The 72,089-nt window shown below is 49.2% G+C and overlaps 2 long non-coding RNA genes across 2 annotated transcripts; one reads left to right on the plus strand and one right to left on the minus strand.

The window, feature by feature from the left end:
• Positions 1 to 18,474: 18,474 nt before the first annotated feature.
• Positions 18,475 to 20,077, minus strand: LOC134970080 (uncharacterized). Its single transcript, XR_010189646.1, has 2 exons — positions 19,707 to 20,077; positions 18,475 to 18,917 (listed from the first exon to the last, which is right to left on the minus strand). It is a non-coding gene; the product is annotated as an uncharacterized LOC134970080 (long non-coding RNA).
• LOC134970079 (uncharacterized) lies at positions 19,787 to 23,858 on the plus strand. The gene is made up of 3 exons (XR_010189645.1): positions 19,787 to 20,183; positions 21,576 to 21,676; positions 23,653 to 23,858. It is a non-coding gene; the product is annotated as an uncharacterized LOC134970079 (long non-coding RNA).
• Positions 23,859 to 72,089: the final 48,231 nt, after the last annotated feature.

The following is a 72,089-nucleotide window of genomic DNA, read 5'->3' on the forward strand; positions in this document are numbered from 1 at the left end:
ACAGATATGATATTTCCCAACCTGTATTTTATGAATACTTACAGCTCCGCTCCTTTTTAAGCTCCCTCCCCAAACCCCGGGTAATTCGCCAGCTCACCCCCTTGGAGCGTCTTTGTATTTACTCTCCTATGCGGCAGGGTATTATCTCTATACTCTACGGTTTACTACGTTCCCTGAAGGCAGTAAATATACTTCCCCATGAAAGTAAGTGGGAACAAATCCTAGGCCCACCCCCCGATGACGACTCCTGGGAAATCATTAGACAAAAAGTAGCCCAGTCTTCAATCTCCTCTTTAGTAAAGGAAAATTCCTATAAAGTCTACACAAGATGGTATAGGGTCCCTGCAACCTTGCATAGGATCTTTCCAGGGTCCTCTCCACTGTGTTGGCGTGGGTGCGGCCAAACCGGAGATTTCAAACACATATGGTGGTCATGCCCAAAAATATGCATGTTCTGGACTCAGGTGGAAGCTCTTATTGGTTCTATTTTCTGTTCACGGATAACCCTGGGCCCCTGGTCAGACCTGCTGGGCCTTCCCTTATCCAACCTGGATAGCCATGCGAATAGCCTTGTACTCCAAATCTTACATGCGGCCCGCTGTGTAATAGCTAAGAACTGGAAAAAAGCCAGTGAGCTCAGTTTAGTTAACCAGCCCAATGCAGTAGCAGGTACCAGAGACGACAACCGCTCGTAGCCAATTACACCACACACTCACCGCAGGAGAGGGTGTCAGCGGCTATGTCAATACCAACCCAAAAAAGCTAAGTGCATCAGGGTGGGCGCCTTGTGGAGCCCACTGTACCTTGCAGAAAGAGATTTAACAACGGTAAGTTCTTACCATAAATCTCGTTTTCTACTGCGGAGTACACTGGGCTCCACAAGGAATAACATCGGGGATGTCATAAAGCAGTTCCTTATGGGAGGAGACACACTGTAGTGGGCACAAGAACCCGGCGTCCAAAGGAAGCATCCTGGGAAGCGGCAGTATCAAAGGCATAGAACCTAATAAATATGTTCCCCCGAGGACCACGTAGCCGCCTTGCACAATTGTTCAAGGGTCGTTCCACGGTGGGCCGCCCAAGAAGATCCAACCGACCAAGTAGAATGGGCTTTGATGGTAGCAGGAACTGGACAACCGGCCTGTACATAAGCATGTGCAATCACCATTCTAATCCATCTGGCCAAGGTCTGCTTAGAAGCAGGCCAACCACGTTTGTGAAAACCAAACAACACAAAAAGAGAATTGTATTTCTTAACGGAGGAAGTTCTCTTCACACAGATACGGAGAGCCCGTACCACATCCAAAGACCGCTCTTTGGAAGATAACTCAGGAGAATTAAAGGCCGGAAACCACAATCTCCTGGTTAAGGTGGAAAGAAGAAAAAGGGGGTGTTGTAGGTGCACTGTCTCTAGCATTACTGATATCATACAGCTTAGCATATGATAAATAGTGGAGTTTAGTTATGAATTGATCAATGCATTAAGCTGCAGCCCCGCGGCAAGGGACTCCACTCTGCTGCAGTACCTAACACTATAGGGGTTCAAACCTAGGGCACGGGACCCCCCAAAAAACCACAGCCAAGCAACCCAAGGGCATCGCAGGAAATAATTATGTGTAGTGAGAAGGATTAAGGGATAGGTGAGAAAAAAAAAAAAAGGGGGTGTTATGGGGTGAATTAATATAAGTGAAAAAAGTGTGTAACATGTATAATAAACAAACAGTGAAAGTGCCAAATTAAATGTTGTGATGCCCTGTTGTCGCCCAGCCACGGCAGTCCAGGAGGTCCCGCACCCCAGGAGCCACCCCATTGCTGGCCTATTGTTCAGAATAATTGGACTTACCTAGAATTGTGCCATATTCACAAGTGCAGTCATGCTAGGTACCCTAGTTAAAATAAATGAGGGTCAGGTGCGGGTGGGTGCAAGTCTAAGAATGAAGGTGTCTCACTCCTTCAGGTGTGTCTATACAAAACACTTTTAGTTTGCTAGGGAGGGGCCTTAGACTGCACACCTAGAGCTGCCAGTAATGTGAGGTGCTACCTACTGAGACTTGTAGTTCTACAGAAGAAAAAGGGGGTGTTGTAGGTGCACTGTCTCTAGCATTACTGATATCATACAGCTTAGCATATGATAAATAGTGGAGTTTAGTTATGAATTGATCAATGCATTAAGCTGCAGCCCCGCGGCAAGGGACTCCACTCTGCTGCAGTACCTAACACTATAGGGGTTCAAACCTAGGGCACGGGACCCCCCAAAAAACCACAGCCAAGCAACCCAAGGGCATCGCAGGAAATATGCCCTTGGGTTGTATGATATCAGTAATGCTAGAGACAGTGCATCTACAACACCCCCTTTTTCTTCTGTAGAACTACAAGTCTCAGTAGGTAGCACCTCACATTACTGGCAGCTCTAGGTGTGCAGTCTAAGGCCCCTCCCTAGCAAACTAAAAGTGTTTTGTATAGACACACCTGAAGGAGTGAGACACCTTCATTCTTAGACTTGCACCCACCCGCACCTGACCCTCATTTATTTTAACTAGGGTACCTAGCATGACTGCACTTGTGAATATGGCACAATTCTAGGTAAGTCCAATTATTCTGAACAATAGGTCAGCAATGGGGTGGCTCCTGGGGTGCGGGACCTCCTGGACTGCCGTGGCTGGGCGACAACAGGGCATCACAGCATTACATTTAATTTGGCACTTTCACTGTTTGTTTATTATACATGTTACACACTTTTTTCACTTATATTAATTCACCCCATAACACCCCCTTTTTTTTTTTTTCTCGCCTATCCCTTAATCCTTCTCACTACACATAATTATTTCCTGCGATGCCCTTGGGTTGCTTGGCTGTGGTTTTTTGGGGGGTCCCGTGCCCTAGGTTTGAACCCCTATAGTGTTAGGTACTGCAGCAGAGTGGAGTCCCTTGCCGCGGGGCTGCAGCTTAATGCATTGATCAATTCATAACTAAACTCCACTATTTATCATATGCTAAGCTGTATGATATCAGTAATGCTAGAGACAGTGCACCTACAACACCTCCTTTTTCTTCTGTAGAACTACAAGTCTCAGTAGGTAGCACCTCACATTACTGGCAGCTCTAGGTGTGCAGTCTAAGGCCCCTCCCTAAGGTGGAAAGAAGACACCACCTTGAGTAAATAACCTGGGCGTGCCTGAAGAACCGCCTGGTCATGGTGAAAAATCAAATAGGGGGACTTATAGGATAAGGCACCCAAGTCCGAGAACCTTCTAGCTGAAGCAATAGCCAGCAAAAACAACACCTCAAGAGAAAGCCACTTAAGGTCAGCAGAGGTAAGAGGATTGAACCGAGACTCTTGTAAGGCCTCCAAAACCACCGACAGATCCCAAGGGGCCACAGGTGGCATATAAAAAGGCTGAATCCTCAGCACACCCTGAATGAAAGTATGGACATCAGGCAGGGTAGCAATCTTTCCCTGAAACCAAACCGACAAGGCCGAGATGTGAACCTTGAGGGAGGCCAGATGCAGGCCTAAATCCAGGCCTTGTTGTAGAAAGGCCAATCATTTGGCCGTACTATACTTGAAAACGTCATGATTGTGGAGATGCACACCAAGTAAAGTAAGCGTTCCAGACGCTATGGTATATCCGAGCAGAAGCCGGCTTACGGGCCTTCAATATTCCGCAGAGAGAGGAAAGCGATCCAACAGTCTCTTATTCGGTGTAAACTTTGTCCCCGGATTTTCCCACGATTCCTGACGTACGTCAATCAGGTGTTTAGTGTAGGGTAGACGCTTAAACCTATCAGGTTTCTTGGAGACAGTCTCAGGCTCAGAATCATCAGCCACTTGAAGAATGAGCCGTATCGCCTCAATCAAATCCGAGACATCCACGGACGATTTCCCCTCCCCATCTGAAACATCAGCGCCAGCGTCCGAGGGGTCAGTATAAGCACCGTCCTCCTCGGAGGACGTGTCAGTTAGGGCCGCGGATCGGGAGGAGGTAATGGCCCTTTTAGAAGACGACTTAGTCTTATGCGGGCGAGAGTGACCCTTAGATTTGGACATGGATTGGTTCAAATAATGTAACTGAGTGGAAAGCTGATTCGCCCATGTCGGGTTCACAGGAGGGACCGTAATCTGTGGTAGCGGCACAGGTGGTCCCACAGGGGCCGTCAATTTAGTTACAAGCGTGTTTAACAATGTGGAAAATGTAGCCCAAGGTGGTTCTTGTGATGCCCCGAGTGCTACCGACCCACTGGGGGGCAAGGAAGCCCCTGAACCTGAACTCTCAGCTGCTAAATTATCCTCCATTCCATAAGTGGCCTCACTACCACGCAGTGTGTGAGAGACCCCAACGTTGTTGCCACGTGTAGCAGACATAACAATGTGCACAGTAATGGGCAACCCGGTACAATTTTTTTTTTTTTTTTAATAGCAGCACTATACCTAAGAAGAACTCTCAGAGAAACAGCCGAAGCTGGACAGACCGAGGGTTCAATAGGAATAGAACATATGGTGACTATAATTCACAAGCAACAAATACTCCAGTAGCATATCTTGTGACACAATCTTATATTATCATCAGAGAAAACCTGAAACACTTGGCCCCCACAGGTATAGTAATAATAGGATTTTAATTACCTGCCGGTAAATCCTTTTCTCGTAGTCCGTAGAGGATACTGGGGTCCATTTTAGTACCATGGAGTATAGACGGTTCCGCAGGAGCCTTCGGTACTTTAAGACTTTTCAACAGTGTGAACTGGCTCCTCCCTCTATGCCCCTCCTCCAGACCTCAGTATAGGAACTGTGCCCGAGGAGACGGACATTCTCGAGAGAGAGGAATTACTATTAAACTTGTGGCGAGATTCACACCAACTCACACCATCCATAAACATGTCGGCTAACATGGCCTTTAACATAAGTCATGCCAACCAGCATGCATAACCCAACAGCAACAGCTGTTTACATTTATCTTTTTGCACATTTTTCATGTGTTCAGATGTTATCAGCAGGAAAAATTAGCACTGGGCGGGCGCCCAGCATCCTCTACGGACTACGAGAAGATTTACCGGCAGGTAATAAAAATCCTATTTTCTCTTACGTCCTAGAGGATGCTGGGGTCCATTTTAGTACCATGGGGATGTACCAAAGCTCCCAGTACGGGCGGGAAAGTGCTAATGTTCCTGCAGAACTGACTGACCAAATCTTAGGTCATCAGCAGCCAAGGTGTCAAACTTATAAAACTTAGCAAACGTGTTTGCACCTGACCAAGTAACTGCTCGGCAGATTTGTAAAGCCGAGACACCCCGGGCAGCCACCCAGGACGAACCCACTTTCCTTGTAGAGTGGGCTTTTACCGAAGTCGGTAACGGCAATCCTGCTGTGGAATGAGCGTGCTGAATGGTACCCCTGATCCAGCGCACAATAATCTGCTTAGAAGCAGGACCCCAATCTTGTTGGGGTCATAGAGGACAAACAAAGATTCTGTTTTCCTTATCCTAGCCATTCTTGCAACATAAATCCTCAACGCTCTGACGACATCCAAGGATTTTGAAACGGCTGATGTGTCAGAAGCCACTGGCACCACCACTGGTTGGTTGATATGAAAAGAAGAAAAAACCTTCGGAAGAAAGTGCTGACGTGTTCTCAGTTCAGCCCTATCTTCATGAAATATTAAGTAAGGACTCTTGTGTGAGAGAGCTCCTAACTCAGACACCCATCTGCCTGAGGCCAAGGCCAATAGCATGACCACTTTCCAAGTGAGAAACTTCAACTCTACCTCTTTTAGAGGCTCAAACCAGTCCGATTTAAGGAACTGCAACACCACGTTAAGTTCACATGCCGCCACAGGAGGCACAAAGGGAGGTTGGATGCGCAGAACCCCCTTTACGAACATCTGGACCTCAGGAAGAGAAGCCAATTGTTTCTGAAAGAAAACGGATCAGGCCGAAATCTGAACCTTGATAGACCCTAATCTCAAGCCAGCATCCACACCCGCCTGTAGAAATAGGAGAAGACGTCCTAAATGAAACTCCACCGCAGGAGACTTCTTGGATTCACACCAAGATACATATTTTCTCCAAATACGATGGTAATGTTTGGACATTACCCCTTTCCTGGCCAGAATAAGTGTGGGAATGACTTCATTGGGAATACCCTTACGGGCTAGGATCTGGCGCTCAGCAGCCATGCCGTCAAATGCAGCCGCGGTAAGTCCTGATAAACTAACGGCCCCTGCTGAAGCAGGTCCTTGCGAAGAGGAAAAGGCAGAGGATCTTCCAGTAATAACTCTTGAAGATCTGGATACCAGGCCCTCCTTGGCCAGTCTGGAGCAATGAAAATTGCTCAAACTTTTGTTCTTCTGATGATCTTGAGAACCTTTGGAACAAGTGGAAGTGGAGGGAACAGATACACCGACTGAAACACCCACTGGGTCACCAGTGCATCCACTGCTATTGCTTGTGGGTCTCTCGACCTGGAACAATATGTCGGAAGCTTCTTGTTGAGACGAGATGCCATCATGTCCACTTGAGGAATGCCCCAACGACTTGTTACCTCCGCAAAGACTTCTGGGTGGAGGCCCCATTCTCCTGGATGGAGATCGTGTCTGCTGAGGAAGTCTGCTTCCCAGTTGTCCACTCCCAGAATTAAAATTGCAGACAGAGCTTTTGCATGTCTTTCTGCCCAGAGAAGTATCTTTGTCACCTCTGCCATTGCAGCCCTGCTTTTTTTCCCGCCTTGACGGTTTATGTAAGCTACTGCCGTTACATTGTCTGACTGGATCTGTTTGGGACGACCTTGAAGAAGGTGTCCCGTTTGATGGAGGCTATTGTACACAGCTCTCAACTTCAGAATGTTTATGTGAAGGCGAGTTTCTTGACTTGACCATCTTCCTTGGAAGCTTTCTCCTTGTGTGACTGCTCCCTATCCTCGGAGACTTGCATCCAGGATCCAGGCCTGAATCCCGAACCTGCGTCCCTCCAGGATGTGAGATTTGGAGCCACCACAGGAGCAAAAGTCTGGCTTTCGCTGACAAGATTATCCTTTGATGCATGTGGAGGTGCGACCCTGACCACTTGTCCAGTAGGTCCTGGAAGACCCTGGCATGGAATCGGCCATATTGTAGCGCCTCGTAAGCCTCTACCATTTTCCACAACAGGCAAATGCACTGATGAACTGATACTGTTCTTGGTCTCAAAAGTTGTTTGACCATGCTCTGGATCTCCTGAGCCTTTTCCACCGGTAGAAATATTCTCTGTACGTCTGTGTCCAGTATCATTCCCAAAAATGATCATTGCCGGTTCCAACTGGGATTTTGGAAAGTTGATGATCCAACAATGCTGTTGAAGCACCTTCAGGGATAATGCTATGTTCTGGAGTAGCTTGTCCCTGGATCTTGCTTTTATGAGGAGATCGTCCAAGTATGGAATTATGTTGACTCCTTGTTTACGAAGGAGAACCATCATCTCCGCCATCACCTTGGTGAATATTCTCTGAGCCGTGGAGAGCCCGAACGGTAATGTGTGGAATTGGTAGTGGCAATCCTGAATCGCAAGCCTCAGTTATGATTGATGTGGCGGGTAAATGGGGACATGCAAGTAAGCATCCTTGATGTCCACTGACACCTGAAATTCCTTTTCTTCCAAGCTGGAAATCACTGCTCTCAAGGATTCCATCTTGAATTTGAATCTTTTCAAATAAAGATTCAGAGATTTTAGGTTTAAAGTCGGTCTGACCGAGCCATCCGGCTTCGGTACCATAAACAGGCTTGAATAAAAGCCTTGGTTCCTTTGTTCGGCAGGAACCAAGGCAATTACTTTGTCTTGACATAATTTGTGTATTGCGTTCAGGACATTTGTGCTGTCTTGAGCAGAAACTGGCAAGGCTGATTTGAAAAATCGGCATGGGGGAAGGTCTTGAAATTCCAACTTGTAACCTTGGGATATTATCTGTAAAATCCAAGGATCCAGGTCTGAGCAAAGCCAGACCTGGCTGAAAAATAGTAGACGTGCCCCCACCCGATCGCACTCCCGCAGAGGAGCCCCAGCGTCATGCTGTGGCTTTTGCAGAAGTAATTGCTGACTTCTGCTCCTGGGAGCCTGAGGGTGTTGTAGGTTTTCTACCTTTTTCCTCTCCCCTTTCCTGTGAAAAAAGGGGTAGTTTTAGCCTTTTTGTACTTGTTGGGCCGAAAGGACTGCATAGTATGAGAATGATATACTTTTTTAGCCGGTGCAGCTGCCGACGGCAGAAATGCTGACTTGCCAGATGTAGTAGTTGATATCATGGCATCTAGTTTCTTTCCACAGAGGGCCTCACCATTGTAAGGGAGCGCCTCAATATTTCTTTTGGATTCTGCATCAGCATTCCATTATCGGATCCAGAGCGCCCTGCGGGCTGAAATCGCCATAGCAGAGGCCCGTGAGCCCAGTAAGCCTACGTCCTTCATAGCCTCAACCAAGTAACCTGCAGAGTCTTTGATATGACCTAGAATTTGTAGCATGTCATCTTTATCGACCGTGTCAATATTAACAATCAAGTTATCTGCCCACTTTTCAACTGCGTAACCTACCCACGCAGAAGCAATTGTGGGCCTGAGTAATGTACCCTTAGCAACATAGATGGACTTTAAAGTCGTCTCTAATTTGCGGTCAGCAGGTTCTTTTAATGAAGCTGACTCCAGGGCAGGTAAAATATTTTCTTTGATAACCTAGAGACTGAGGTGTCTATCATTGGGGGTGACTCCCACTTACGCCTATCCTCTTCAGGGAAAGGGTATGCTACCCACAACCTTTTAGGGATAGCAAATTTATTTTCCAGGTTAGCCCAGGATTCCTCAAAAAAGGTATTTAAGTCCTTAGACAGAGGAAAAGTCACCACCTGTTTTTTATCTAATTTAAAATAATCTTTTTCCTCAGGTGGAGGTGTTGTGCCAGGAAATTCCAACAACTTTTTTATAGCGACTATCATACATTGAATGCTCTTAGCCAGTTTGGGATCTACCGCCCCTCAAATCCCCAGTGTCGGAATCTGTGTCAGTGTCCCTTTGCATAATTTGGGCCAGGGACCTTTTCTGGGAACTGGAGGGGTCCCGAGTGGATGTTGTAGGTGAATCAGCAAATAAAGCATTTTCCACAGACTGTCTCCAATGCTTTGTCTGTTCTTCAGATAATTTCCTTGCTAGTTTAGCCATATTACTCTGCAGCTTTCTCACCCACACATGCTCAGAACACTCTTGTGCCTCCAAAATGGGTTCCTCTGGGGAACTACTTACACTAGACATGGTACACGCGTGTACAGTCACACCACTCACAAACACGGGAGCTAATGGGGACAGACCTACACTAATGTCTGTTAGAGGGACCCAGAAGGAATAGCCAGTCCACACCACGTGCCCTATATGTATTACATACAATGAATATACATATATACCAAAACAGCAGACTTCAATAAATTATGTGCTCCCCTCCCCTTCTATAACACCCTGGTACTTGTATCAGCGATGTGTGAGGAGAAGCAGCCTGTAGGATCAGCGCTCCGGCGTCTGTGAGGAGAAAATGGCGCCAAATGATTGTTACAAGCAATTCTGAGGTGAAGCGGGGGTAGTGTACATCAGCTGCTCACATGTATCTACATTTTGCCAGTAAGAGTAAGGATTTATCATGTCCCTCAGAGCGCGCCCCCCCCTCCCCCCCCCACGTGCCCTGCACCCTGTGCTGAGAGACATGTTGCTGCGCAGCGCCCCGGTCTCCGGTTAATACTCACCAGCCTTCTGACTTCTAAATCTGTTAGGGGGTGGCGGCAGTGCTGTGGGAGTGAGCAGCAAACAGGCAAGGGCTGTGTTCAGTACCCTTCAAGAGCTAATGGTGTCCTGTCAGCGAAAGCAGAGCCATTAAACTAACTGAAGTTGGTTCCTACTTACCCCCCCTAAGTCCCACAAAGCAGGGAAGCTGTTGCCAGCAGCTTCCCTGTAAAATAAAAATCCTAACAAAGTATTTTTCAGTCAAACTCGGTAGAGCTTCACTGATGTGCTAGGGAGACTGGCTGCACATTTTCTAAACTGAGGTCTGGAGGAGAGGCATAGAGGGAGGAGCCAGTTCACACTGTTGAAAAGTCTTAAAGTGCCGAAGGATCCTGCGGAACCGTATATACCCCATGGTACTAAAATGGACCCCAGCATCCTCTAGGACATAGGTTCTCAAACTTGGTCCTCAGGACCCCACACGGTGCATGTTTTGCAGGTAACCCAGCAGGTGCACAAGTGTATTAATTACTCACTGACACATTTTAAAAGGTCCTCAGGTGGAGCTAATTATTTCACTTGTGATTCTGTGAGGATACCTGCAAAACACGCACTGTGTGGGGTCCTGAGGACCGAGTTTGAGAACCTGTTTTCTAGGACATAAGAGAAATAGGAATAGCACGCTGAAATACCCTGCAATAAGGCAACCACGCAGCAGCTACATGCACACACACGTATATAGTCACAAACGTACCATAAACTGCACTGGACTAGCAATACAAAGTAATACTCAGTATGGCTTTATGCGATAACAATAGATATAACAAACGTAGTAGGCACTGGATGTATATCACAGGGTGTTTGTACCACACAACCCTGACAGTATGCACTCTTTCTTAACTAGCACAGTCGCAGTGACAGGTAGAATACTCAAGTGTCCTGTAGGAAGCACAGCACTGGCAGTCAGGCGGTTCCACAGAGGAGGATTTGCCCCAGCAATCCCAGGAACAGCAAGGCTCTGTTTGTAATGGCTGCTGACCAGGAGTGAGGGAGAAGGAAGCAGCTCCAGGGCGGGAACATTGCAGAAATGGTGCCCTGGGGCCGGGGCCTCAGGTCCGGCCTGCTCCCCCTGCTGGCATCCCCACCGGGCGTGCGGGCAGTAAAGAAAGCAGGGGGGGGGGGGGTAATGGTATAACGTCCCCCCTGACCTGTGCCCATAATCACCCTGGTGGCTAGTGGAACATCAGCCCAGTAATCTGTGTCCTCGCCAGCGCGCGTGGCCCACCTCCTACGGCCGCACGGGATCGCGGTGCAAAGTGCGGCACAGAAGCCCCTTACCTCCCTTGTCAACGCGTGTGACTCACAAGCAGAGAGAGGAAGAAGCCGGCGCCTCCGCTGTAGTGACCCGGCAACCGCGGCACGGGAGTATAGTGCCGCTGGGGGTGATGGAGCTGCAGCAGAGATGTCTATCAGACACAGCCTGCTGCAGCCCTTGTAAAATCCTCTTCTTTTCTTTAAAGTTAAAGCTAAGAATAGGCTGCCTGAAGCAGCCTCCTGTTAAGTGACCTGCTACTGCAGGCATCAACTACAAACTGAGCTCACTGGCATGAAGGCGGGGTTATAGAGGAGGCGGCACTGTGCATCTTTGGAACAGTCTAAAGCAGGGGTGTCAAACTCAAATTCATCGGGGGCCGCATCAGCAGTTTGGTCCCCATCAAAGGGCCGGTTGTATCTGTAGGTCTATCCAAAATGTACCGCTCCACCTGCCTTATATGTGCCCAGCCATCTGCCCCCTTTTAAAGTGCCCAGCCATGTGCCCCCTTTTATAGTGCCCAGCCATGTGCCCCCTTTTATAGTGCACAGGTCCCCATTTTACACATTGCGGCAGGCACAGGTCCCCATTTTACACATTGTGGCAGGCACAGGTCCCCATTTTACACATAGCGGCAGGTACAGGTCCCCATTTTACACATTGTGGCAGGCACAGGTCCCCATTTTACACATTGTGACAGGCACAGGTCCCCATTTTACACATAGCGGCAGGTACAGGTCCCCATTTTACACATTGTGGCAGGCACAGGTCCCCATTTTACACATTGTGGCAGGCACAGGTCCCCATTTTACACATAGCGGCAGGTACAGGTCCCCATTTTACACATTGTGGCAGGCACAGGTCCCCATTTTACACATTGTGGCAGGCACAGGTCCCCATTTTACACATAGCGGCAGGTACAGGTCCCCATTTTACACATTGTGGCAGGCACAGGTCCCCATTTTACACATTGTGGCAGGCACAGGTCCCCATTTTACACATAGCGGCAGGTACAGGTCCCCATTTTACACATTGTGGCAGGCACAGGTCCCCATTTTACACATAGCGGCAGGTACAGGTCCCCATTTTACACATTGTGGCAGGCACAGGTCCCCATTTTACACATTGTGGCAGGCACAGGTCCCCATTTTACACATTGCGGCAGGTGGTGGAAGGAGGGAGAGAGAGAGAAAGAGAGGAAGGGAGAGGGGCTGACTTACATTTGAAGCGGTTCTCGCCGCTCTTCAGCCGCCTCTCCCTCCTCGTCTGCGCGGCTCCCTTCTCCCTCCTCCGACGGGGTTTCGTTGAATGACGCGTTTGCGCCGTGACGTCACGACGCAATCGCATCATTCCGCGAAACCCCGCCCCCCCCCCCCCCCCGAGCTGGGCACTCGGGAGAAGGGGGTTTCATGGCGGCGGCACCGCGGGCCATCAGACGAGGTCTGGCGGGCCGGATTTGGCCCGCGGGCCTTGTCTTTGACACCCCTGGTCTAAAGCTTTGAGCCTGTTGGTGCCTCGGATCAAGATCCTACTGTACACCCCAATGTTATTCTTTGTGTAGCCCAGTGTACCCCGCAGCAGAAATCAATACTTAATAAACAGATTGTCAGACAGTCAAGATATTTGGCAGAAATAGTTGATTTAACATCTCTTCACTAAAAAAAAAATGTACATATCTGATATAGGTGGTGGATATTTGTGCTGAACATGTCCAGGTTAGAAATTTGATTTCATTTTCTTTCATTTTTTTTTAATGTTTGCCCATATAAATTTGTATCTATCTATAATTAGCTTTTTCCTCTATATATAAAAAAAATAAGAATTTACTTACCGATAATTCTATTTCTCGTAGTCCATAGTGGATGCTGGGGACTCCGTCAGGACCATGGGGATTAGCGGGCTCCGCAGGAGACAGGGCACATCTAAAAAGCTTTTTAGGTCACATGGTGTGTACTGGCTCCTCCCCCTATGACCCTCCTCCAAGCCTCAGTTAGGTACTGTGCCCGGACGAGCGTACACAATAAGGAAGGATCTTGAATCCCGGGTAAGACTCATACCAGCCACACCAATCACACCGTACAACTTGTGATCTGAACCCAGTTAACAGTATGATAACAAAACGAAGTAGCCTCTGAAAAGATGGCTCACAACAATAGTAATAACCCGATTTTTGTAACAATAACTATGTACAAGCATTGCAGACAATCCGCACTTGGGATGGGCGCCCAGCATCCACTACGGACTACGAGAAATAGAATTATCGGTAAGTAAATTCTTATTTTCTCTAACGTCCTAGTGGATGCTGGGGACTCCGTCAGGACCATGGGGATTATACCAAAGCTCCCAAACGGGCGGGAGAGTGCGGATGACTCTGCAGCACCGAATGAGAGAACTCCAGGTCCTCTTTAGCCAGAGTATCAAATTTGTAAAATTTTACAAACGTGTTCTCCCCTGACCACGTAGCTGCTCGGCAAAGTTATAATGCCGAGACTCCTCGGGCAGCCGCCCAGGATGAGGCCACCTTCCTTGTGGAATGGGCATCTACATATTTCGGCTGTGGCAGGCCTGCCACAGAATGTGCAAGCTGAATTGTACTACAAATCTAGCGTGCAATAGACTGCTTAGAAGCAGGAGCACCCAGCTTGTTGGGTGCATACAATATAAACAGCAAGTCAGACTTTCTGACTCCAGCCGTCCTAACTATATATATATATATATATATTTTTAGGGCCCTGACAACGTCTAGTAACTTGGAGTCCTCCAAGTCCCCAGTAGCCGCAGGCACCACAATAGGTTGTTTCAGGTGACAACGCTGACACCCCTTTAGGAAGAAACTGGAGACGAGTCCCAGTTCTGCCCTGTTCAAATGGAAAATTTTAATATGGGCTTTTGTAAAACAAAGCCGCCCATTCTTTTTGACAATCGCCTGGCCGAGGCCAGGACTAACAACATGGTCACTTTCCATGCGAGATATTGGTCAACAGCATGGTCACTTTCCATGTGAGATATTTCAAATCCACAGATTTGAGCGGTTCAAACCAATATGATTTTAAGGAATCCCAACACTATGTTGAGATCTCACGGTGCCCCTAGAGGCACAAAAGAACTGTATATGGAATACACCCTTTACAATCTGGACTTCAGGAACTGAAGTCAATTTTTTTCTGGAAGAAAATCTACAGGGCCGAAATTTAAATCTTAATGAACCCCAATTTGAGGCTCAAAACACTCCTGTTTTCAGGAAGTGCAGAATCGACCTAGTTGAATTTCCTTCGTGGAGCCTTCCTGGCCTTACCCACGCAACATATTTTCACCACATGTGGTGATGACGTTGTGCGGTCACCTCCTTCCTGGCTTTGACCAAGGTAGGTATGACCTCTTATGGAATGCCTTTTTCCCTTCAGAATCCGGTATTCAACCGCCATGCCGTCAAACGCAGCCGCGGTAATTCTTGGAAAAGACATGGTACTTGCTGAAGCAAGTCCCTTCTTAGCTCCCCAGGCCCTTAGTCCTCTGTGAGCATCTCTTGAAGCTCCGGGTACCAAGTCCCTCTTGGCCCATCCGGAGCCACTAGTATAGTTCATACTCCTCTATGTCTTATAATTCTCAATACCTTGGTTATGAGAAACAGAGGAAGGAACCCATACACTGACTGGTACACCCACGGTGTTACCAGAACATCCACAGCTATCGCCTGAAGGTCTCATGACCTGGCGGAATACCTGTCCCGTTTTTCGGGCGGGACGCTATCATGTCCACCTTTGGTCTTTGCCAACGGTCCACAATCATGCTGAAAAACTTCCCTATGAAGTTTCCACTCTCCCGGGTGGAGGTCATGCCTGCTGAGGAAGTCTGCTTCCCAGTCGTCCACTCCCGGAAAGAACACTGCTGACAGTGCTATCACATGATTTTCCGCCTAGCGAAAAATCCTTGCAGTTTTGTCACTGCCCTCCTGCTTCTTGTGCCGCCCTTTCTGTTTACGTGGGCGACTGCCGTGATGTTATCCCACTGGATCAATACCGGCTGACCTTGAAGCAGAGGTCTTGCTAAGTTTAGAGCCTTATAAATTTGCTCTAAGCTTATTTATGCAGAGAGAATTCTCCAGACTTAATCACACTTCCCTGGAAATTTTTTCCCTGTGTGACTGTTCTCCAGCCTCTCAGGCTGGCCTCCGTGGTCACCGGCATCCAATCCTGAATGCCAAATCTGCGGCCCTCTAGAAGATGAGCACTCTGTAATCACCACAGGAGAGACACCCTTGTCCTTGGATATAGGGTTATCCGCTGATGCATCTGAGGATGCGATCCGGACCATTTGTCCAGCAGATCCCACCGAAGAGTTCTTGCGGGAAATCTGCCGAATGGAATTGCTTCGTAATAAGCCACCATTTTTACCAGGACTCTTGTGCAATGATGCACTGACACTTTTCCTGGTTTTAGGAGGATCCCGATTAGCTCGGATAACTCCCTGGCTTTCTCCACTGGGAGAAACACGTTTTTCTGGACTGTGTCCAGAATCATCCCAATGAACAGTAGACGTGTCATCGGAAAAAGCTGCGATTTTGGAATATTTAGAATCCACTCGTGCTGTCGTAGAACTACTTAAGATAGTGCTACTCCGACCTCCAACTGTTCTCTGGACCTTGCCCTTATCAGGAAAGCGTCCATGTTTCCTTTTAAGAAAAATCATCATTCCGGCCATTACCTTGGTAAAGACCCGGGGTGCCGTGGACAACCCAAACGGCAGCGTCTGAACTGATAGTGACAGTTCTGTACCAGGAACCTGAAGTACCCTTGGTGAGAAGGGCAAATTTGGACCTGTAGGTAAGCGTCCCTGATATCCAGTGACACCATATCGTCCCCTTCTTCCTGGTTCGCTATCACTGCTCTGAGTGACTCCATCTTGATTTGAACGCTTGTATGTAAGTGTTCAAATATTTCAGATCTCACCGAGCCGGTTGGCTTCAGTACCACAATATAGTGTGGAATACTACCCCCTTCCATGTTGTAAGAGGGGTACTTTGATTATCACCTGCTGGGAATACAGCCTGTGAATTGTGTGAGGGGGAGATGTCTCGAATTTCCAATGTACACCTGGGATACTACATGTAGGATCCCGGAGTTCCCTTGCGAGTGAGCCCCCTGCGTACTGAAACTCTTGAGATGACCCCCTACCGCACCTGAGTCCGCTTGTACGGCCCCAGCGTTATGCTGCGGACTTGGCAGAAGCTGTGAGGGGCTTCTGTTCCTGGGAATGGGCTGCTTGCTGCAGTCTTCTTCCCTTTCCTCTACCCCTGGGCAGATATGACTGGCCTTTGCCCGCCTGCCCGTATGGGGACGAAAGGACTGAGACTGAAAAGACTGTGTCCTTTTTTTTTTTTTTTTTGCCGATATGTGATTCGGGGTAACAAAAGGTGGATTTTTCAGCTGTTGCCATGGCCACCAGGTCCGATGGACCGCCCCTTTATACGGCAATACTTCCACATGCCGTCTGGAATCTGCCTCACCTGACCACTGTCGTGTCTTCGTCTGGCAGATATGTACATCACATTTACTCTTGATGCCAGAATGCAAATATCCCTCTGCGCATCACGCATATATAGAAATGCATCCTTAAAATGCTCTATAGTCAATAAAATCTTGTCCCTGTCAAGGGTATCAAAATTTTCAGTCAGGAAATCCGACCAAGCCCCCTCAGCGCTGCACATCCAGGCTGAGGCGATTGCTGGTCGTAGTATAACACCAGTATGTGTGTATATACTGTCATGATATTTTTCAGCTTCCTATCAGCTGGCTTCTTGAGGGCGGCCGTATCTAGAGACGGTAACGCCATGTTTTTATAAGCGTGTGAGCGCCTTATCCACCCTAAGGTGTGTTTCCCAACTCGCCCTTACTTCTGGCGGGAAAGGGTATACCGCCCATAACTTTCTATCGGAGGAACCCCACGTATCATCACACACTTCATTTAATTTATCTGATTCAGGCAAAACTACAAGTAGTTTATTCACACCCTACAAAATACCCTTATTTGTGGTACTTGTAGTATTAGAAATATGTAACAGCTCCTTCATTGCCCTTAACATGTAACTCGTGGCCCTAAAGGAAAATTACGTATGTTTCTTCACCGTCGACACTGGGGTCAGTGTCCATGTCTGTGTCTGTCGACCGACTGAGGTAAATGGGCGTTTTTACAAGCCCCTGACGGTGTCTGAGACGCCTGGACCGGTACTAATTTGTCCGCCGGCCATCTCATGTCGTCAACCGTCCTGCAGCGTGTTGACATTATCACGTAATTCCATAAGTAGACCATCCATTCCGGTGTCGACTCCCTAGAGAGTGACATCAACATTACAGGCAATTTGCTCCGCCTCCTCACCAACATTTTCCTCATACATGTCGACACACACGTACCGACATACAGCACACACACAGGGAATGCTCTGATAGAGGACAGGACCCACTAGCCCTTTGGGGAGACAGAGGGAGAGTTTGCCAGCACACACCAAAAGCGCTATAATGTATATAACAACCCTAGAAGGTGTTGTTTCTATATATGCGCTCTTAATATATCATTATATCGCCAATTTATGCCCCCCTTCTCTTTTAACCCTGTTTCTGTAGTGCAGTGCAGGGGAGAGTGGGAGCCTTCCTCACCAGCGGAGCTGATCAGGAAAATGGCGCCGTGTGCTGAGGAGAATAAGCTCCGCCCCCTTTTCGGCGGGCTTTTCCTCCCGGTTTTTTAATAACTGGCCTGGGTTAAAATACATACATATAGCCTTAATGGCTATATGTGATGTATTTATTTGCCAAATAGGTATTTATATTGCTGCCCAGGGCGCCCCCAGCAGCGCCCTGCACCCTCCGTGACCGTGTCAGTGAGCCGTGTGACAACAATGGCGCACAGCTGCAGTGCTGTGCGCTACCTCTCTGAAGACTGTGAAGTCTTCTGCCGCCTGTTTCCGGACCTCCGTTCCGCCGTCTTTCTTCAGCGTCTGTAAGGGGGATCGGCGGCGCGGCTCCGGGACGAACCCCAGGCTGACCTGTGTTCCGACTCCCTCTGGAGCTCAGTGTCCAGTAGCCTAAGACTTCAATCCTCCTGCACGCAGGTGAGTTGCAAGTCTCTCCCCTAAGTCCCTCGTTGCAGTGATCCTGTCGCCAGCAGGAATCACTGATTAGAAACCTAAAAAAAAAAAAACTTTACTAAATAGCTCCTTAAGAGAGCCATCCAGTTTGCACCCTTCTCGGACGGGCACAAAAACCTAACTGAGGCTTGGAGGAGGGTCATAGGGGGAGGAGCCAGTACACACCATGTGACCTAAAAAGCTTTTTAGATGTGCCCTGTCTCCTGCGGAGCCCGCTAATCCCCATGGTCCTGACGGAGTCCCCAGCATCCACTAGGACGTTAGAGAAAAGTATTTTATAATAAAATAATTGTGTACAATTTGGTTGAGAAAAACGTTTCTATTAGGTTGATGTTATATCCTTGTCTTCCACCTTCAGCAAGGTTCAGTGGTATTTCCCAGCAAGTTACACAGGAATATAAAGTTGGTGGTATAGATGGCAATTATTGGTTATATAGTGTAGCTTTGCAGTAGTTGGTTACGTAGTTGGTGATGTAGATGGTATTGTTGGTTATATAGATGTTAGGAGTTGTTCTATAGATGGCAGTAACCAGACACATAGATGGCAGTGTTGGTTACATTGATGTTATAATTATATAGATGGCAGAGGTGGTAATAGATGACACTGGATGCAGGGCTTCTTTTGTTAATACTGACTGGATGAATGATATTTCCTTTTGTATCTCCTGACGATTGTGTATGTAGGTGTGGCAAGATGGGCTCTTCGTTCACGTCTCCATATATAATGTTCATCTCTCATAACCTAGTAAAGAAAAAAACCCGTTATACAATGTATGAGGGTCACATACTGCTCACAGTCTGCTGGTTGGACTTCCACACTCTAGAATAAACATCTTGCGTGACCCAGAATCTGTTGATGGTGCTCAGTTACACTATCTGAGGGAACGATACCAAAATAGTAGAGCAGGTCTGCTATTGTGGTGTCACCCCCTAGGATGGTGCCAGCAGGTGCAACCTGCACCCTCTTCATCCCCCACCCCCCTTACCTGATGGTCATCATCCTGACCGTAAGCACTGGGTTAGGTTTAGGGTTAGGCATTAGGAGAAAGGTTAGGCTACGGGTAAGGGTTGGTTAGAGTTAGGCTGCGTGAGGGAAGGGTTAGGGGTAGGCGTAGGCTTAGAATATGCATAGGGACCCGTCAGCATTCTGACCATTAGGATTCTGACCATCTGGATCCTGACTGTTGGTATTTCGATACTAGCCCAACTGGTCTAGTACTCACTCTGTATTATCTAGAAGTGGGATTCTGTCTCAGGCCAAACGCATACGCTGAATACCCAGTGGGCAGAGTATAGGAACCAAGGCCTGCCCTATCAGTGATCGCAAAATACACGCTATAGCGCATTTTTACGCGCTACAGCATACGCGGGACTCCCTTTTTTAAAATGAGTGGGTCCTGCAGGACTCGCTGTGAGTCAGAGTCCTGGGTGCGCCTCAACCAATACTGAAATGCTATTGGCTGGAGCACACACAGAACTCTGACTCGCAGGACCCGCTCTTTCCTCACTGGCCGTCTCCCCTGTCACTCACCGCTGGCAGCTATTCCCCATCTGAGACCTCTGTCCTTTCCCTGCCTGCCAGCAGGAGCCCGTGCAAAGTGCAGGCTACTGTATGTGTCCATCAAATCCCGGCGCCAGATTGGTCCAGCAGGCGGGGAGCGGTAGTTGCGGTGCGGCTTCTGCAGCGCTGCGAGGGACGTGAGTCTGTCTCACCAATGCAGCGCGAGCAGCGGCAGGTAACTGGGGGAGGAGGAGAGACCAGCAGCGTCCGCCATGGGCTGGGGGGTGGTTGGAGACCAGCAGCCTCGGGCACGGGTGTGGTGGTGCTATCTGTCACCCATTCATGTTACTACGGGGTGCGCATACTTGGCAATGTGTAAAATGGCAACAGTGCAGGAATCCTTTAGTCCAAATGCAGGGTCTCTCACCATCTAGGGATGCTGCGGTGGGCTTAGCTTTCGGTAAAGCAATAGAAGATCCCGGGCTGGAGAGCACAAAACCACTCCAGGTAGCATAAAAGGAGGCAACTGATCCGTTCTTTAAAAAAAAGGTTGTCGCATGGAAAGTACACTACATTGACTGCTTTCTACCCTTACCCCAACACTTTCTGCCCCAGACCAACTCCTTGCCCTGAGTACTGCCCCAACTGCTGATCTACCTTAACCCCTCCCTACCCCATCTCTTCCCCCAGTATTGGCTCTCCCTAACCAGCACTGGCCAAACTGCTATCAATCCTTACTCCCTTCCTACCCACAGCACTTCCTGCCCCTAACCCTCTCCATGTCCCCCAGCACTGTCCTATCTGCTTTCTGCCCTCATCCCCATAATATGTGATGGAACCCAGAAATAGTGAAGTAGGACCCCAATTTTTTAAAGTGAGGCATCCCTGAAATTCTTTCGCTCCGCGCAATCACCGCATATAACTGCCATTTCCAGAAATAGTTAATTTTGGCATTTGCATATTGGGCGCATTGTGCCGCATGCGCAGAAGTGCTTTTTTGCAATTAGTCTCTTACTGCGCATGCGCAATGTTCGCAGAGCGCATGCGCTTAGTTATTTTACTCAAAAGTTAGGTATTTTACTCACGGCATAACAAAGCTTTTTCATCGTTCTGGTGATCGTAGTGTGATTCAGACCTGGAAGCAGCTGCGTGTTTGTACTCAGCGGCCACATCCAAGGGTCTGCAGATGCACACCAGCCACAGTGTGCGTATGCGGGATGTCATGATGCGTTTGCATCCTGGATTATGCAGTTGCACCATGATTGACAGCTGTGGGCTTCGGGGGTGGTGCCACGGCATCTGGTAGGCGTGGTCTGACATTGCAAGACAAATGATGGCGCCAGTACAGGCGGCATAGGCAGGGGTTATCCTCTAATTGATACATTCACAATTATATTGCGAAGGCATGGTGGGGCGGGGCAACACACATGCTGGTCAGCCTTGTCCTGTGCTGGGCAGCCCCCAGCTTGTGTGTTAATGGACGCAGATTTTGCTGTGGAAGCAAGATCTGCGTCCATGTGAATATCCCCCATTGTCATTATAGACTGATTGGAAAGATGAAAAACAATAGTTTCAATGGTGTAACAAAGGCAGAGACTATATACGCTACATTGGTGATCACACATCAGTAATAAGTAATACGTTTTGTGCACTACACAACACCCATAACACTTTCCAAGTGCTCTACAATGGTATTATGACCTGCAGGTGTTTCAGATACATTACACAGTACATCATTTAGAGAGGTGTTTTTTGTTGTTCCCAGTGTGGTCCATGACATTCTCCTACTTCTACTTATTCTACTGCTTTACTCACCTCTTCCAGTTCCTCAGGAGTAACAAAAGTCCTCCACTGCATCCATGCCCAAAAGATGTTCTTTCTCTTCTAAAAATCCTTTAGATTGATTAGGACAGCAATATCGGCATACATCTTGTAATAGAAGAAATTCTCCTCTTCCATCTGATTTGCGAGGAATCTGCAGAAACAGAATACCACGAGGAGTAAGTCTATGCAACATAGGTGGTCATTCCGAGTTGATCGCTCGCTAGCAGTTTTTAGCATCCGTGCAAGCGCTATGCCGCTTCCCACTGGGAGTGTTTTTTAGCTTAGCAGAAGTGCGAACGAAAGGATCGCAGAGCGGCTACAAAGTTTTTTTGTGCAGTTTCAGAGTAGCTCCAAACCTACTCAGCGCTTGCGATCACTTCAGACTGCTCAGTTCCTGTTTTGATGTCACAAACATGCCCTGCGTTCGCCTAGCCATGCCTGCGTTTTTCCTGGCACGCCTGTGTTTTTCCAGACACTCCCTGAAAACTGTCAGTTTACACCCAGAAATGCCCACTTCATGTCAATCACTCTGCGGCAGCCAGTGCGACTGAATAACATTGCTAGACCCTGTGTGAAACGACATTGTTCGTTGTAATAGTACGCCACGTGTGCGCATTGCGCCGCATGCGCAGAAGTGCTTTTTTTTTTGCCTCATCGCTGCACAGTGAACGAATGCAGCTAGCAAATAACCACCATAGCCATCATATATGCAAACAATGTTTTAGTTTCTATTAATTTGACCTACTAGGTCTCTCATTTTGTCAAGTACAAGACAATGGGGGTAATTCTGAGTTGATCGCAGCAGCAAGAAAGTTAGCAATTGGGCAAAACCATGTGCACTGCAGGGGGGGGGGGCAGATATAACATTTGCAGAGAGAGTAAGATTTGCGTGGGTTATTTTATTTCTGTGCAGGGTAAATACTGGCTGCTTTATTTTTACACTGCAAATTAAATTGCAGATTGAACACACCACACCCAAATCTACTCTGTCTGCAAATGTTATATCTGCCCCCCCTGCAGTGCACATGGGCCCTCATTCCGAGTCGTTCGCTCGGTATTTTTCATCGCATCGCAGTGAAAATCCGCTTAGTACGCATGCGCAATAGTCGCACTGCGACTGCGCCAAGTTATTTTGCTAAGAAGATAGTATTTTTACTCACGGCTTTTTCTTCGCTCCGGCGATCGTAGTGTGATTGACAGGAAATGGGTGTTACTGGGCGGAAACACGGCGTTTTATGGGCGTGTGGATAAAAACGCTACCGTTTCTGGGAAAAACGCGGGAGTGGCCGGGGAAACGGGGGAGTGTCTGAGCGAACGCTGGGTGTGTTTGTGACGTCAAACCAGGAACGACAAGCACTGAACTGATCGCAGATGCCGAGTAAGTCTGAAGCTACTCTGAAACTGCTAAGAGGTGTGTAATCGCAATATTGCGAATACATCGGTCGCAATTTTAAGAAGCTAAGATACACTCCCAGTAGGCGGCGACTTAGCGTGTGTAACTCTGCTAAAATCGCCTTGCGAGCGATCAACTCGGAATGAGGGCCATGGTTTTGCCCAATTGCTAAAAAATTTCCTGCTGCAATCAACTTGGAATTACCCCCAATATAATAGATTATGGTGTGATAGTGACAGTGGGTGTATTTATCACAGAGTACAGCCCTTTGATGGAGAAAATGCTGTAGAGGCTGGCCTTTTTACTGCACACAGGGCCTAATTCATGGTTGATTGCAAATGCAAAATCTTCCTCTAATTGACAAAACCACACGCCCATAAAACGGCCTGTTTCCGCCCAGTAACACCCATTTCCTGTCAATCACACTACGATCGCCTGAGCGATGAAAAAGCCGTGAGTAAAAATACTAACTTCATAGCAAAATTACTTGGCGCAGTCGCAGTGCGGACATTGCGCATGCGCACTAAGCAGAAAATCGCTGCGATGCGATGAAATTTACCGAGCGAACGACTCGGAATGACCACCCACGTTCCTGCTGCAATCAACTCGGAATGACCCCCTATGGGAGGAGGAGGGACAGATATAATGTGCAGAAAGAGTTAGAGTTTGGTGGGGTATATTGTTTCTGTGCAGGGTAAATACTGGCTGCTTTATTTTACACTGCAATTTAGATTTCAGTTTGTCTGTCTGTCACCTCAGGCCAGGATCTCCCTCCTGTGGTGGTAGCAGTCCTCCAACCTACTGGACGGTCGCAGTTTTCGGATTCTGGATTGGATCCTCCTCACAACAGATGCGAGTCTGCAAATATATATAGATGGAAACTAATTTATATTACTGCATATGGATAGATAGAAGCCCACTTATTGAGATATACTGTACTCTGAACTTATAAACATCAGAGAGCCGATACTGCATGTTCTTTTTCCCGGGTGTCAGGCAATCTGTGTGCTGTTATTTCTATATGTCCATACAAACTAATTGAGATTGTCATATATGAGGAGACAGAAGCTTGTGTATTGAAAGATATTGTGAATTGAACCAACTGAATGAGTTATATGTGCCCCTCTGCCCTGTTGCCGGGCAATCTGTATAAATCAGTGCTGCAGGTATTTCAGACATATTGGCTCACATTCCAAATTGATCGCTCGCTAGCTGCTTTTTTTTTAGCAGTGCAAACGCTAAGTTGCCTCCATCTGGGAGTGTATCTTAACTTAGCAGAAGTGTGAACAAAGGGGGTCATTCCGAGTTGATCGCTAGCTGCCGTTGTTTGCAGTACAGCGATCAGGCTAAAAATTGGCATTTCTGCGCATGCTTATGGGGCGCAGTGCGCACGCACGACGTACTTTCACAAAAAACTATGCAGTTTCACACAAGGCCAAGCGACTCTTTTCAGTCGCTCTGTTGATCGGTGAGTGATTGACAGGAATGGGGCATTTCTGGGAGGTAACTGACCGTTTTCCGGGAGTGTGCTAAAAAACGCAGGCGTGTCAGATAAAAACGCAGGTGTGCCTGGGGAAACGGGGGAGTGGCTAGCCGGACGCAGGGCGTGTTTGTGACGTCAAAACAGGAACTAAATAGACTGAAGTGATCGCAAGGAAGGAGTAGGTCTGCAGCTACTTTGAAACTGCTTGAAAAAAATTCTGCACTGTTCTGCTTTTACCGCTCCTGCGGATTGCGGCCTACAGGGCTCACACAAGCCGGGACCTCTATTTCTTCCCCAGACCGGCGGCAGCTCCAGCTTCTTCCGGATCGGGCCGCAGACCTCTCCCAGACCTCCGTGCCTCATACTGCTGCCAGCCGCGGCTAGGAGACGCTCCACGCTGCCCACCTCAGCTGCCCGGGGACTCCGGGACTCGATGCGCGAGACGGGGCCGAAAGACGCCCGGCGGCCATTTTTGTTGCACGCCTGCTCCCTGCTGTCTCTCTCCCGCTGGGCCCCAGAAGTGAGTACGATCCTCAGATTTGCAGTCTGTGGGGCTCCAGCGGGGGGAGGGGGGGGGTGTTCATAGGGCTGTGCTCTGTGTTAGAGTTGGTGACCTCACTGCCATCCTCATACTGCTTGCAGCCCTGGTACGTTCCCCACTTGATTCAGCTAGCTCCCTGCTCTTACCGGAGCTATAACAGAATTTTCGCTGACGTCCTAGTGGATGCTGGGGACTCCGTAAGGACCATGGGGAATAGACGGGCTCCGCAGGAGACTGGGCACTCTTGAAGAAAGATTAGGTACTATATCTGCTGTGCACTGGCTCCTCCCTCTATGCCCCTCCTCCAGACCTCAGTTAGAATCTATGCCCGGCCAGAGCAGAGGCACCTAGTGGGCTCTCCTGAGCCTGCTAGAAAAAGAAAAAATAAGAATTTACTCACCGGTAATTCTATTTCTCATAGTCCGTAGTGGATGCTGGGACTCCGTCAGGACCATGGGGAATAGCGGCTCCGCAGGAGACAGGGCACAAAAGTAAAGCTTTAGGATCAGGTGGTGTGTACTGGCTCCTCCCCCTATGACCCTCCTCCAAGCCTCAGTTAGGATACTGTGCCCGGACGAGCGTACACAATAAGGAAGGATTTTGAATCCCGGGTAAGACTCATACCAGCCACACCAATCACACCATATAACCTGTGATCTGAACCCAGTTAACAGTATGATAACAGAGGAGCCTCTGAAAAGACGGCTTCCAACAATAACAACCCGATTTTGTAACAATAACTATGTACAAGTATTGCAGACAATCCGCACTTGGGATGGGCGCCCAGCATCCACTACGGACTACGAGAAATAGAATTACCGGTGAGTAAATTCTTATTTTCTCTGACGTCCTAAGTGGATGCTGGGACTCCGTCAGGACCATGGGGATTATACCAAAGCTCCCAAACGGGCGGGAGAGTGCGGATGACTCTGCAGCACCGAATGAGAGAACTCCAGGTCCTCCTTAGCCAGGGTATCAAATTTGTAGAATTTTACAAACGTGTTCTGCCCTGACCACGTAGCTGCTCGGCAAAGTTGTAATGCCGAGACCCCTCGGGCAGCCGCCCAAGATGAGCCCACCTTCCTGGTGGAGTGGGCATTTACAGATTTAGGCTGTGGCAGGCCTGCCACAGAATGTGCAAGTTGAATAGTGCTACAAATCCAACGAGCAATCGTCTGCTTAGAAGCAGGAGCACCCAGCTTGTTGGGTGCATACAGTATAAACAGCGAGTCAGATTTTCTGACTCCAGCCGTCCTAGAAATATATATTTTTAGAGCTCTGACAACGTCTAGCAACTTGGAGTCCTCCAATTCGCTAGTAGCCGCAGGCACCACAATAGGCTGGTTCAAATGAAATGCTGAAACCACCTTAGGGAGAAATTGAGGACGCGTCCGCAGTTCTGCCCTGTCCGAATGGAAGATCAGATATGGGCTTTTGTACGACAAAGCCGCCAATTCTGATACTCTCCTGGCTGAAGCCAGCGCCAGTAACATGGTTACTTTCCATGTAAGATATTTTAAATCCACCGATTTGAGCGGCTCAAACCAATGGGATTTGAGAAATTCCAAAACTACATTGAAATCCCACGGTGCCACTGGGGGCACCACCGGGGGCTGTATATGTAGTACTCCTTTGACAAACGTCTGGACTTCAGGAACTGAAGCCAATTCTTTTTGGAAGAAAATCGACAGGGCCGAAATTTGAACCTTAATGGACCCCAATTTGAGGCCCATAGACAATCCTGTTTGCAGGAAATTCAGGAAACGACCCAGTTGAAATTCCTCCGTCGGGGCCTTTCTGGCCTCACACCACGCAACATATTTTCTCCAAATGCGGTGATAATGTTGTGCGGTCACTTCCTTTCTAGCCTTAATTAGGGTAGGAATGACTTCCTCTGGAATGCCTTTTTCCCTTAGGATCCGGCGTTCAACCGCCATGCCGTCAAACGCAACCGCGGTAAGTCTTGAAATAGACAGGGTCCCTGCTGAAGCAGATCCCTTCTTAGAGGTAGAGGCCACGGATCTTCCGTGAGCAACTCCTGAAGTTCCGGGTACCAAGTTCTTCTTGGCCAATCCGGAGCCACTAGTATTGTTCTTACTCCCCTTTGCCGTATAATTCTCAGTACCTTTGGTATGAGAGGCAGAGGCGGAAACACATACACTGATTGGTACACCCACGGTGTCACCAGAGCGTCCACAGCTATTGCCTGAGGGTCTCTTGACCTGGCGCAATGTCTGTTCAGTTTTTTGTTGAGGCGGGACGCCATCATGTCCACCTTTGGTTTTTCCCAACGGTTCACAATCGTGTGGAAGACTTCTGGATGAAGTCCCCACTCTCCCGGGTGTAGATCGTGTCTGCTGAGGAAGTCTGCTTCCCAGTTGTCCACTCCCGGAATGAACACTGCTGACAGTGCTATTACATGATCTTCCGCCCAGCGAAGAATCCTTGCAGCTTCTGCCATTGCCCTCCTGCTTCTTGTGCCGCCCTGTCTGTTTACGTGGGCGACTGCCGTGATGTTGTCCGACTGGATCAACACCGGCTGACCCTGAAGCAGGGGTTTTGCCAGGCTTAGAGCATTGTAAATCGCTCTTAGCTCCAGTATATTTATGTGAAGAGACATCTCCAGGGTTGACCACACCCCCTGGAAGTTTCTTCCCTGTGTGACTGCTCCCCAGCCTCTCAGACTGGCATCCGTTGTCACCAGGACCCAATTCTGTATGCCGAATCTGCGTCCCTCTAACAGATGAGCACTCTGCAACCACCACAGAAGAGACACCCTTGTCCGTGGCGACAGGGTTATCCGCTGATGCATCTGCAGATGCGATCCGGACCATTTGTCCAGCAGATCCCACTGAAAAGTTCGTGCGTGGAATCTGCCGAATGGAATCGCTTCGTAAGAAGCCACCATCTTTCCCAGGACTCTTGTGCACTGATGCACAGACACTTTTCCTGGTTTTAGGAGGTTCCTGACAAGTTCGGATAACTCCCTGGCTTTCTCCTCCGGAAGAAACACCTTTTTCTGAACCGTGTCCAGAATCATTCCCAGGAACAGCAGACGTGTCGTCGGGGTCAATTGAGATTTTGGAAAATTCAGAATCCACCCGTGCTGTTGCAGCACTACTTGAGTTAGTGCTACTCCGTCCTCCAGCTGTTCTCTGGACCTTGCCCTTATCAGGAGATCGTCCAAGTAAGGGATAATTAATACGCCTCTTCTTCGCAGAAGAATCATCATTTCGGCCATTACCTTGGTAAAGACCCGAGGTGCCGTGGACAATCCAAACGGCAGCGTCTGAAACTGATAATGACAGTTTTGCACCACGAACCTGAGGTACCCTTGATGTGAAGGGCAAATTGGGACATGCAGGTAAGCATCCTTTATGTCCAGGGACACCATAAAGTCCCCTTCTTCCAGATTCGCTATCACTGCTCTGAGTGACTCCATCTTGAACTTGAATTTTTGTATGTACAGGTTCAAAGATTTCAGATTTAGAATAGGTCTTACCGAGCCGTCCGGCTTCGGTACCACAAATAGCGTGGAGTAATACCCCTTTCCCTGTTGTAGGAGGGGTACCTTGACTATCACCTGCTGAGAAAACAGCTTGTGAATGGCTTCCAATACCGTCGCCCTGTCTGAGGGAGACGTTGGCAAAGCAGACTTTAGGAACCGGCGAGGGGGAGACTTCTCGAATTCCAACCTGTAACCCTGAGATACTACCTGCAGGATCCAGGGGTCCACCTGTGAGCAAGCCCACTGCGCGCTGAAATTCTTGAGTCGACCCCCCACCGCGTCATGCTGAGGGCTTTGCAGAACCCGGGGAGGGCTTCTGTTCCTGGGAAGGAGCTGCTTGCTGCCCTCTCTTACCCTTTCCTTTGCCTCGGGGCAGATATGACTGTCCTTTTGCCCGCTTGTTCTTATAGGACCGAAAGGACTGCGGCTGAAAAGACGGTGTCTTTTTCTGTTGGGAGGGGGCCTGAGGTAAAAAGGTGGATTTCCCGGCAGTTGCCGTGGCCACCAAATCCGATAGACCGACGCCAAATAATTCCTCCCCTTTATACGGCAATACTTCCATATGCCGTTTGGAATCCGCATCTCCTGACCACTGTCGCGTCCATAAACTTCTTCTGGCAGATATGGACATCGCACTTACTCTCGATGCCAGAGTGCAAATATCCCTCTGCGCATCTCGCATATAAAGAAAAGCATCCTTTAATTGCTCTAAAGTCAATAAAAATAAGAATTTACTTACCGATAATTCTATTTCTCGTAGTCCGTAGTGGATGCTGGGGACTCCGTCAGGACCATGGGGAATAGCGGCTCCGCAGGAGACAGGGCACAAAAGTAAAAGCTTTAGGATCAGGTGGTGTGCACTGGCTCCTCCCCCTATGACCCTCCTCCAAGCCTCAGTTAGGATACTGTGCCCAGACGAGCGTACACAATAAGGAAGGATTTTTGAATCCCGGGTAAGACTCATACCAGCCACACCAATCACACTGTACAACCTGTGATCTGAACCCAGTTAACAGCATGATAACAGCGGAGCCTCTGAAAAGATGGCTCACAACAATAATAACCCGAATTTTGTAACAATAACTATGTACAAGTATTGCAGACAATCCGCACTTGGGATGGGCGCCCAGCATCCACTACGGACTACGAGAAATAGAATTATCGGTAAGTAAATTCTTATTTTCTCTGACGTCCTAAGTGGATGCTGGGGACTCCGTCAGGACCATGGGGATTATACCAAAGCTCCCAAACGGGCGGGAGAGTGCGGATGACTCTGCAGCACCGAATGAGAGAACTCCAGGTCCTCCTCAGTCAGGGTGTGCCCCTGACCAAGTAGCAGCTCGGCAAAGTTGTAAAGCCGAGACCCCTCGGGCAGCCGCCCAAGATGAGCCCACCTTCCTTGTGGAATGGGCATTTACATATTTTGGCTGTGGCAGGCCTGCCACAGAATGTGCAAGCTGAATTGTACTACACATCCAACTAGCAATCGTCTGCTTAGAAGCAAGAGCACCCAGTTTGTTGGGTGCATACAGGATAACAGCAAGTCAGTTTTCCTGACTCCAGCCGTCCTGGAAACCTATCTTTTCAGGGCCCTGACAACATCTAGCAACTTGGAGTCCTCCAAGTCCCTAGTAGCCGCAGGTACCACAATAAGCTGGTTCAGGTGAAACACTGACACCACCTTAGGGAGAAACTGGGGACGAGTCCGCAGCTCTGCCCTGTCCGAATGGACAAACAGATATGGGGTCTTGTGAGACAAAGCCGCCAATTCTGACACTCGCCTGGCCGAGGCCAGGGCCAACAGCATGGTCACTTTCCATGTGAGATACTTCAAATCCACAGATTTGAACGGTTTAAACCAATGTGATTTGAGGAATCCCAGAAGTACGTTGAGATCCCACCGTGCCACTGGAGGCACAAAAGGGGGTTGTATATGCAGTACTCCCTTGACAAACTTCTGGACTTCAGGAACTGAAGCCAATTCTTTCTGGAAGAAAATCGACAGGGCCGAAATTTGAACCTTAATGGACCCCAATTTGAGGCCCATAGACACTCCTGTTTGCAGGAAATGCAGGAATCGACCGAGTTGAAATTTCTTCGTGGGGCCTTCCTGGCCTCACACCACGCAACATATTTTCGCCACATGTGGTGATAATGTTGTGCGGTCACCTTCTTCCTGGCTTTGACCAGGGTAGAAATGACCTCTTCCGGAATGCCTTTTTCCCTTAGGATCCGGCGTTCAACCGTCATGCCGTCAAACGCAGCCGCGGTAAGTCTTGGAACAGACATGGTACTTGCTGAAGCAAGTCCCTTCTTAGCGGCAGAGGCCATGAGTCCTCTGTGAGCATCTCTTGAAGTTCCGGGTACCAAGTCCTTCTTGGCCAATCCGGATCCTCGAGTATAGTTCTTACTCCTCTACGTCTTATAATTCTCAATACCTTGGGTATGAGAAGCAGAGGAGGGAACACATCCACCGACTGGTACACCCACGGTGTTACCAGAACGTCCACAGCTATTGCCTGAAGGTCTCTTGACCTGGCGCAATACCTGTCCAGTTTTTTGTTCAGGCGGGACGCCATCATGTCCACCTTTGGTCTTTCCCAACGGTTCACAATCATGTGGAAAACTTCCCGATGAAGTCCCCACTCTCCCGGGTGGAGTTCGTGCCTGCTGAGGAAGTCTGTTTCCCAGTTGTCCACTCCCGGAATGAACACTGCTGACAGTGCTATCACATGATTTTCCGCCCAGCGAAAAATCCTTGCAGTTTTTGCCATTGCCCTCCTGCTTCTTGTGCCGCCCTGTGTTTACGTGGGCGACTGCCGTGATGTTGTCCCACTGGATCAATACCGGCTGACCTTGAAGCAGAGGTCTTGCTAAGCTTAGAGCATTATAAATTGCCCTTAGCTCCAGTATATTTATGTAGAGAAAAGTCTCCAGACTTGATCACACTCCCTGGAAATTTTTTCCCTGTGTGACTGCTCCCCAGCCTCTCAGGCTGGCCTCCGTGGTCACCAGCATCCAATCCTGAATGCCGAATCTGCGGCCCTCTAGAAGATGAGCACTCTGTAACCACCACAGAAGAGACACCCTTGTCCTTGGCGACAGGATTATCCGCTGATGCATCTGAAGATGCGATCCGGACCATTTGTCCAGTAGATCCCACTGAAACGTTTTTGCATGGAATCTTCCGAATGGAATTGCTTTGTAAGAAGCCACCATTTTTCCCAGGACCCTTGTGCACTGATGCACTGACACCTGGCCTGGTTTTAGGAGGTTCCTGACTAGCTCGGATAACTCCCTGGCTTTCTCCTCCGGGAGAAAAACCTTTTTCTGGACTGTGTCCAGAATCATCCCTAGGAACAGCAGACGTGTCATCGGAAACAACTGCGGTTTTGGAATATTTAGAATCCACCCGTGCTGTCGTAGAACTACTTGAGATAGTGCTACTCCGACCTCCAACTGTTCTCTGGACCTTGCTCTTATCAGGAGGTCGTCCATTTTCTTTGAAGAAGAATCATCATTTCGGCCATTACCTTGGTAAAGACCCGGGGTGCCGTGGACAATCCAAACGGCAGCGTCTGAAACTGATAGTGACAGTTCTGTACCACGAACCTGAGGTACCCTTGGTGAGAAGGGCAAATTGAGACATGGAGGTAAGCATCCCTGATGTCCCGGGACACCATATAGTCCCCTTCTTCCTGGTTCGCTATCACTGCTCTGAGTGACTCCATCTTGATTTGAACCTTTGTAAGTGTTCAAATATTTCAGATTTAGAATAGGTCTCACCGAGCCTTCTGGCTTCAGTACCACAATATAGTGTGGAAAAATACCCCTTTCCTTGTTGTAGGAGGGGTACTTTGATTATCACCTGCTGGGAATACAGCTTGTGAATTGTTTCCAATACTGCCTCCCTGTCGGAGGGAGACGTTGGTAAAGCAGACTTCAGGAACCTGCGAGGGGGAAACGTCTCGACTTTCCAATCTTTACCCCTTGGATACTACTTGTAGGATCTAGGGGTCCTGTACGGCCCCAGCGTCATGCTGAGAACATGCCAGAAGCGGTGGAGGGCTTCTGTTCCTGGGAATGGGCTGCCTGCTGCAGTCTTCTTCCCTTTCCTCTATCCCTGGGCAGATATGACTCTTATGGGGACGAAAGGACTGAGGCTGAAAAGACGGTGTCTTTTTCTGCAGAGATGTGACTTAGGGTAAAAACGGTGGATTTTCCAGCAGTTGCCGTGGCCACCAGGTCCGATGGACCGACCCCAAATAACTCCTCCCCTTTATACGGGAATACATCTTTGTGCCGTTTGGAATCTGCCTCACCTGACCACTGTCGTGTCCATAAACATCTTCTGGCAGATATGGACATCGCACTTACTCTTGATGCCAGAGTGCAAATATCCCTCTGTGCATCTCGCATATATAGAAATGCATCCTTTAAATGCTCTCTAGTCAATAAAATACTGTCCCTGTCCAGGGTATCAATATTTTTAGTCAGGGAAACCGACCAAGCCACCCCAGCTCTGCACATCCAGGCTGAGGCGATCGCTGGTCGCAGTATAACACCAGTATGTGTGTATATACTTCTTAGGATATTTTCCAGCCTCCTATCAGTTGGCTTCTTGAGGACGGCCCTATCTGGAGACGGTACCGCCACTTGTTTTGATAAGCGTGTGAGCGCCTTATCCACCCTAAGGGGTGTTTCTCAACGCGCCCTAACTTCTGGCGGGAAAGGGTATACCGCCCATAATTTTCTATCGGGGGAAACCCACGCATCATCACACACTTCATTTAATTTATCTGATTCGGTAAAAACTACAGGTAGTTTTTTCACACCCCACATAATACCCTTTTTTGTGGTACTTGTAGTATCAGAAATATGTAACACCTCCTTCATTGCCCTTAACAAGTAACGTGTGGCCCTAAAGGAAAATACGTTTGTTTCTTCACCGTCGACACTGAAATCAGTGTCCGTGTCTGTGTCTGTCGACCGACTGAGGTAAAATGGGCGTTTTAAAGCCCCTGACGGTGTTTGAGACGCCTGGACAGGTACTAATTTGTTTGCCGGCCGTCTCATGTCGTCAACCGACCTTGCAGCGTGTTGACATTATCACGTAATTCCCTAAGTAAGCCATCCATTCCGGTGTCGACTCCCTAGAGAGTGACATCACCATTACAGGCAATTGCTCCGCCTCCTCACCAACATCGTCCTCATACATATCGACACACACGTACCGACACACAGCACACACACAGGGAATGCTCTGATAGAGGACAGGACCCCACTAGCCCTTTGGGGAGACAGAGGGAGAGTTTGCCAGCACACACCAAAAACGCTATAATTATACAGGGACAACCTTTATATAAGTGTTTTTCCCTTATAGCATTTTAATATATATAGTCATATCGCCAAATCAGTGCCCCCCCTCTCTGTTTTAACCCTGTTTCTGTAGTGCAGTGCAGGGGAGAGCCTGGGAGCCTTCCCACCAGCATTTCTGTGAGGGAAAATGGCGCTGTGTGCTGAGGAGAATAGGCCCCGCCCCCTTTTCGGCGGGCTTCTTCTCCCGTTTTTCTGAGACCTGGCAGGGGTTAAATACATCCATATAGCCCCCAGGGGCTATATGTGATATATTTTTAGCCAGAATAAGGTACTATCATTGCTGCCCAGGGCGCCCCCCCCCCCCCAGCGCCCTGCACCCTCAGTGACCGCTGCTATGAAGTGTGCTGACAACAATGGCGCACAGCTGCAGTGCTGTGTGCTACCTTATGAAGACTGAAAAGTCTTCTGCCGCCGATTTCTGGACCTCTTCACTTTTCGGCATCTGCAAGGGGGTCGGCGGCGCGGCTCCGGGACGAACCCCAGGGTGAGACCTGTGTTCCGACTCCCTCTGGAGCTAATGGTGTCCAGTAGCCTAAGAAGCCAATCCATCCTGCACGCAGGTGAGTTCACTTCTTCTCCCCTAAGTCCCTCGTAGCAGTGAGCCTGTTGCCAGCAGGACTCACTGAAAATAAAAAACCTAACAAAACTTTTACTCTAAGCAGCTCTTTAGGAGAGCCACCTAGATTGCACCCTTCTCGGCCGGGCACAAAAATCTAACTGAGGCTTGGAGGAGGGTCATAGGGGGAGGAGCCAGTGCACACCACCTGATCCTTTTACTTTTGTGCCCTGTCTCCTGCGGAGCCGCTATTCCCCATGGTCCTGACGGAGTCCCCAGCATCCACTTAGGACGTCAGAGAAATACTGTCCCTATCCAGGGTATCAATATTTTCAGTCAGGGAATCCGACCAGACCACCCCAGCACTGCACATCCAGGCTGAGGCGATGGCTGGTCGCAGTATAACACCAGTATGTGTGTATATACTTTTTAGGGTAGTTTCCAGCCTCCTATCAGCTGGATCCTTGAGGGCGGCCGTATCAGGAGACGGTAACGCCACTTGTTTTGATAAGCATGTGAGCGCCTTATCCACCCTAGGGGGTGTTTCCCAGCGCGCCCTAACCTCTGGCGGGAAAGGGTATAATGCCAATAACTTTTTTGAAATTAGCACTTTTCTATCTGGGTTAACCCACGCTTCATCACATACATCATTCAATTCCTCTGATTCAGGAAAAACTACAGGTAGTTTTTTCACACCCCACATAATACCCCTTTTTGTGGTACTTGCAGTATCAGAGATATGTAAAGCCTCCTTCATTGCCGTGATCATATAACGTGTGGCCCTACTGGAAAATACGTTTGTTTCTTCACCGTCGACACTAGATTCAGTGTCCGTGTCTGGGTCTGTGTCGACCGACTGAGGTAGAGGGCGTTTTACAGCCCCTGACGGTGTCTGAGACGCCTGGGCAGGTACTAACTGGTTTGCCGGCCGTCTCATGTCGTCAACTGATTTTTGTAATGTGCTGACATTATCACGTAATTCCATAAACAAAGCCATCCATTCCGGTGTCGACTCCCTGGGGGGTGACATCACCATTACCGGCAATTGCTCCGCCTCCACACCAACATCGTCCTCATACATGTCGACACACACGTACCGACACACAGCAGACACACAGGGAATGCTCTATTGAAGACAGGACCCCACTAGCCCTTTGGGGAGACAGAGGGAGAGTTTGCCAGCACACACCCAAGCGCTATAATATATATGGGAACAACCCTATATAAGTGTTGTATCCAGGGCCGGATCTTGCCCTTGTGGCGCCCCGGGCAAAAATGGGGGCGTGGCTTCATATGGGGGCGTGGTCTGTAGCGTGGTCTGTAGCGCACCTGAAAAAAAAATGAAAAAAAATAAAAGTATACTTACAGTCCCCGCTCCTGATCTCCTCCGTCGGCTCCGCTCTTCTCCTGGACTCGGCTGGTTGTGTCTGTCCTCGGATCTATGGGAGAGACGTCATTACGTCTCTCCCATAGCACAGCATAGACACTAGAGGTCAATTATGACCCCTAGTGTCTCTGCCACTGTGCTGTGCGGTGCGCGATGACGTCGTCGCGCACCGCACAGCAAAGGTCCTCTCCATGAAGGGAAGCTAGACGCTTCGTCTAGTTTCCCTTCAAGGAGAGGACCTTTGCTGTGCGGTGCGCGATGACGTCATCGCGCACCGCTCAGCACAGTCCTCTCCATGAAGGGAAGCTAGACGCTTAGCGTCTGGTTCCCTTCAAAGCGGGGGACCAGCGGCGGGCACAGCGGGGGACACTGCAGAGGGCACAGTGGCGGATCTTGCCACGGTGCGGCGCCCTCCGGAGGGCGCTGGCGCCCTCCGGAAGGCGGCGCCCCGGGCAAAAGTACTGCTTGCCCGTGGCAAGAACCGCCACTGGTTGTATCCTTATAGCAGCTCAAATATAGTAATATCGCCAAAAAAAGTGCCCCCCCTCTCTGGTTTACCCTGTTTCTGTAGTGCAGTGCATGGGAGAGTCCTGGGAGCCTTCCTCACAGCGGAGCTGAGCAGGAAAATGGCGCTGTGTGCTGAGGAGAATAAGCCCCGCCCCCTATTTCGGCGGGCTCTTCTCCCGGTGTTTGTGAGACCTGGCAGGGGTTAAATACATCCATATAGCCTCAAGGGCTATATGTGATGTATTTTTCGCCATAAAAAGGTATTATACATTGCTGCCCAGGGCGCCCCCCCCAGCGCCCTGCACCCTCAGTGACCGCTGTGTGAAGTGTGCTGACAACAATCGCGCACAGCTGCAGTGCTGTGCGCTACCTCATGAAGACTGAAAAGTCTTCTGCCGCCTGTTTCTGGACCTTCAATCTTCAGCATCTGCAAGGGGGGTCGGCGGCGCGGCTCCGGGACCGGACTCCATGGCTGGGCCTGTGTTCGATCCCTCTGGAGCTAATGGTGTCCAGTAGCCTAAGAAGCCAATCCATCCTGCACGCAGGTGAGTTCACTTCTCTCCCCTAAGTCCCTCGATGCAGTGAGCCTGTTGCCAGCAGGACTCACTGAAAATAAAAAACCTAAAAACTTTTTCTAAGCAGCTCTTTAGGAGAGCCACCTAGATTGCACCCTGCTCGGACGGGCACAAAAACCTAACTGAGGCTTGGAGGAGGGTCATAGGGGGAGGAGCCAGTACACACCACCTGATCCTAAAGCTTTACTTTTGTGCCCTGTCTCCTGCGGAGCCGCTATTCCCCATGGTCCTGACGGAGTCCCAGCATCCACTTAGGACGTCAGAGAAATATTTGTTAGGTTTTTTATTTTCAGTGAGCTCTGCTGGCAACAGACTCACTGCTCCGAGGGACTGAGGGGAGAGAAGCCAACGTACCTGCTTGCAGCTAGGTTGTGCTTCTTAGGCTACTGGACACCATTAGCTCCAGAGAGTTCGAACACAGGCACCTGTCCTCGGTCGTCCATTCCCGGAGCCAAGCCGCCGTCCCCCTCGCAGAGCCAGAAGCACTGAAGACCTGGAGAAGACAGAAGACGGCGAAATCGGCGGCATGAAGACTCCTGTCTTCAATAAGGTAGCGCACAGCACCTCAGCTGTGCGCAATTGCTCCCACTACACACCACACACTCCAGTCACTGTAGGGTGCAGGGCGCTGGGGGGGGGGGGGGGGGGGGCGCCCTGGGCAGCAATTATAATACCTTGTGGGCAAAAACAACATATATACAGTCCTAGGCTATATATATATATATATATATATATATGAAAACCCCCCGCCATTTTCTTCACCTGAGAGCGGCACAGAAGCCCACCGAGGAGGGGGCGGAGCTTCGTCCTCAGCACTAACCAGCGCCATTTTTACTTCACAGCTCCGCTGGAAGCAGCTCCCCAGGCTCTCCCCTGCAGTATTCAAGGTACAACAAGGGCAAAAGAGAGGGGGGGGGGGGGGGGGCACTTAAATTTAGGCGCAAACAGACTTATATCAGCAGCTAAGGGGATTACACAGTATATAGTGTAAATCCCTGGGTTATATAGCGCTGTGGTGTGTGCTGGCATACTCTCTCTCTGTCTCCCCAAAAGCCTTTGTGTGGTCCTGTCCTCAGTCAGAGCATTCCCTGTGTGTCTGCAGTGTGTCGGTGCGTCAAGTCGACATGTTGGATGAGGAGGGATACGTGGAGGCGGAGCAAGTGCAGATGGATGTGGTGTCGCCGCCGACACCAGACTGGATGGATATGTGGAAAGTGTTAAATGATAATGTAAACTCTTTGCATGAGAGGTTAGATAAAGCTGAAGCCTTGGAACAGTCCCAATCAATGCCTGGTCCCACAGCTCAGGGGCCTTCAGGCTCTCATAAGCGGCCACTATCCCAGTTACTCGACACGGATGTCGACACGGAATCTGACACCAGTGTCGACGAGGAGGAGGCAAAGTTACAACCTAAGATGGTTAAGGCCATACGTTACATGATTGTAGCAATGAAGGATGTTTTACACATTTCTGAGGAAACCCCTGTCCCTGACAAGAGGGTTCATATGTATGGGGAAAAGAAGCAAGAGGTTACTTTTTCCCCGTCACATGAATTGAATGAATTATGTGAGAAAGCCTGGGAATCTCCTGAGAGAAAATGTATTATTCCCAAGAGATTGCTGATGGCGTACCCCTTCCCACCAAAGGACAGGTTACGCTGGGAGTCGCACCCCAAGGTAGACAAGGCATTAACGCGCTTATCTAAAAAGGTAGCCCTCCCGTCGCCGGATACGGCCGCCCTGAAGGAACTGGCGGATAGAAAACAGGAAGGTATCCTGAAATCTATCTATACGCATTCGGGTACCCTGCTCAGGCCAGCTATTGCTTCAGCCTGGATGTGTAGCGCAGTGGCGGCATGGACAGATACTCTGTCGGAAGAATTGGATAGCCTGGATAGGGATTCTGTTTTATTAACCCTGGGGCATATCAAGGACACTGTCCTATATATGCGGGATGCTCAGAGAGATATTTGCTCGCTGGGGTCTAGGGTAAGCGCACTTTCCATTGCAGCCAGAAGGGTCTTATTGACTCGGCAATGGACAGGGGACGCTGATTCTAAAAAGCATATGGAAGTTGCCATATAGAGGTGAGGAATTATTTGGGGACGGTCTCTCGGACCTCGTAGCCACAGCTACGGATGGGAAGTCAAAGTTCCTCCCGTTTGTTTCCTCACAGCCTAAGAAAGCACCGTATTACCAAATGCAGTCCTTTCGTCCACAAAAAAGCAAGAAGGTCAGAGGCGCTTCCTTTCTTGCGAGAGGCAGGGGTAGAGGAAAGAAGCTGCACCACGCAGCCAGTTCCCAGGAACAAAAGTCCTCCCCTGCGTCCACTAAATCCACCGCATGACGCTGGGGCTCCACAGGCGGAGCCAGGAGCGGTGGGGGCGCGTCTCAAGAATTTCAGCCACCAGTAGGTTCGCTCACTGGTGGATCCCTGGGCTATACAAAGCTGGAATTCGAAGTGACGCCTCCTCGCCATTTCTTAAAGTCGGCCCTGCCAACTTCCCCCACGGAAAGGGAGGTAGTGCTGGCGGCAATTCACAAGCTATACCTCCAGCAGGTGATTGTAAAGGTCCCCATCCTTCAACAGGGGAGGGGGTACTATTCCACGCTGTTTGTGGTTCCGAAACCGGACGGTTCGGTCAGGCCCATTCTGAATTTGAAGTCCCTGAACATTTACCTGAGGAAATTCAAATTCAAAATGGAATCGCTCAGAGCGGTCATTGCAAGCCTGGAAGAGGGGGATTTTATGGTGTCTCTGGACATCAAGGACGCTTACTTGCATGTCCCCATCTACCATCCTCATCAGGAGTACCTCAGGTTTGTGGTACAAGACTGTCATTACCAATTTCAGACGCTGCCGTTTGGTCTCTCTACGGCACCGAGAATATTTACCAAGGTAATGGCGGAGATGATGGTACTCCTTCGAAAACAAGGAGTTACAATTATCCCATACTTGGACGATCTCCTCATAAAGGCGAGATCCAGGGAGCAGTTGCTGGTCAATGTAGCTCAATCTCAGGCCGTGTTGCGACAGCACGGCTGGATACTGAATATTCCAAAGTCGCAGCTGATACCTACAACACGTACTTGGACGATCTCCTTATAAAGGCGAGGTCCAGGGAGCATTTGTTGATCAGCGTAGCACACTCTCAGGAAGTGTTGCAACAGCACGGCTGGATTCTGAATATTCCAAAGTTGCAGCTGATTCCTACGATGCGTCTGCCCTTTCTGGGCATGATTCTGGACACGGACCAGAAGAAGGTGTTTCTCCCGAAGGAAAGGGCTCAGGAGCTAGTGATCCTCGCATTCGGCAGGTGCCATGCGAGGATCTTTCAATGGGATCTGCTGGACAAGTGGTCCGGATCCCACCTTCAGATGCACCGGCTGATCGCTCTGTCCCCCAGGGCCAGGGTGTCTCTTCTGTGGTGGCTGCAGAGTGCTTATCTTCTCGAGGGTCGCAGGTTCGGCATACAGGACTGGGTCCTGGTGACCACGGATGCAAGCCTCCGAGGGTGGGGTGCAGTCACTCTAGGAAGAAACTTCCAAGGACTGTGGTCAAGTCAGGAGACTTGTCTGCACATCAATAGCCTGGAACTAAGGGCCATATACAACGCCCTGAGTCAGGCGGAGCCTCTGCTCCGAGACCAACCAGTGCTGATTCAGTCAGACAACATCACAGCGGTCGCCCATGCAAACCGCCAGGGCAGCACAAGAAGCAGGGTGGCAATGGCTGAAGCCACCCGGATTCTTCGTTGGGCGGAAAATCACGTACAAGCACTGTCAGCAGTGTTCATTCCGGGAGTGGACAACTGGGAAGCAGACTTCCTCAGCAGACACGACCTGATTCTACATGGTCTGGTAGACGACATGTCGTCCCCCGGGAACCCGCAGCCTCCACAGGCCTCCTCTTTGTCTGCAGAGATTAGCGAGATCCTATCTCATGTTAAATCCCTTCCCACGAAACAAGATTTTTCGGCCTTGGAGACTCGCTTGCCTTCCACCATCACTCAGAAAGTGGCAGCTATTCGACAAGACATGTCTCAAATTGCGGCCTGTGTAGATATATTGGAACGACGTAAGTCGTCTAGCATTGATACCCTAACTAAATTTCGGGAGGTGCTTTCTCATCAGAGGGGTGATATCTCCTTTCTCAAATCACGCATTGAAGATTTGGATAATCGCGGCCGGCGAAATATCAGGGTCAGGGGTCTGCCCGAGAGCGTCCAACAGACTGACCTGACGAATGCTTTAACTAAAATATTTGGATAACTTATTGACCTGGACCCAAACAAGGACATTATATTTGATAGAGCACACCGCTCCCTCCGTCCTCGCGGCTTGTCGTCTGACAGGCCACGCGATGTGATTTGCAGGCTCCACTATTATGTCCAAAAAGTGGAAATAATGAGGTCGGCCTGTCAGCTGGATAGTATTGACTTTCAAGGAGACAAGATTCAGTTATTTCCTGATCTCGCCTGGTCGACCTTGCAGCAGCGTCGAGCCTTGAAGCCCCTCACTGATTCCCTTAGGAAACTTAAACTGAAAATAAGAATTTACACACCGGTAATTCTATTTCTCGTAGTCCGTAGTGGATGCTGGGGACTCCGTAAGGACCATGGGGAATAGACGGGCTCCGCAGGAGACTGGGCACTCTAAAGAAAGATTAGGTACTATCTGGTGTGCACTGGCTCCTCCCTCTATGCCCCTCCTCCAGACCTCAGTTAAGGAAACTGTGCCCGGAAGAGCTGACATTACAAGGAAAGGATTTTGGAATCCAGGGTAAGACTCATACCAGCCACACCAATCACACCGTACAACTAGTGATAACTTTTACCCAGTTAACAGTATGAACTACAACCGAGCATCACTCAATGGATGGCTCATAACAATAACCCTTTATTAAGCAATAACTATATACACGTATTGCAGAAAGTCCGCACTTGGGACGGGCGCCCAGCATCCACTACGGACTACGAGAAATAGAATTACCGGTGAGTAAATTCTTATTTTCTCTAACGTCCTAGTGGATGCTGGGGACTCCGTAAGGACCATGGGGATTATACCAAAGCTCCCAAACGGGTGGGAGAGTGCGGATGACTCTGCAGCACCGAATGGGCAAACACAAGGTCCTCCTCTGCCACGGTATCAAACTTATAGAGTTTTGCAAATGTGTTTGATCCCGACCAAGTAGCAGCTCGGCAAAGCTGTAAAGCCGAGACCCCTCGGGCAGCCACCCAAGAAGAGCCCACCTTCCTTGTGGAATGGGCTTTCACTGATTTTGAATGCGGCAATCCAGCCGCAGAATGAGCCTGCTGAATCGTGTTACAGATCCAGCGAGCAATAGTTTGCTTTGAAGCAGGAGCACCCAGCTTGTTGGATGCATACAGGATAAACAGCGAGTGCGTCTTCCTGACTCCAGCTGTTCTGGTGACTTAAATCTTCAAAGCCCGGACTACGTCCAGCAACTAGGAGTCCTCCAAGTCACGAGTAGCCGCAGGCACCACAATAGGTTGGTTTAAATGAAAAGATGACACCACCTTTGGCAGAAATTGTGGATGAGTCCGCAATTCTGCTCTGTCCATATGGAAGATCAGATAGGGGCTTTTACATGACAAAGCCGCCAATTCTGACACACGCCTAGCCGATGCTAAGGCCAACAACATGACCACTTTCCACGTGAGATACTTTAGGTCCACGGTCTTAAGTGGCTCAAACCAGTGGGATTTCAGGAAATCTAACACCACATTAAGATCCCATGGTGCCACTGGTGGCACAAAAGGGGGCTGTATATGCAGCACTCCCTTAACAAACGTCTGAACCTCAGGCAGTAAAGCCAGTTCCTTTTGAAAGAAAATGGATAGGGCCGAAATCTGGACCTTTATGGACCCTAATTTTAGGCCCAAAGTCACCCCTGACTGTAGGAAGTGCAGGAATCAACCCAGCTGGACTTCCTCTGTAGGGGCCTTCCTGGCGTCACACCAAGCAACATATTTTCGCCATATACGGTGATAATGTTTAGCTGTCACGTCCTTCCTAGCCTTTATCAGCGTAGGAATAACTTCATCCGGAATGCCCTATTCCGCTAGGATCCGGCGTTCAACCGCCATGCCATCAAACGCAGCCGCGGTAAGTCTTGGAACAGACAGGGCCCTTGTTGCAACAGGTCCTATCTGAGAGGCAGAGGCCAGGGGTCCTCTGTGATCATCTCTAGTAGTTCTGGGTACCAAGGCCTTCTTGGCCAATCTGGAACAATGAGTATTGTTCTCACTCCTCTTTTTCTTACTATTCTCAGCACCTTGGGTATGAGAGGAAGAGGAGGAAACACATAGACCGACTGGAACACCCACGGTGTTGTTAGTGCGTCGACAGCTAACGCCTGAGGGTCCCTTGACCTGGCGCAATATCTTTTTAGCTTTTTGTTGAAGTGGGACGCCATCATGTCCACCTGTGGCAGTTCCCATCGATCTGCGAGAAGACTTCCTGATGAAGTCCCCACTCTCCCGGGTGGAGGTCGTGTCTGCTGAGGAAGTCTGCTTCCCAGTTGTCCACTCCCGGAATGAACACTGCTGACAGTGCTAGCACGTGATTCTCCGCCCAACGAAGAATCTTTGTGGCTTCCGCCATTGCCATCCTGCTTCTTGTGCCGCCCTGGCGGTTTACATGGGCGACTGCCGTGATGTTGTCTGACTGAATCAGCACTGGTTGGTCTCGAAGCAGAGGCTCCGCCTGACTCAGGGTGTTGTATATGACCCTTAGTTCCAGCAGATTTATGTGCAGACAAGTCTCCTGACTTGACCACAACCCTTGGAAGTTTCTTCCCTGAATGACTGCCCCCCATCCGCGGAGGCTTGCATCCGTGGTCACCAGGACCCAGTCCTGTATGCCGAACCTCGAGAAGGTGGGCACTTTGCAGCCACCACAAAAGAGACACCCTGGCCCTGGAGGACAGGGTGATCAGACAATGCATCTAAAGATGCGACCCGGACCACTTGTCCAACAGATCCCACTGAAAGATCCTCGCATGGAATCTGCCGAATGGAATGGCTTCATATGAGGCCACCATCTTTCCCAGGACACACGTGCAGTGATGCACCGATACCTGTTTTGGTTTTAGGAGGTCTCTGACCAGAGTCACGAGCTCCTGTGCCTTCTCCTCCGGGAGAAACACCTTCATCTGGACTGTGTCCAGAATCATGCCCAGGAAGGGCAGACACGTCGTAGGAATCAGCTGCGACTTTGGGATGTTCAGAATCCAACCGTGTCGACGCAACACTTCCTGAGAGTGTGCTACGCTGATCAGCAACTGCTCCCTGGACCTCACCTTTATGAGGAGATCGTCCAAGTATGGGATAATTTTGACCCCTTGCTTCCGAAGGAGCACCATCATCTCTAACATCACCTTGGTAAAAATTCTCGGTGCCGTGGACAGGCCAAACGGCAACGTCTGGAATTGGTAATGACAGTCCTGTACCACAAACCTGAGGTACTCCTGATGAGGCGGATAAATGGGGACATGCAAGTAAGCATCCTTGATGTCCAGAGATACCATAAAATCCCCCTCTTCTAGGCTTGCAATGACCGCTCTGAGCGATTCCATTTTCAATTTGAATTTCTTCAGATAGATGTTCAGGGATTTTAAATTCAGAATGGGTCTGACTGAACCGTCCGGTTTCGGCACCACGAACATAGTGGAATAGTAGCCCCTTCCCCTTTGAAGGGGGGGAACCGCTACCACCACCTGCTGGAGAAAAAGTTTGTGAATTGCCACCAGCACTACCTCCCTTTCCATGGGGGAAGCTGGCAAGGCCGAATTTAGGTAACGGTGAGGGGGGTCACTTCGAATTCCAGCTTGTATCCTTGAGATACAATTTGAATAGCCCAAGGATCTACCAGTGAGCGCACCCACTGGTTGCTGACATTTCGGAGACGCGCCCCCACCGCTCCTGGCTCCAACTTTTGTTCCTGGGAACTGGCTGCGTGGCGCAGCTTTTTTCCTCTACCCCTGCCTCTGGCAAGAAAGGATGCCCCTCCGACTTTCTTGCTCTTTTGCGAGCGAAAAGGACTGCATTTGGTAATACGGTGCTTTCTTAGGTTGTGGAGGTACATAAGGCAAGAAATTTGACTTCCCAGCCGTAGCTGTGGAAACTAGGTCCGAGAGACCGTCCCCAAACAATTCCTCACCCTTATAAGGTAAAACCTCCATGTGCTTTTTTGAGTCGGCATCCCCTGTCCATTGCCGAGTCCATAAGACCCTTCTGGCAGAGATGGACATTGTATTTACTCTAGAACCCAGCAGGCAAATATCCCTCTGGGCATCCCGCATATATAGGACCGTGTCCTTTATATGTGCTAGGGTCAGCAAAACAGAGTCTCTGCCCAGGGTATCTATCTCCTCAGACAGAGTATCCGTCCATGCCGCTACCGCACTACACATCCACGCCGAAGCAATGGCAGGCCTCAGCAGTTTACCAGAATGTGAGTAAACAGACTTCAGGATAGCTTCCTGCTTTCTATCCTGAGACGGCAGGGCCACCCTTTTAGACAAGCGCGTCAACGCCTTGTCTACCCTGGGCGAGGATTCCCAGCGTAACCTGTCCGTTGGCGGGAAAGGATACGCCATCAGCAATCTTTTGGAAATCACTTGCTTCCTATCCGGGGAATCCCATGCTTTTTCACATAATTCATTCAATTCATGTGACGGGGGAAAAGTCACTTCTTGCTTTTTCTCCCCATACATATAAATCCTTTTGTCAGGGACAGGATTTTCCTCAGAAATGTGTAATACATCCTTCATTGCCACAGTCATGTAGCGGATAGCCTTAGTAATTTTAGGCTGCAATTTTACCTCATCGTCGTCGACACTGGAATCAGAGTCCGTGTCGACATCTGTGTCAACTAACTGGGATATTGGGCGCTTTTGAGACCCTGACGCCCTCTGTGCTGTGGGAGCAGGCATGGGTGTAGACCCCGACTGTCCCAAGGCTACAGCTGTATCCAATCTGTTATGTAAGGAGCTTACAATATCATTTAACACCTTCCACATATCCATCCAATCCGGTGTCGGCACCGTCGGGGGCGACACCACATCTGTTTGCACTCGCTCTGCCTCCACGTATCCTTCCTCATCAAACATGTCGACACAGGCGTACCGACACACCGCACACACACAGGGAATGCTCAGACTGAGGACAGGACCCCACCAAAGGCTGATTGGGGAGACTGGGCACTCTAAAAGAAAGATTAGGTACTATCTGGTGTGCACTGGCTCCTCCCTCTATGCCCCTCCTCCAGACCTCAGTTAGAATCTGTGCCCGGCCAGAGCTGGGTGCTCCTAGTGGGCTCTCCTGAGCTTACTAGTAAAGAAAGTATTTTGTTAGGTTTTTTATTTTCAGAGAGCTTCTGCTGGCAACAGACTCTCTGCTACGTGGGACTGAGGGGAACGAGGCAAACCTACTAACTGTGGCTAGGTTGCGCTTCTTAGGCTACTGGACACCATTAGCTCCAGAGGGATCGAACACAGGGCCCGACCTCGATCGTCCGGTCCCGGAGCCGCGCCGCCGTCCCCCTCGCAGAGCCAGAAGAACAGAAGCATGAAGACGGCGAAATCAGCGGCTGAAGACTCCTGTCTTCATTTAAGGAAGCGGACAGCACCGCAGCTGTGCGCCATTGCTCCCACAGCACACCACACACTCCGGTCACTGTAGGGTGCAGGGCGCTGGGGAGGGGGGCGCCCTGGGCAGCAATTGAAGTACCTTTTGGCATAAACTACATATATACAGTCAGGCACTGTATATATGTAAAATCCCCGCCATATTTTCTCACAAAAGCGGGACAGAAGCCCGCCGCTGAGGGGGCGGGGCCTTCTTCCTCAGCACACCAGCGCCATTTTCTCTTCACAGCTCCGCTGGAAGGACGCTCCCCAGGCTCTCCCCTGCAGTATCCTGATACAAGAAGGGTAAAAAGAGCCAGAATCAAGAAGTTGGTCCGGAAAATCGGCGGCAGAAGACTTCAGTCTTCAACAAGGTAGCGCACAGCACTGCAGCTGTGCGCCATTGCTCCTCATGCACACCTCACACTCCGGTCACTGATGGGTGCAGGGCGCTGGGGGGTGGGGCGCCCTGAGCAGCAATATAATATACCTCGGCTGGCAAATCTACACCATATATAGTCAGGAAGGCTATATAGGTGTAAAAATACCCCTGCCAGAGAACCAGTAAAAGCGGGAGAAAGTCAGTTGAAATAGGGGCGGGGCTATCTCCCTCAGCACACTGGCGCCATTTTCTCTTCACAGTGCAGCTGGAAGACAGCTCACCAGGCTCTCCCCTGTAGTTTTCAGGCTCAAAGGGTTAAAAATAGAGGGGGGGGCACTAAATTTAGGCGCAGTATTACATATATATAAGCAGCTATAGGGGAAAAATCACTCAGTTATAGTGTTAATCCCTGTGTTATATAGCGCTCTGGTGTGTGCTGGCATACTCTCCCTCTGTCTCCCCAAAGGGCTTTTGTGGGGTCCTGTCCTCAGTCAGAGCATTTCCTGTGTGTGTGCGGTGTGTCGGTACGGCTGTGTCGACATGTTTGATGAGGAGGCTTATGTGGAGGCGGAGCAGGTGCCGATAAATGTGATGTCACCCCCTGCGGGGCCGACACCTGAATGGATGGTAATGTGGAACATAACAGATGTAGGACAGCCGGCTTCTCAGCTCGTGCCTGCCCATGCGTCTCAAAAGCCATCAGGGGCTCTAAAACGCCCGCTACCTCAGATGGCAGACACAGACGTCGACACGGATACCGACTCCAGTGTCGACGACGAGGAGACTACTGTACATTCCAATAGAGCCACCCGTTATATGATTGCGGCAATGAAAAAATAAGAATTTACTTACCGATAATTCTATTTCTCGTAGTCCGTAGTGGATGCTGGGGACTCCGTAAGGACCATGGGGAATAGCGGCTCCGCAGGAGATAGGGCACAAAAGCAAAAGCTTTAGGATCAGGTGGTGTGCACTGGCTCCTCCCCCTATGACCCTCCTCCAAGCCTCAGTTAGGATACTGTGCCCGGACGAGCGTACACAATAAGGAAGGATTTTGAATCCCGGGTAAGACTCATACCAGCCACACCAATCACACTGTACAACCTGTGATCTGAACCCAGTTAACAGCATGATAACAGCGGAGCCTCTGAAAAGATGGCTCACAACAATAATAACCCGATTTTTGTAACAATAACTATGTACAAGTATTGCAGACAATCCGCACTTGGGATGGGCGCCCAGCATCCACTACGGACTACGAGAAATAGAATTATCGGTAAGTAAATTCTTATTTTCTCTGACGTCCTAAGTGGATGCTGGGGACTCCGTAAGGACCATGGGGATTATACCAAAGCTCCCAAACGGGCGGGAGAGTGCGGATGACTCTGCAGCACCGAATGAGAGAACTCTAGGTCCTCCTCAGCCAGGGTATCAAATTTGTAGAATTTTTCAAACGTGTTTGCCCCTGACCAAGTAGCAGCTCGGCAAAGTTGTAAAGCCGAGACCCCTCGGGCAGCCGCCCAAGATGAGCCCACCTTCCTTGTGGAATGGGCATTTACATATTTTGGCTGTGGCAGGCCTGCCACAGAATGTGCAAGCTGAATTGTACTACACATCCAACTAGCAATCGTCTGCTTAGAAGCAAGAGCACCCATTTTGTTGGGTGCATACAGGATAACAGCAAGTCAGTTTTCTTGACTCCAGCCGTCCTGGAAACATATATTTTCAGGGCCCTGACAACATCTAGCAACTTGGAGTCCTCCAAGTCCCTAGTAGCCGCAGGTACCACAATAAGCTGGTTCAGGTGAAACGCTGACACCACCTTAGGGAGAAACTGGGGACGAGTCCGCAGCTCTGCCCTGTCCGAATGGACAATCAGATATGGGCTTCTGTGAGACAAAGCCGCCAATTTTTACACTCGCCTGGCCGAGGCCAGGGCCAACAGCATGGTCACTTTCCATGTGAGATATTTCAAATCCACAGATTTGAGCGGTTTAAACCAATGTGATTTGAGGAATCCCAGAACTACATTGAGATCCCACAGTGCCACTGGAGGCACCAAAGGGGGTTGTATATGCAGTACTCCCTTGACAAACTTCTGGACTTCAGGAACTGAAGCCAATTCTTTCTGGAAGAAAATCGACAGGGCCGAAATTTGAACCTTAATGGACCCCAATTTGAGGCCCATAGACACTCCTGTTTGCAGGAAATGCAGGAATCGACCGAGTTGAAATTCCTCCTTGGGGGCCTTCCTGGCCTCACACCATGCAACATATTTTCGCCAAATGCGGTGATAATGTTGTGCGGTCACCTCCTTCCTGGCTCTGACCAGGGTAGGGATGACCTCTTCCGGAATGCCTTTTTTTTCCCTTAGGATCCAGCGTTCAACCGCCATGCCGTCAAACGCAGCAGCGGTAAGTCTTGGAACAGACCTGATACTTGCTGAAGCAAGTCCATTCTTAGTATCTCTTGAAGTTCCGGGTACCAAGTCCTTCTTGGTCAATCCGGAGCCACGAGTATAGTTCTTACTCCTCTCCGTCTTATAATTCTCAGTACCCTGGGTATGAGAGGTAGAGGAGGGAACACATACACCGACTGGTACACCCACGGTGTTACCAGAGCGTCCCAGCTATTGCCTGAGGGTCTCTTGACCTGGCGCAATACCTGTCCAGTTTTTTGTTCAGACGGGACGCCATCATGTCCACCTTTGGTCTTTCCCAACGGTTCACAATCATGTGGAAGACTTCCAGATGAAGTCCCCACTCTCCCGGGTGGAGGTCGTGCCTGCTGAGGAAGTCTGCTTCCCAGTTGTCCACTCCCGGAATGAACACCGCTGACAGTGTTATCACATGATTTTTCGCCCAGCGAAGAATCCTTGCTGCCATTGCCCTCCTGCTTCTTGTGCCGCCCTGTCTGTTTACGTGGGCGACTGCCGTGATGTTGTCCGACTGGATCAGCACCGGTTGACTTTGAAGCAGAGGTCTTCCTAGGCTCAGAGCATTGTAAATTGCCCTTAGCTCCAGTATATTTATGTGGAGAGATGTCTCCAGACTTGACCACACTCCTTGGAAATTGGTCACCAGGACCCAGTCCTGAATGCCGACTCTGCTGCCCTCTAGTAGATGAGCACTCTGCAGCCACCACAGAAGAGACACCCTTGTCCTTGGAGACAGGATTATCCGCTGATGCATCTGAAGATGCGATCCGGACCATTCGTCCAGCAGATCCCACTGAAAAATTCTTGCGTGAAATCTGCCGAATGGAATCGCTTCGTAAGAAGCCACCATTTTTCCCAGGACTCTTGTGCATTGATGCACTGACACTTGGCCTGGTTCTAGGAGGTTCCTAACTAGCTCGGATAACTCCCTGGCTTTCTCCTCCGGGAGAAACACCTTTTTCTGGACTGTGTCCAGAATCATCCCTAGGAACAGCAGACGTGTCGTCGGAATCAGCTGCGATTTTGGGATATTTAGAATCCACCCATGCTGTCGTAGAACTACTTGAGATAGTGCTACTCCGACCTCCAACTGTTCTCTGGACCTTGCCCTTATCAGGAGATCGTCCAAGTAAGGGATAATTAATACGCCTTTTCTTTGAAGAAGAATCATCATTTCGGCCATTACCTTGGTAAAGACCCGGGGTGCCGTGGACAATCCAAACGGCAGCGTCTGAAACTGATAGTGACAGTTCTGTACCACGAACCTGAGGTACCCTTGGTGAGAAGGGCAAATTGGGACATGGAGGTAAGCATCCTTGATGTCCAGGGACACCCTATAGTCCCCTTCTTCCTGGTTCGCTATCACTGCTCTGAGTGACTCCATCTTGATTTGAACCTTTGTATGTAAGTGTTCAAAGATTTCAGATTTAGAATAGGTCTCACCGAGCCGTCTGGCTTCAGTACCACAAATAGTGTGGAATAATACCCCTTTCCTTGTTGTAGGAGGGGTACTTTGATTATCACCTGCTGGGAATACAGCTTGTGAATTGTTTCCAATACTGCCTCCCTGTCGAAGGGAGACGTTGGTAAAGCAGACTTCAGGAACCTGCGAGGGGGAGACGTCTCGAATTTCCAATCTGTACCCCTGGGATACTACTTGTAGGACCCAGGGGTCCACTTGCGAGTGAGCCCACTGCGCGCTGAAACTCTTGAGACGACCCCCCACCGCACCTGAGTCCGCTTGTACGGCCCCAGCGTCATGCTGAGGACTTGGCAGAAGCGGTGGAGGGCTTCTGTTCCTGGGAAGGGGCTGCCTGCTGCAGTCTTCTTCCTTTTCCTCTACCCCAGGGCAGATATGACTGGCCTTTTGCCCGCTTGCCCTTATGGGGACGAAAGGACTGAGGCTGAAAAGACGGTGTCTTTTTCTGCTGAGATGTGACTTGGGGTAAAAAAGGTGGATTTTCCAGCTGTTGCCGTGGCCACCAGGTCCGATGGACCGACCCCAAATAACTCCTCCCCTTTATACGGCAATACTTCCATGTGCCGTTTGGAATCTGCATCACCTGACCACTGTCGTGTCCATAAACATCTTCTGGCAGACATGGACATCGCACTTACTCTTGATGCCAGAGTGCAAATATCCCTCTGTGCATCTCGCATATATAGAAATGCATCCTTTATATGCTCTATAGTCAATAAAATACTGTCCCTGTCAAGGGTATCAATATTTTCAGTCAGGGAATCCGACCAAGCCACCCCAGCGCTGCACAACCAGGCTGAGGCGATCGCTGGTCGCAGTATAACACCAGTATGTGTGTATATACTTTTTAGGATATTTTCCAGCCTCCTATCAGCTGGCTCCTTGAGGGCGGCCGTATCTGGAGACGGTAACGCCACTTGTTTTTAATAAGCGTGTGAGCGCCTTATCCACCCTAGGGGGTGTTTCCCAACGCGCCCTAACTTCTGGCGGGAAAGGGTATAATGCCAATAATTTTCTATCGGGGGAAACCCACGCATCATCACACACTTCATTTAATTTATCTGATTCAGAAAAAACTACAGGTAGTTTTTTTCACACCCCACATAATACCCTTTTTTGTGGTACTTGTAGTATCAGAAATATGTAACACCTCCTTCATTGCCCTTAACATGTAATGTGTGGCCCTAATGGAAAATACGTTTGTTTCTTCACCGTCGACACTGGAGTCAGTGTCCGTGTCTGTGTCGACCGACTGAGGTAATGGGCGTTTTAAAGCCCCTGACGGTGTTTGAGACGCCTGGACAGGTACTAATTGGTTTGCCGGCCGTCTCATGTCGTCAACCGACCTTGCAGCGTGTTGACATTATCACGTAATTCCCTAAATAAGCCATCCATTCCGGTGTCGACTCCCTAGAGAGTGACATCACCAATACAGGCAATTGCTCCGCCTCCTCACCAACATCGTCCTCATACATGTCGACACACACGTACCAACACACAGCACACACACAGGGAATGCTCTGATAGAGGACAGGACCCCACTAGCCCTTTGGGGAGACAGAGGGAGAGTTTGCCAGCACACACCAAAACGCTATAATTATACAGGGACAACCTTATATAAGTGTTTTCCCTTATAGCATCTTAATATATTAAAATATCGCCACACAAAATGCCCCCCCTCTCTGTTTTAACCCTGTTTCTGTAGTGCAGTGCAGGGGAGAGCCTGGGAGCCTTCCTAGCAACGGAGCTGTGTAGGAAAATGGCGCTGTGTGCGGAGGAGAATAGGCCCCGCCCCCTTTTCGGCTGGCTTCTTCTCCCGTTTTTCTGACAACCTGGCAGGGGTTAAATACATCCATATAGCCCCAGAGGCTATATGTGATGTATTTTTAGCCAGCATAGGTACTTTCATTGCTGCCCAGGGCGCCCCCCCCAGCGCCCTGCACCCTCAGTGACCGTTGGTGTGAAGTGTGCTGAGAGCAATGGCGCTACCTTAAGAAAACTGGGAAGTCTTCAGCCGCCGATTTCTGGACCTCTTCTCTCTTCAGCATCTGCTAGGGGGTCGGCGGCGCGGCTCCGGTGACCCATCCAGGCTGTACCTGTGATCGTCCCTCTGGAGCTAGTGTCCAGTAGCCTAAGAAGCCAATCCATCCTGCACGCAGGTGAGTTCACTTCTTCTCCCCTAAGTCCCTCGTTGCAGTGAGCCTGTTGCCAGCAGGACTCACTGAAAATAAAAAACCTAACAAAACTTTTACTCTAAGCAGCTCTTTAGGAGAGCCACCTAGATTGCACCCTTCTCGGCCGGGCACAAAAACCTAACTGAGGCTTGGAGGAGGGTCATAGGGGGAGGAGCCAGTGCACACCACCTGATCCTAAAGCTTTTACTTTTGTGCCCTGTCTCCTGCGGAGCCGCTATTCCCCATGGTCCTTACGGAGTCCCCAGCATCCACTTAGGAGTCAGAGAAATGTCTTGCACATTTCTGATGTTACACCAGGTACCACAAAAAAGGGTATAATGTTTGGGGAGAAAAAACTACCAGTGGTTTTTCCCCCATCTGATAAATTAAATGAAGTGTGTGAAGAAGCGTGGGCTTCCCCTGATAAAAAGTTACTAATGGCGTACCATTTCCCGCCAGAGGACAGGTTACGCTGGGAGACACCCCCTAGGGTGGATAAAGCGCTCACACGACTATCAAAGAAGGTGGCACTGCCATCTCCGGACACGGCCGCCCTCAAGGAACCTGCCGATAGAAAGCAGGAGGCTATCCTGAAGTCTGTTTATACACACTCAGGCATTATACTGCGACCAGCTATTGCTTCAGCATGGATGTGCAGTGCTGCAGCTGCGTGGTCAGATTCCCTGTCAGAAAATATTGATACCTTAGACAGGGACACTATATTGCTAACCATAGAGCATATAAAAGACGCGGTTCTGTATATGAGAGATGCACAGAGGGATATTTGCCGGCTGGCATCTAGAATAAATGCACTGTCCATTTCTGCCAGAAGGGGTTTATGGACCCGGCAGTGGACAGGGGATGCAGATTCTAAAAGGCACATGGAAGTTTTGCCTTACAAGGGTGAGGAGTTATTTGGAGATGTTCTCTCGGACCTAGTTTCCACAGCGACAGATGGAAAATCAGTATTTTTACCCCATGTCCCCTCACAGCAAAAGAAAGCACCGTATTATCAGGTACAGTCCTTTCGACCCCAAAAAGGCAAGCGGGTTAAAGGCGCGTCCTTTCTGCCCAGAGGCAGAGGGAAAAAGCTGCAAAATACAGCCAGTTCCCAGGAACAAAAGTCCTCCCCCGCTTCCGCTAAGTCCACAGCATGATGCTGGGGCTCCACTGGCGGAGCCAGGTGCGGTGGGGGCCCGTCTCAAGGGCTTCAGCGATCAGTGGGCTTGCTCACAGGTGGATCCCTGGATTCTACAAGTAGTTTCTCAGGGATACAAGCTGGAATTCGAGACGTCTCCCCCTCGCCGTTTCCTAAAATCTGCCTTGCCAACGTCTCCCTTGGACAGGGAGGCTGTGATAGAGGCAATTCACAAGCTATATTCGCAACAGGTGATAGTCAAGGTACCCCTCCTTCAACAAGGAAGGGGTTACTATTCCACAATGTTTGTGGTACCGAAACCAGACGGTTCGGTGAGACCCATTTTAAATTTAAAATCTTTGAACACGTATATAAAACGGTTCAAGTTCAAGATGGAATCGCTCAGGGCGGTTATCTCAAGCCTGGAGGAAGGAGATTACATGGTATCACTGGACATCAAGGATGCTTACCTGCATGTCCCCATTTACTCTCCTCACCAGGAGTACCTCAGATTTGTGGTACAGGACTGTCATTACCAATTCCAGACGCTGCCGTTTGGTCTGTCCACGACACCGAGGGTGTTTACCAAGGTAATGGCCGAGATGATGATACTCCTGCGAAAAAAGGGAGTTATAATTATCCCGTACTTGGACGATCTCCTGATAAAGGCGAGGTCCAAGGAACAGTTGTTGATCGTTGTAGCACTTGCTCGGCAGGTGCTACAACAGCACGGCTGGATCCTGCATATTCCAAAGTCGCAGCTGGTTCCTGCAACACGTCTATTGTTCCTGGGGATGGTTCTGGACACAGAACAGAAAAGGGTGTTTCTCCCGGAGGAGAAGGACAAGGAGTTGTCATCGCTAGTCAGAGACCTCCTAAGACCAAAACAGGTGTCTGTGCACCACTGCACGAGAGTCCTGGGAAAGATGGTAGCTTCTTACGAAGCAATTCCGTTCGGAAGGTTCCATGCACGGATCTTTCAGTGGGATCTGTTGGACAAGTGGTCCGGATCGCATCTTCAGATGCATCAGAGGATAACCCTGTCTGCAAGGACCAGGGTATCTCTACTGTGGTGGCTGCAGAGTGCTCATCTTCTGGAGGGCCGCAGATTCGGCATACAGGACTAGGTCCTGGTAACCACGGACGCCAGCCTTCGAGGCTGGGGAGCAGTCACACAGGGAAGAAATTTCCAGGGACTATGGTCAAGCCAGGAAATGTCCCTACACATAAATATTCTGGAACTAAGAGCCAATTACAATGCCCTAAGTCAGGCAAGACCCCTGCTTCAAAGTCAGCCAGTACTGATTCAGTCAGACAATATCACGGCGGTTGCCCATGTAAACCGACAGGGCGGCACGAGAAGCAGGATGGCAATGGCAGAAGCCACGAGGATTCTCCGATAGGAAATCACGTGTTAGCACTGTCGGCAGTGTTTATTCCGGGAGTGGACAACTGGGAAGCAGACTTCCTCAGCAGACACGACCTCCACCCGGGAGAGTGGGGACTTCATCCAGAAGTCTTCCGGCTGATTACAAACCGATGGGAATGGCCACAGGTGGACATGATGGCGTCCCGCCTCAACAAAAAGCTAGAAAACTATTGCGCCAGGTTAAGGGACCCTCAGGCGATAGCGGTGGACGCTCTAGTGACACCGTGGTTGTACCGGTCGGTTTATGTGTTTCCTCCTCTTCCTCTCATACCAAGGGTGCTGAGGATAATAAGAAGGAGAAGAGTAAGAACTATACTCATTGTTCCGGATTGGCCAAGAAGAGCTTGGTACCCAGAACTTCAAGAAATGATCTCAGAGGACCCATGGCCTCTACCGCTCAGACAAGACCTGCTGCAGCAGGGGCCTTGTCTGTTCCAAGACTTACCGCGGCTGCGTTTGACGGCATGGCGGTTGAACGCCGGATCCTGAAGGAAAAGGGCATTCCGGAGGAAGTCATTCCTACGCTGATCAAAGCCAGGAAGGACGTGAACGCAAAACATTATCACCGCATATGGCGAAAATATGTTGCTTGGTGTGAGGCCAGGAAGGCCCCAACGGAGGAATTTCAACTGGGTCGATTCCTGCACTTCCTACAGTCAGGGGTGACTATGGGCCTCAAATTGGGGTCCATTAAGGTCCAGATTTCGGCTCTGTCGATTTTCTTCCAAAAAGAACTGGCTTCCCTGCCGGAAGTTCAGACTTTTGTTAAAGGAGTGCTGCATATTCAGCCTCCTTTTGTGCCTCCAGTGGCACCTTGGGATCTCAACGTGGTGTTGGATTTCCTTAAATCACATTGGTTTGAGCCACTTAAAACCGTGGAGTTAAAATATCTCACGTGGAAAGTGGTCATGCTATTGGCCCTGGCTTCGGCCAGGCGTGTGTCAGAGTTGGCGGCTTTGTCATGTAAAAGCCCTTATCTGGGGGGCGTGGCTTGGACGCCGTACTCCACAGTCACCTCGGGCTGGAGCTCTTGCAAATAAGGGACTCAAATCAGTCACAAAACACCTATTATACCCTCTATTGGCCCCTGCATTTACCCCAGTGTGCTGCTGAAAGCATTGGGCACAGCTGTGAGCCTATTTCCGCCGCTACGAGCTTGAGGCCTATACCACTTCCAGAAGCCGGGGCCTCGAGTTAGAAGGCATCCCGGCGACGAGCTCCGGGACCCGTTCGCGGCGGGACCCGGCGGACCTCCTGCGGGTGCTCCACACATCCCCTGACCAGCGGAGACCCTCCCCAGACCCCCAGGTACCTGCAGGGGGCTGGAGGCTCCTCTCCTGTGCCTGGAATAGCAGGTAGAAGGAGAGACTCCTTGCTGGCACTTCTGGCGGCGGCCATCTTGAAAAGCATCCCACAGCTTTATCTCCACAAGCAGCATAACACAGGGACCCTGCACAGCAGCTCTGTAGCAGCATTTTCTCTCATAAACCCTGCCTGCTGTACATCTACAAGTGGCATAAACCTACTGAAGACATATAAAACACTCACTGCTGGCTGCAGTACGTTTTGTTATCTAACCGTGCCCTCTCATACTAATCTGAGACTGCTCTCAGGTGCTGTCTAGTGCTTTCCTACCATCACTATCAGGTTTGAGACGACCCTCGCATCTACACTCCTACAGCCCGTTGCGATGTGACCCCTAATATGTGACTTCCCCACCCAGAGTCTTACCGTTTAACATGGATCTACGTTTGAATACCAGTATCCTGTCTACTTTATAACGCACCAGCCTAGAGGGATCCGTCTGCTGCAATACTCTCAGATCATTCATTCATTTTTTCTCCATTGTGTCTTCTATCTCATTATGGCGCCTAAAAAAGCAAAAGGCACACTACCTCCTCAGGTATCTCTCCCGATCCGGAAACAACATCAGGCGTCCCCGCCATCTCGAGGAGTGTCGACCCCCTCTACGAAAAGCCCCTCTCCATCTGTTCTGACCAGCTCGCTTTCAGTGTCGGGCGTGGATCCGAATTCTGATGCTCCCCTTACTGTGAAGACCCTTTGCCAGGTCTTGACGGCCTTCAAATCGGACTTAACTCATGACCTCACAGCTGCCATACGTGAAGTCAAGGTAGAGCTGACAGCCATTGGGGATAGAACCGACACTCTAGAGCGCAAATTGGAAGAACTGGTGACGTCGCATAATGATCTCATTACAGCTCATGACCAACAACAAAACGAGTTGGACACATTTAAAAACAAAATGGCAGATATGGAGGATCGTTCCAGACGGAACAATATTAAAATACGAGGAATACCCGATTCAGTCGATAACTCGGATCTGACGGAATATGCCATGGCCCTGTTCCGGAAACTGCTACCTGGAGTACCCGATGCGGAACTGTTAATTGACCGAATCCATCGCCTTCCTAAACCTCGGTTTCTCTCCAACTCCTCACCTAGAGACACGTTACTCCGGGTAAATTTTTTCACCATTAAAGAACGTATTCTTCAAGCTACTCGAGATGCAGAGAATTCTGATACTCTAGGAGGATTGCAATTGTTCCCGGACTTTTCCGCATTCACTCTCTCTAAGAGACGCAGTTTAGCTCCGATCACCTCCGCCCTCCGGGCCCAAGATATCCGATATAGGTGGGGATTTCCAGTGAAGCTGATTGTATTTTATGACGGTTCTTCATTTATTATATCAGAGCTGGAAGCCGGAGTGAAACTACTCGAAGACTGGGACATCTCGGTGAAACTACCATCCTCTCACGAAAGACGTCCTCCACCTCGTTCCGAATGGTCCACTGAGTGAAAGTACTACGTAATTAATGAATGTTCTAACATGCCTTTCTATATTTCGTTAGAGATATTGCGTTTACTATAATTCTGTTTATTGCTGCTCTTATGGTTATTGAATTCCTCTAGGTGAGCTACATTTTCTCCTTGCTGGATTTCATACTGCATACTCTCCTACTTAAAAGTGGCTGTTCAGTTCATGTCCCAGTTTACCTGTTTATCTGTTTAAATGGCCTATCTTACAGTACACGCTGATTACAACAGTCGGCTGTATTTCCGATAGTAAGATATGCCATACCATTTCGTGCTGCATGTATGTTTCTTTAATAGATGTTTGTTCCCCATGTGCCACTTTTGTTTGGATTGAGATGTGCATTTATTCCCCCTACACATTAGCTATTTGTTTTTTCAATGACTCTGGGTGGATTGAAGAGTCCGCCTGCCCCTCGTTTATCTACTGCATTCATTTTCCCCTGCAGTAGCTATGCAGACCCGATGTACTGGGTCGGTTTACTTTTCCTTCCCCTTTATTTTATTGCTTTTGAATCTATCGCCCCTTCTCCGTGTTTTTTATACCCCTCCCCTCCCCCCCCCATCCGGATGGGATGTCGTCACTAGCATTGTATTTTTACTGAATAAGTATGGTTGGTATTCTCTCATTAAATGTTAAGGGTTTAAACTCCCCCAACAAACGTAGATTAGCTTTATCCTCCTTCCATAAATATAAAGCTGATATAGTCGCCTTACAAGAAACTCACTTTTCCTCCCATAATCCCCCTGTATTGAAAGACCACAGGTTCCCTATAGGATATTTCGCTAACGGCCCCTTTAAAAGAAATGGAGTAGCTCTGTTGTTTAGAGATAATGTTCCTTTTACTCTCCACTCCCAAATTGCTGATAAAGCAGGCCGATACTTGATCCTCACGGGTGTTTTGGAAAGTAAACCTGTCACTATAGTCTCTCTATACCAGGGGTGGGCAATTATTTCAGCTGAGGGGCCACTTGACATTTCCTGTCAGTATCCGAGGGCCACACACAAAATAGCAGCTCCCCCCACTTGCCAAAAATATAGGGACGTGGCTTCATGTGGAAGGAGTGTGGACAAAAAATAATACAGATCCGTATTAGGCTGCACAATAGTTTCCATTATTCAAATTGCGCCACTTACACACATTACAGCAGGTAGAGCTCCCTTTTACACAGTACGGAAGGTAGAGTCCCCTTTTACACATTAACATTTTATTTAGGATAATTATTGCGCAGCAAGCAAATTATCCAGTGTCTTATGGCCCCTGAGGAAAGGTGTGACACAGTGATAGGACACGGGGAGTGTGACACAGTGACAGAACACGAGGGGTCAAAAATAAGAGTCGGCACACACACAGTCCAGTCTCCGGGGGCAGCCAGCATCTTCGGGGAAGCTGGACATGCCCCCGGAGCGAAAGAGTAAAGACCCACCAGGCCATGCCCCTCTTAGATTAAGCCAAACCCCCTTTTTGGGCACCACACTGCTTGAGCGGGGGGGTGTAATAGTACAGAGTGCGCTCCGGGTGTCGCCGCACCCGGTGACGCCTCTGGGCGACACGGTGACAGAACATGGTGGGGCTGACAGTGACAGAACACCATGGGGGTGACACAGTGACAGTACACGGGGGGTGTGACACGGTGACAGTACACGGGGGGTGACAGCACACGGGGGGTGACACGGTGACAGCACACGGGGGGTGACACGGTGACAGCACACGGGGGGTGACACGGTGACAGCACACGGGGGGTGACACGGTGACAGAACACGGGGGGGGGTGTGACAGAACACGGGGGGGGGGGTGTGACTCAGTGACAGAACACGGGGGGGGGGGTGACAGTGACAGAACACGGGGGGGTGACAGTGACAGTACACGGGGGGTGACAGCACACGGGGGGTGACACGGTGACAGCACACGGGGGGTGACACGGTGACAGCACACGGGGGGTGACACGGTGACAGCACACGGGGGGTGACACGGTGACAGTACACGGGGGGTGACAGCACACGGGGGGTGACACGGTGACAGCACACGGGGGGTGACACGGTGACAGCACACGGGGGGTGACACAGTGACAGAACACGGGGGGGGGGTGTGTGACAGAACACGGGGGGGGTGTGACTCAGTGACAGAACACGGGGGTGGGGTGTGACTCAGTGACAGAACACGGGGGGGGTGACAGTGACAGAACACGGGGGGGGTGACAGTGACAGAACACGGGGGGGGTGACAGTGACAGAACACGGGGGGGGGGGTGGCAGTGACAGAACACGGGGGGGGTGACAGTGACAGAACACGGGGGGGGTGACAGTGACAGAACACGGTGGGGGTGACAGTGACAGAACACGGTGGGGGTGACAGTGACAGAACACGGTGGGGGTGACAGTGACAGAACACGGTGGGGGTGACAGTGACAGAACACGGTGGGGGTGACAGTGACAGAACACGGTGGGGGTGACAGTGACAGAACACGGTGGGGGTGACAGTGACAGAACACGGTGGGGGTGACAGTGACAGAACACGGTGGGGGTGACAGTGACAGAACACGGTGGGGGTGACAGTGACAGAACACGGTGGGGGTACGGGGGGGGTGACACTCATATATATATATATATATATATATATATATAATATATACATATATATACACACACACACACACACACTTTCTCTCACTCATTTTTCCCATTAACTTACTGATCTGGCTGGCAGTGGCAGGAAGGATGGATCTGCAGCAGTCTGGCTCTTGTCCCGTGTAGCTCCGCCCCCATGAGGTCCCGTGTAGCCCCGCCCCTTCATCGTCGCGTAGCCCCGCCCCCTTTTCGGCTGAACACAGCCGTTGTCACTGGAGAGTCTGGAGGCGGGAGGAGGAGGCTGCTACAACGCAGCAGCAGCAGCAGGGGAGAGAGGCGCCGCTGGCAGCTTGGAGGTACTGCAGTGCAGAGCAATGACAAGCAGCTCAGCTGGTCGGGCCGCTTGTCATTGCTTGCTGGTGGGAGGCAGTGGGCCGGGCAGGATCGGTTTGCGGGCCGCATCCGGCCCGCGGGCCGTATTTTGCCCACCCCTACTCTATACGCACCTAACTCGAACCAGGTGGCCTTTATTCGGAAGCTCTGCTTGCTTATCCAAAAGGTCCGTGTCGGATCCCTAATCCTCCTAGGAGACTTTAACTTAACTTAGTATTAGATCCCAAACTAGATAAATCGTCCCAACCCTTTTCAACTACATCTAAAACCCGCCCTGGCCCCTCATTAGCGCTACGTAACGTGTTAGCGGAGTTCGACCTATATGACATCTGGCGCATTCAGAACCCCTCAGGTAGAGACTACACATTCTTTTCACCGATTCACAATTCATATTCACGAATTGACCTTGTGTTATGTGATAAATGGACTTTACAGGATTCTGGTGCGGTCAATATCCTACCTATCACCTGGTCCGACCACGCACCGCTATATTGGAAATGGCACATTAACTCTGCTCCCGTGCCCCCCAGACCATGGCGATTATCTCCCCATCTATTGCACGACCCGCTGTCCAAAAAAATTATCTCCGATTGCATGTCCCTGTATATAGACACTAATTCCCCTTCGGACACCTCTTTGCCAAACCACTGGTGTGCGTTAAAAGCGGTTGTCCGCGGTTCTGCTATCCAGGCTGGAGCTACGCTTAAAAAGCAAGCCAAACAACTCCAACTAGACCTAGAACAGAGACTTAAAATAGCTGAAGATAAGAATAAGAAGCACCCCACCTGGCTCTTGCGTAAGGAACTATCTGGCATTCGCAGCCAACTACAAAAACTGTTGGTTTTTAGAACCCAAGCAGCTCTCAATAGACTGCGACAGAAATTTTATTTGGTGGGTAATAGACCCGGCAAAATGCTTGCTCGCAGACTTCGTGTTCACTGTGCTCGCAATAGAATTAAACTTATTCTCTCCTCTACAGGCTCTAAGCTTGCCAACCCTCTAGATATTGCTAACCAATTCGCAGACTACTATACTAAATTGTACAATTTACACTCTGATCCCCTCACATTCCAGCCTACTCCTGACTCTATACAAGCGTTTCTTTCTTCTGTCAACCTTCCTACCTTGACCCCTGGTCAGTTAGATGCCTTAAATGCACCTTGGACCGCACTAGAGGTCGAATCTACGATTAAATCCCTCTCTAAGGACAAGGCCCCTGGCCCAGATGGGTTTATTAACGACTTTTATGCTTCCTTTACGGACCGTCTCTCCCCCATTTTGACTGCTCTGTTTAATGATATAACCAGTACTGGTACCTTCCCTAAGGAAATGCTGGAGGCCCAGGTGGTAGCTATTCCCAAACCTGGGAAAGACCCTGCCCATTGCCACAATTACAGACCAATCGCATTGCTTAATAGTGATGTTAAGCTCTATGCTAAAATGATAGCATCCCGACTTAGTGCCTATTTACCATTGTTGATTCACCCTGACCAGGTTGGATTTGTATCTGGAAGACAGGCCTCGGACAACACCCGCAGGGTCTTCAACTTGATAGACAGGGCTCCCGGCACCGAGGGATTTCTGTTACTCTCATTGGATGCTGAGAAGGCGTTCGACAGATTAAATTGGCTGTATATGCGCACTGTTTTAGTTAAATTTGGCTTTTCAGCCCAGATCCTGACGTCAATCTTAGCATTATACACTCTACCGTCAGCAAGGGTATTTAGCAATGGTTTCTTGTCGGACGCATTCCCAATCACTAATGGAACACGCCAAGGTTGCCCTCTCTCACCTTTGATATATGCTCTTGGCATTGAACCCCTGGCGGCTAAAATCAGAGCGGATGCTGCATTCCCCGGCCTGACACATGGGAGACTCTCCCATAAGTTGTGTCTCTTTGCCGACGACGTTCTTCTCTTTGTATCTCGACCCTCCTCCTCTCTCCCGCATCTACATTCGATACTACATAGCTTCAGTGAGGCCTCATACTACAAACTGAACACAACTAAAACTGACGCTTTACCTGTCCACTTACCCAACACACTCACAGCTGCTTTACTATCTCAATACCCATATAACTGGAAACTCGACTCACTTGCATACCTTGGGATACATATTCCTCCTATCTCCTCTACTGTTTTTTATTTAAATCTCCCTCCCCTGATACTCACTCTCCAGACCCTGACATCCTCGTGGTTGCTGTATGAGATATCCTGGCTGGGTCGTTTATCTGCCTTTAAAATGTCCCTTTTACCCAAACTTATGTATTTATTTCGCACTATACCTTATACTTTCCCCAAACCATATCTTGATAAATGCAGAATTGTCCTGACAAAATATTTGTGGAAATCGCACCCCCCAAACTTGGCACATGCTAGAATGATACTTTCTCGACACAGAGGAGGTCTCGCATTACCCGACCTGAGTATGTATCAGGAAGCATGTGTGCTTGCCCAATTGAAATCCTGGAACCCCTCCAATCCTATATCCTTGTGGGCCCATATCGAAGATGTTAGCTGCATAGGATACCCCTTAGCAGATCTACTGTGGACTCCCAAAGGCCTACGTCCCAACGACTTGACCATCCTTCCATCTACGGCTTCTTCTTTACGAATATGGGATAGTTTGATGAGTAAGCTCCCTGGCATTACTACCCCCGACAAGGCCCTTTCACTAAAAGCAGTGAGTAAGTTAATTCCCAACCTACATATCTCTGCGTGGAATGCTTGTAATATTCATACCCTTGGAGACTTACTAGATGGAACTGCCTTTCTTTCATTCGCCCAATTGCACGATAAATTCTCCCTTCCGAGTTCTGAACTATTTCACTACTTTAAAATCAGACATTGGTTTAAGAGTCTACCCATCGTACAAACTTCCCAGTCTATCCTATCTCGCGTGGTATTGCCTACATCAACTAAAGATATTACGTATTGGTACAATGCACTCATCTCATTGGTCCCATACCACAAGTCAAATGCTCAGAAGCGCTGGGAGGGGGACTTGGGTATTCCCATAGCAGAGTCACAGTGGGAGAAATTATATTGTTTAACATTCCGTATGTCACGCTGTTTAAACCATTCAGAAATGCATGTTAAATTACTGAATAGATTATACCTGACCCCGGACAGACTGCACACATTTTGGCCTTCCTGCTCACCACTCTGTTGGAGAGACTGCGGCGAAACGGGACATTTGTACCACATTTTTTGGTCATGTCCCCTTCTCCGTACTTTCTGGGCAGAAGTATTTACGCTGATAAATAAAGTTTTATGTCTATCTTTAAGCCCATCCCCAGCTTTAGCTCTCCTACATATGTATCCCCTAGAGGTCTCAGCCTCCCAAAGGTACTTATTGGGACACATTTGTATAGCAGCAAGGGCAACCTTGGCCCAAGCCTGGAAACAAGCGGCAGTCCCTTCTGTTCTAAAAGTGTTTCATAAAGTTCACTTCCATTATACCATGGAAACTGAATGTGTGCCTTATTCCTCCTTTGCTTCCTCTCCCATTATGAAATGGTTCCAATGGCACGAATACGTCACGGAGGGGGAAGGATCCGCTCTCATAACACACCCAGGGAAGACTTCCCCATTACAATTTAGCCTAAACGAGGAATCTTCCACTTCTTAAGTGCTTCATCTCCCATGCTTTCCCTTTTTGTTTATACTAGCTGTTACGTCTATAATGATGTCAATTGCTTCCACCCGGTTGCTAGGGGCGGAGTAGATAAACCCTATCGAACTAGATCTGCACACTTCCATCTGTTAATTTGACTAGGATACCTGAATACCTGCTTAGTGCTATGTTATCTGTCTCATATGTATGTTGTATTTTATTGACGTGTACATCCCTCCCCACCCTGTTTTCTTTTTTCTGTAACCCCCCTTTTTTCTTTTTGCATCTGACATAAAATCCAATAAAAATGATTGATGTTAAAAAAAAAAAGCCCTTATCTGATTTTCCATATGGATAGGGCGGAATTGAGGACTCGTCCCCAATTTCTGCCTAAGGTGGTTTCAGCGTTTCATTTGAACCAACCTATTGTGGTGCCTGCGGCTACTCGGGACTTGGAGGATTCCAAGTTGCTGGATGTAGTCAGGGCCCTGAAAATTTATGTTTCCAGAACGGCCGGAGTCAGGAAAACTGACTCGCTATTTATCTTCTACGCACCAAACAAGATGGGTGCTCCTGCTTCAAAGCAGACTATTGCTCGCTGGATATGTAGCACAATTCAGCCTGCACATTCTGCGGCGGGACTGCCGCATCCTAGATCAGTAAAAGCCCATTCCACGAGGAAGGTGGGCTCTTCTTGGGCGGCTGCCCGAGGGGTCTCGGCTTTACAACTTTGCCGAGCTGCTACTTGGTCGGGGTCAAACACATTTGCAAGATTTTACAAGTTTGAGACCCTGGCTGAGGAGGACCTGGAGTTCGCTCATTCGGTGCTGCAGAGTCATCCGCACTCTCCCGCCCGTTTGGGAGCTTTGGTATAATCCCCATGGTCCTTACGGAGTCCCAGCATCCACTTAGGACGTCAGAGAAAATAAGATTTTACTCACCGGTAAATCTATTTCTCGTAGTCCGTAGTGGATGCTGGGCGCCCATCCCAAGTGCGGATTGTCTACAATACTTGTACATAGTTATTGTTAACAAAAGGGTTATTATTGAGAGCCATCTGTGCAGAGGCTCCGTTGTTGTCATACTGTTAACTGGGTATAATATCACGAGTTGTACGGTGTGATTGGTGTGGCTGGTATGAGTCTTACCCGGGATTCAAAATCCTTCCTTATTGAAGAGCTTATTGTGTCAGCTCTTCCGGGCACAGTATCCTAACTGACGTCTGGAGGAGGGTCATAGGGGGAGAAGCCAGTGCACACCAGGTAGTCCTAAAGCTTTCTTTAGTTGTGCCCAGTCTCCTGCGGAGCCGCTATTCCCCAAGGTCCTTACGGAGTCCCAGCATCCACTACGGACTACGAGAAATAGATTTACCGGTGAGTAAAATCGTATTTTCCTCCTTTCTCTGATTTCCTTCTCTTTCTATTTCCTACCCTTGCTGTTCTTCCTTTCCCCCCTCAAGTATCTGTTGTAGGGATGACCATTGCGAATCTCTTAGGTCTGCTGTAATAATGGGGTTGAATGATTTACATGTCACTACCCTTAATGTTAAAAGGTTGAATGTTCCTGAGAAAAGGTCTAAACTCTTCAAATGGTTTAGAGACGAGAGAGTTGACGTTGCTTTTATTCAGGAAACGCATTTTAAGATGGGACATGTGCCGTCTCTGAAATGTCACTACCATCCTCATGTTTTCCTGTCTAATAATCCTTCCGGTAAGACATTAGGTGTGGCTGTCCTATTGGCTCGCCACCTGCCTATCCTTAATGTTACTTCCCATAAACTAGCTGAAGGTAGGGGGTTGCTGGTAAAATGCGATATATACGGCCAACGCTTTTCTTTTTTGAATGTATATGCTCCCAATGCTCAACAGCCTTCCTTTTTGTCCTCGGTTTTGGAAATTGCTGAGTCTCTCCTAGAGGGGGTGGTGGTGATGGGAGGCGACTTAAGTTGGACTCTTGATCCCCTTCATGACAACTCTAAAAAGCTTTATTGTAGGCCAGAGAGGGAGTATAGGGGGATGAGACTCACCTTGCTCGACCACCAGCTGATTGACACATGGGGGGTCATTCCGAGTTGTTCGTTCGTTGCCGATTTTCGCTATACTGCGATTAGCCGCTCACTGCGCATGCGCAAGTTTTGCAGAGCGCATGCGCTTAGTTATTTTACACAAAAGTTAGGTATTTCACTCACGGCATAACAAAGCTTTTTCATCGCTGTGCTGATCGGAGTGTGATTGACAGGAAGTGGGTATTTCTGGGCGGAAACTGGCCGTTTTGTGGAAGTGTGCGGAAAAACGCAGGCGTTCGAGTTGCAAAACGCTGGAGAAACGGGGGAGTGGTTGGGCAAACGCTGGGTGTGTTTGTGACGTCAAACCAGGAACGAAAAGGACTGAGCTGGTCGCAATGGCTGAGTAAGTCTGGAGCTACTCAGCAACTGCTAAGAAATTTCTATTCGCAATTCTGATAATCTTTCGTTCGCACTTCTGCTAAGCTAAGATACACTCCCAGGGGGCGGTGGCTTAGCGTGTGCAATGCTGCTAAAAGCAGCTAGCGAGCGAACAACTTGGAATCACCCCCATGGATACTGACACATCCTGCCGAGGTAGATTATTCCTTTTTTTCACACCCACATCAGACATACTCCAGAATTGATTACTTGTTTTTGAGCCACCGACACCTACATCTTCTTTCTGACGCCTCTATAGGACAAATTGTGTGGTCAGACCATGCCCCTGTTAACCTCACACTACACCTTCCACCCTATACACGTCGCCAATGGTCCTGGCGTTTTAACGTCACTTTTTTACAGGACGCGGAGTGTCGGTCTCGAATTGACACCGCCTTAGACTCCTATATCTGTACTAATGACCTAGATGACATTTCTAAGGTTTCGGTCTGGGAAGCGCATAAATGTGTCATTGTGGGGTTTGTGTCCAGATAGGCTCTTTCCGTAAAAGGCAGAGGGAGAAACTCAGAGGTGACTTATTATCTAGGATAAAATCTCTCAAGCTTTTACATAAGAAATCCCAAACCCCACAACATTATGCTGATCTTGAGGCTGCCAGGGCCGATCTGAATAAACTACTCTCTGATAGAGTCAAATTTTCATATCGGAAGTGCCGTAGCGGATACTATCAATGGGGTAACAAACCCGGGAAATTGCTGGCCAAAGCCCTTAGAGAACAACGTGCACTCACTTTTATTCATACAATTAAAAATGGTCAAGGTCAGCTCCAACATGAGACACCTCATATTGCTAGGGCCTTTCGGGCATAATATTCCACCTTATACAACCTTTCTGGTCTGACTGGAAGAGCTGATAAGCTGTCCCACCGAACAGCCACAGCTCACTACTTACAGGCCTTAGATTTCCCTACGCTGTCCACAAAAGAGGTAGAAGATCTGGACGCCCCTTTCTCTACTAAGGATGTTATGAAAGTCATTGACTCTTCTCCCAACGGCAAGAGTCCAGGCCCTGATGGGTATACTATTGCATATTATAAAGCTTTCAAGGAGAAATTGGTCCCTCTTCTCACGAGAGCCTTTAACACTGTATCAGAAAACTCGCACTTTTCCCCGCAATCTCTCGAAGCCCATATTGCAGTTTTACCTAAGGAGGGCAAAGATCCCAGTCTTTGCTCTAGCTATCGGCCAATCTCGCTATTGAACATAGACATAAAACTTTTTGCCAAACTGATTGCAAATCGCCTTAAACTTTTATTCCCCGGTTTGATTCATGGAGATCAGGCTGGATTTGTTTTAGGCTGTGAAGCCAGAGATAAACATCTCTAAAGTGCTTAATATGATTCACTATGCTGGCCAGATTACGTCCCCCTTAATCATGCTGTCGACCGATGCTGAAAAAGCGTTTGACGGGGTGGACTGGGACTTTTTGTCTGGCATCCTGAAACATCTAGGGCTCGGCAATACCTGTCTCCATAGAATCCTATCTCTTTATACATCCCCATCTGCCAAAATTAGGATTAATGGCTCCCTTTCCGATTCCTTTTCTATTACCAATGGCACACGACAAGGTTGCCCACTATCCCCGTTGCTTTTTGCCCTTTGCATGGAAGCAATAGCTCGAAGCATCAGGGCCAATCCAAATTTCTGGTTTGCTGATAAGGGGAACTGAATACAAATTAGCTTTATATGCCGACGACTTACTCGCTATAATTTCAAAACCGGTCACCTCATTACCAATCCTGATGGAAGAATTTGAGAAGTTTGGAGCCCTCTAATTTTAAGATAAATTATTCCAGATCTATTGCTATGAGCTTAACTACTTCTCCTGATGTAGTAGAGGGTTTGAAACGCTACTTCCCTATTACTTGGCACGACCACAAATTAAAATATTTGGGGGTACTACTATCCAACGACTTATCCAAATTATTCTCGCTGAATTTTAGCCCCCTGTTGGCGAAGCTTCGCCTAGACTTCCAGAAGTGGAGGAAATTGCGGTTATCATGGTTTGGCAGGATCAATGTTGTCAAAATGAATGCCCTCCCTAGGATATTATTCTTTCCCCAAACCCTGCCTATACACAACCCCCTACTTTGGTTCTGAGACGTCCAGACTCTTATTCATGCATTTTTATTTGGGGATGCAACACACCTAGATTTAAGCACAGCATTTTATTTAGGAGAAAACATCAAGGCGGGCAACAACTCTCACATATTTCTAGCTACTATCATGCAGTACATTTGAATAGGATTCTGGAATGGTCACGGGCTAAAGATCACAAACAATGGGTTCTCCTAGAGGAAGGTTGTCTCCCACATTATATCGAAATTGTACCTTGGCATCCTATCCTTCTGAAGATTACCCACCCCACGGTCTCCCCCACGCTTAAATTATGGGCCACGCTGAGGTCTAAGAGCCATATATCCTCCAAATGGTCCCCTTTAACTTCTTTTCTCCATAATCCCGAATTTGTTCCAGGTCTCCATGGGACAGCCTTTGCTCTATGGGCGGAAGCCGGGATTTTCAGGGTCTGTCCGCTGGTGAGCTCGGGTAGGGTGTGATCATTTTCAGATATTCAGTCTCTTTGGAACATACATAGTTCTGATTTTTGGAAGTTCCTGCAGGTTCATAATTTCATAACATCTTCTAAGAACCTTTCTGGTATAACTAGTAGAGATGAGCGCCTGAAATTTTTCGGGTTTTGTGTTTTGGTTTTGGGTTCGGTTCCGCGGCCGTGTTTTGGGTTCGAACGCGTTTTGGCAAAACCTCACCGAATTTTTTTTGTCGGATTCGGGTGTTTTTTTCCAAAAACACTAAAAAACAGCTTAAATCATAGAATTTGGGGGTCATTTTGATCCCAAAGTATTATTAACCTCAAAAACCATAATTTACACTCATTTTCAGTCTATTCTGAATACCTCACACCTCACAATATTATTTTTAGTCCTAAAATTTGCACCGAGGTCGCTGTGTGAGTAAGATAAGCGACCCTAGTGGCCGACACAAACACCGGGCCCATCTAGGAGTGGCACTGCAGTGTCACGCAGGATGTCCCTTCCAAAAAACCCTCCCCAAACAGCACATGACGCAAAGAAAAAAAGAGGCGCAATGAGGTAGCTGTGTGAGTAAGATTAGCGACCCTAGTGGCCGACACAAACACCGGGCCCATCTAGGAGTGGCACTGCAGTGTCACGCAGGATGGCCCTTCCAAAAAACCCTCCCCAAACAGCACATGACGCAAAGAAAAAAAGAGGCGCAATGAGGTAGCTGTGTGAGTAAGATTAGCGACCCTAGTGGCCGACACAAACACCGGGCCCATCTAGGAGTGGCACTGCAGTGTCACGCAGGATGGCCCTTCCAAAAAACCCTCCCCAAACAGCACATGACGCAAAGAAAAAAAGAGGCGCAATGAGGTAGCTGACTGTGTGAGTAAGATTAGCGACCCTAGTGGCCGACACAAACACCGGGCCCATCTAGGAGTGGCACTGCAGTGTCACGCAGGATGTCCCTTCCAAAAAACCCTCCCCAAACAGCACATGACGCAAAGAAAAAAAGAGGCGCAATGAGGTAGCTGTGTGAGTAAGATTAGCGACCCTAGTGGCCGACACAAACACCGGGCCCATCTAGGAGTGGCACTGCAGTGTCACGCAGGATGGCCCTTCCAAAAAACCCTCCCCAAACAGCACATGACGCAAAGAAAAAAAGAGGCGCAATGAGGTAGCTGTGTGAGTAAGATTAGCGACCCTAGTGGCCGACACAAACACCGGGCCCATCTAGGAGTGGCACTGCAGTGTCACGCAGGATGTCCCTTCCAAAAAACCCTCCCCAAACAGCACATGACGCAAAGAAAAAAAGAGGCGCAATGAGGTAGCTGACTGTGTGAGTAAGATTAGCGACCCTAGTGGCCGACACAAACACCGGGCCCATCTAGGAGTGGCACTGCAGTGTCACGCAGGATGTCCCTTCCAAAAAACCCTCCCCAAACAGCACATGACGCAAAGAAAAAAAGAGGCGCAATGAGGTAGCTGACTGTGTGAGTAAGATTAGCGACCCTAGTGGCCGACACAAACACCGGGCCCATCTAGGAGTGGCACTGCAGTGTCACGCAGGATGTCCCTTCCAAAAAACCCTCCCCAATCAGCACATGATGCAAAGAAAAAGAAAAGAAAAAAGAGGTGCAAGATGGAATTGTCCTTGGGCCCTCCCACCCACCCTTATGTTGTATAAACAAAACAGGACATGCACACTTTAACCAACCCATCATTTCAGTGACAGGGTCTGCCACACGACTGTGACTGATATGACGGGTTGGTTTGGACCCCCCCCAAAAAAGAAGCAATTAATCTCTCCTTGCACAAACTGGCTCTACAGAGGCAAGATGTCCACCTCATCTTCACCCTCCGATATATCACCGTGTACATCCCCCTCCTCACAGATTATCAATTCGTCCCCACTGGAATCCACCATCTCAGCTCCCTGTGTACTTTGTGGAGGCAATTGCTGCTGGTCAATGTCTCCGCGGAGGAATTGATTATAATTCATTTTAATGAACATCATCTTCTCCACATTTTCTGGATGTAACCTCGTACGCCGATTGCTGACAAGGTGAGCGGCGGCACTAAACACTCTTTCAGAGTACACACTTGTGGGAGGGCAACTTAGGTAGAATAAAGCCAGTTTGTGCAAGGGCCTCCAAATTGC

This window comes from Pseudophryne corroboree, chromosome 11, assembly GCF_028390025.1.
Source record: "Pseudophryne corroboree isolate aPseCor3 chromosome 11, aPseCor3.hap2, whole genome shotgun sequence".
NCBI lineage: Eukaryota > Metazoa > Chordata > Amphibia > Anura > Myobatrachidae > Pseudophryne > Pseudophryne corroboree.